The following is a 60,948-nucleotide window of genomic DNA, read 5'->3' as shown; positions in this document are numbered from 1 at the left end:
ATACACCACGAAAATAGTATGTAGTAACAAAAGAGGTAATGACTGTCTAAACAGTATCCCCTCAAATTTGAATTCATTGTCATCGATCTGTTAGTATGTTATAGGTATAAAAGATTAATCTATTTAAATGCATTGTATCAGGTTTTTAAATCACCATTAGTGATATATAACATAAACACAAAGTATATTATATAATGACGATGTTACTATTAATAGTCTTGAATAATTATGTGAGATAGTATTTCCCAGGTATAATGTGAACAACATGTTCTAAACGTAGATTCACATGATGGCATTATCAAATTCTCTACAGAGTGGACAAGTTCCTATGCTCTGCCAGATGTGTGAGGAATCTAATGAGATCAAATGGAAATGTTTACAGTGTGACTTTCTCTTGTGTACAAAATGTCAACAACTTCATCAGAAGGTGAAATCTACCGACCAGCATATAATTATAGACATTAAAGACATAACTACATATCAACACGACGTCAATGATCAACCAGACATAATTAATACTCCATGTAGTGTTCATAATGGACAAAACTGTTGCCAGTTTTGCAAGACATGTGAGGAAATTATCTGTTCTTTATGTTTTCTTCAAGCCCATAACACCCACGACATGATAGGATTAGCTAAAGAGTATGAGTTGACATTGGAAGCTGTCAATAACTTTCGTACGGAAGTGGAAGAAAACATTTTACAAATTGAGAAAGGATTATCTAAACTCGATATTAGGAAAACCTCTGAAGAATCATTATATGAATCAGAGAAGCAGAAAATTCTGAACAGGGAAAGAACTTTAAAGAATGAAATTGAAATGCATACACAGAATCTTTTGATGAAACTTGATCACCGGAGGGAGTATTTTAAGAAATCAGTACAAAATGAAGAAAATAGATCAAAGAAGTTAAAAAAAGATTTAGAAATTCGGAGAGAGAGCCTAGATCACACCCTAAAACAAAACAATGCAACTGAAGTTTTCAACATATTCAAACAGGAAAGAGAATTAAGAGCAGACAGTAAACAGAGAATAGCACCAGTGAACACTAGGATTAAGGGATTGCCACAATATGTACCAGGAAAACAACAAATTTTGATGTCACAACACGGAGTATTGACTGAGCTTGGAGATAAGGAACAGTACAAATTTAAATTCCAAGTGCTACAGCAGTTTAAAACTAAATTCATAGTTGTAGAAAATTTAGTTTGCTGTGAAGATGGAACTATGTGGATAAACAACAGTGTGACTAATAAATTACGGAAGATACAACTAAAGAAAGGATCAGAACCGGTACAGATCCTTAAGAAACTAAAAGCATTTGCATTTAGCATGGCTTTATTACCGACAGGGGATTTACTGATATCTTCAAAGACAGATGCTCTTCAAATACTTTCTAAAGCTACTGGAGAAATTAAACGGTCTATATTCAGCTTTGCACCTCTTCTTACCTTAGCTGTTCATGTAACCAAAGCTAACCAAATCATAGTAGGGGTTAGAGAAAATGGAGAACCATTTCCAGCCAATGGTCCTAGACAGGTCATTGTGTTGGATATGATTGGAAGGAAAGAAAAGGTGTACCATTTAGACAATAATGGGCAATCTATCTTTACAGCTGCTGCAAGAATAACTTCAGACAATGACAATAACTGTTATGTTCTAGATCGTCTCAATGCAGACTACGAAGGTAGAATAGTTGCATTAAATAAAACCAATGGAATAAGATGGGTATATAGTGATCAACACATCAACAAACAACGAACATTCACGCCTAAAGATTTAATTGCTACAAAATCAGACAATATTATAGTTGCAGATAGTACCAATAACATAATTCATATCATTGACACTTATTATGGACAGTGTTTGTATTACCTGTACACTAAGGATCAGTTAGGTATTCAGTTACCGTTCTCTTTAGAATTTGACAATACAGGAACATTATACATAGGGTGTGGTATATACAACAATGAATCTAATGAGGCCAAACTATATACAGTTCAGGTTTCAGGATTCGGCATATGGTGATTGTAGTAATTTGTGTATTCAAAATGAAATCATTTAATAATTATAGAAGTTGACATTCACATGAAAACTTCAGTTTATTCATTACTTGAAAACTTAATTACATTGACATTACAGGTGTATGCAGTCTGTGCCAAACTGCTTTAGCGTAACGGTTTATCGGAGTGAAAAAGAAATTTGATCTTTTCTACTATATATTCTAATAAAAAATATAAAAACTTCTCTCTGACCGTACGATTAAATTGTGTGACATTTTGTCGGTCAGACAGAATTTTGGATACACAGGGTATATGGTAAATCGCTTTACTGTAGTTCATACAAATACAAGATCAAAACTGACAAAGTCAAAATATATACCATTCATTTCACTGGATTCTGTTTTTGATTATTCCCAAGCACAAGCTTAAGCTTGTAACTAAAACATGAATACAAATTCATAATTTACTTACAATATTATCATATACTATTTTTATACATATATTAATACATTTTTGTTTGGTTTATTTTAAAGCCACAACTGAACAACTATCTTATAAAGTGTCATTTGAATCAACTTAAAAACTTTGGGCAAGTCTGTGATTGACGTATCGTATAATTGTTTTGTTAAAGACCATGAATTGACCTTTAGATCATTATTCTTCTGTTATAACTGGTTGGTGTACATCTTCATTCACATAATAAAATATTTTCACACCAATAATGTTATCAGAATGTAAAACGGATCTATATATTTTGCATTAATAGATTGAATCAACAGAATTTAAACAATATTTGAAGCTTACAAATCAGTTATGAAGACAGATCAAGATCAATTGTAAATCTCAAGAAAATAAAAAGAACCTTTAAAAATAGCATGGCTGTGTATGTTTATAAAGTAAGCATTTCTTGTTATATTACGTGAGGGTACCCAAATTGCACCTATTTTGACTGTACTACTTACGTTTATTTATGCTCCAGGCAAAAGTTTCCTTTATTTGTTTATTTTGTAGATGTATCAATATGCACTATATCGTCCCACCAATTAAATTTTTAATCCTTCATATCGAATCATTGAAACGATCAATGATTCTAAAATGAGGAGTAATCAAATTGCATTCATGCTTATCAAAAAAATTACAGATCTTTTGTTTACTTTCCTCGAATATAATGTTCAATTGGATATTAGTCCATGCTAACTCTTCATGTTTTAAGAAGTGGATGCTTGTAATATAATTTATTTGCTTATTTTAAAAAGATCACATTTTACTTTTTCAGTAAACACTTCATCTGTAGATAGATACTGTGAACGTTTTGTGTATATCTAAATATATTTACCTATGTTGAAAGATAGTATCAAATCATAAAAATACAAATTGTTTTGTCTGTAGGAAAACTGCTTATTTTGCTAAATAGGTACAATTTGGGTACCCTGACGTTATGCATCCTCAGCAATGACAACCATGACTCACAGAAACAAAATGTAATGCATGAAAGATATATTAAAAAGCAAAATTTATGAAATTGCTATTTTGGAAATAACATCTACACGACACTGGCCGAAAATTTCATAAAAATTTCTAGCTGCACACGCACCAATAATATCAACATGATCAAAATCATTTCATATCTAATGGATTGACAGATAACAATAGTGGACATGCTGACTATGATTGATTGTCTGTTGAAAGTCTAAAAAAAACCATTCCATAACATTAACATTATTTCATGATCCAGGTCTAGGAGGTCAATTTCTAATAAAGCCTATGGAACAAACCTATATACCGTACAATCATTTGATACACCGAATATAGTGGGTTTCACCAATTAGAGACCAGAAGCGTAAAGAAGCAACAAGAAGCGTCAAGAAAAATAATTTATCGACAAGAAGTGACAAGAAGACTCAAAAAATATGTTTTCTTGTCGCTAAATAGTCTTATTGTCGCTAATTAGTGAGACCGAATATAGTTGACCTATTGCATGAATGTTGTTTCGCATATTGATTTTTTGCATTTAGTCTTATTTTTTTAGCCATATCTTTGTCGGTTTATTTCCGACTTTATAAGTTTAAATGCCCCTTTGGTATCTTTCATCTCTCTTTCATAGCATCCAAAAAAGAAACCAAATTGTGAATACCTAATATTGAGGTCAGGGTCAATTGTATGATAATTAACTGGTCATATATACCAGGGTTGAGTTCAATATCGTAGCAGCTACGTCGCGGCTACTTCGCTGCTATCCGTATCTATGTAGCAGCTAGTATATACTACACATTTAATAGTCAAAATCTACGTAGCACTATGTAGCAGCTACGATATTGAACGCGACCCAGATATTTACGCCAGACGTTTGTTTGTTTAAAAATGACTCATCGGTGACGTTCGAATCACAAAAAGTTAAAGAAGCCAAATGACGGACATTTAAACCTTGCGAGGAACTCATATGCCAAATAAATTTATTCAATAACTAATAAAAGTAAGAAATTCCCATTAAAAAAAGCTATGCTTTTTAAACAGTCGCTTTACCATGAACATTATGTCAAGGGCAATGAACATATAGTAGATGGAAACTGAGTAGCATAAGACATCTGTATACACATTATGAAACGTCCATGTATTCTGAACTATAAAGCTTCATACAAATAATTTACACTGCTGTTGAAAATAATCCGTATGTTGCGCATTTTGCGAATTGTTGATGGCAAGACAAAAAGCTTCCAAAAGTAACATCATTAGACAAGCTATATCTATATTACTTGTATTTAAAAGTCAATTCTGTTGACAATAACCTATACATTTATGATGAATTCACACACCAAACACGGACCCTATTTTCACTGAGTAGATTATTTTATGTTTGTTTTAATTGTAGTACTTATCTGATGAGTCTGGCCATTGTATACAGATTGAATTGTTCCTTTGTTGCGCTATGACACAACTGTCAGAAGGGAGTGGTTTTTTTTAGGGGGGTAAAAAACATATTTAAGACCCTTAAACATCCTTTTTCTAAAAAAATATCTGCTGAATGTCTTAAGTTCACACTTGTATACTTCAACTTCAAATCAGTCCTATACTCCATGTCCTCAAACTGGAAAAAAGGAACACCTGAAAATGGTTAAAATTCTATTTTTATTTTTCTCCCTACACCAATATCATATCCATAAAAAAAAGTCTTTTTTGTGTTCTTAAGATGTTTTTTGTATCAATGCTCAGTATGAGACTTCATCGTGTAGTTCTAGAAATGTGACAGAAATATTCGAAACAAAAGACTGTGTGCTTGTATCATCCATATGTGTTGTGAAGTAGTTCATTAAACACTGATAACTAATACAAAATTGTGTACACATTATAATTTATACACAACATATATATAAACCACAAATTCACATGCTGCAATGACTCACATGATTAGGCCTAATTCTATACTGAAAACCTCTATCAAGGTCTTAGATATAGAAAGATGTGGAATGAGTGCCTATGAGACAACTCTCCATCCAAGTCACAATTTATAAAAGTAAACCATTATAGGTCTTACCACACATATCACACAAATTTAACACAACCAATGATCAAGGAAATTGAGTCATGAAAGATGGATGTGTACAATGTATAGTGATTGTATAAAACACATGAAGTTGACCGCTGTAACTTGAACTGAGCATTAGTTGCAATTTTGAAAACTTGTTTATCAATGACAGTATAAAAGAGGTAAATGTAAAATGACACCGGCATGACAGTAAGTTGAGAAGTTGAGTAAATTGTATGAGCATGTATGAGGCATGCAGCTAATGTAACATTAATATTTGGAATTAAACTTCAACATGTTCAACAAAAAAGAATATTATTTTAACAAAGAATATGATATACTCCCTTAAAATAAATAGCTACCTCATAAATGTCACAATTCAACATTGTTTAGATTTTGTTTGATATGTTTGTTTACTTTTTTTTTGGGGGGGGGGGGAGGGAAGGTGGGGATGGTGTTGGTTTAGTCATTTTGAACTCTCTAATATAAGACAATAACAATCAAAACCAAGGAGTAAACAAAGACTCACAAAACCAAAGGACATTTACATCAACAATAATAATTAAGAAAAAACACGAACTCGTCTGAAGAATCAAAAAATGAAACAGAGAGACAAAAAGTTCTGAAACAGGACAGAGATTTAAAAAATGAAGTTGAAAAGCATACACAGAATCTTTTGACTGGTCTTGATAAACAAAGGGAATGCCTTAAGAAATCATTGCACGCTGAAGGAATCCAAACACAGAAGATAAAAAAAGATTTCGAAAATCGTAGAGAGATCATTTAACACTAAGTTTATGGGATAACCACAATATGTACCAGGAAAAAAACAACTTTTGATATCACAGCATGGACAATTGTTTGAGCTTGGAGATATTCACCAGAAAAAATTTGAATTTCAAGCACTACAGCAATTTAAAACTAATTTAACAATAATTGTAGAAAATTTAGTCTGCTGTGAAGATGGAACACTTTGGATAAACCATTTTTTTGCTGAAACATTACAGAAGATACAACTAAACAAAGGATCAGTACCGGTATAGGTCATTATGAAACTCAAAGCAAATTCCTTTAACATGGCTTTATTACCGACAGGGGATTTACTGATATCTTTAAAGGAACCTGTTCTGCAAATACTTTCACATACAACTGGAGAAATAAAAGTCAGCATACAGCTTTTCACCTCTACAAACCATAGCTGTTCATATAACCAAAGCTAACCAAATCATAGTAGGGGTAAGAGAAAGAGGAGAACCATTTCCAGTCAAGGGTCCTAGACATGTCATTGCAATGGATATAAATGGAAGGAGAGAAAAAAGTGTACCATGTAGACAATAACAGGAGATCTATCTTTACAGTTCCTGCAAGAATAACTTCAGACAATGACAATAACTTTTATGTTTTAGATCGTCTCATTGCAGATTTTCTTGGAAGGATAGTGGCATTAAACAAAACCAAAGGAATGAAATGGGTATATAATAGTCATCAACGTATCAACAAAAAACAAACATTCAAGCCTACAGATTTAGTGGCTACAAAATCAGACAATATTATAGTAACATATTCTGGCAATCACCTGATTCATATCCTATACACTTCAGGATAGTGCATTCATTACCTGAACACTAAAGATCAGTTAGGTATTGAGTTATCATACTCTGTAGACATAGACAATAAAGGTACATTGTACATAGGATGTAGTAGATACAAAAGTGAACCTGACGAGGCCAAAATATATACAGTTCAGGATTCAGGATTCTGAAACTGTGATTTTGGTAATTCATCTATATCAAAAATAAAACAATGCTGAAAACAGAGGCTGACATTCGCATGGACACTTAAAGACAGTATATTCACTAATTGCACATTAAGTTACCTTACACTGTAGACACTGACATTACAGGTATATAACATAGAGTCTTACTGTAACATGTGCAGTACATACAAATACAGAATCAAAACGGACAAAGTTGATATATATACCATTTTTGTGTCTGGATTTTGATTACTCACTTGTATTCATGTTTTACTTACAATATTAATTATTATACACCAAGCTTTATAATTATAAATTTTTGTTAGGTTTATTTTAAAGCCACAACTAAACAACTATCAAAGATAGAACTTATAAAGTGTCATTTAAATCTAAGAAAAAAATTCAAAGACTTTGGGCAAGTCTGTGATTGACTTATTGTAAACTTATTTTTAAAGACCTTGAATTGACATTTAGATCTTTATTCTTTTGTTATATCATGTTGATGTAAATTTTATATCTCCCTTTTCTTAGAAATCTGAATTGTTATTTAGGAATTGCTACATACCAATAATGTTATCAGAAATTAAAATGGATCTGAATATTTTGCATTTAAAGAGAGGCGAAAGATCACAGAGGGACATTCAAACTCAAAGATAAGAAATAAATTGAAAAAGCCAGGGTAAAAAAGGAACAGACAAACAGACAAACAATAGTACAAACGATACAACATAGAAAACTAAAGACTAAGCAACACGAACCCCACCAAGAGGAGGTAAACTCATATGCTCCAGAGGAGTAAGCAGATTCTGCTTTACGTGTGGCACTCGTCATGTTTCTCTTGTTATAACAAACCCGGTAACTAGTCTAATTTGGTAGTTCACATTCGTGAAAAGGGTACGGGATTGTAGTTACGACAGAGGGAACATATTTGATATCATCTGTGTAACGAGTATTCCATAACGGTCAACCAACTCGTGATACGAAGGGATGATTTCAACATCGCCATTTGGAACTTTTTGTTAAAACAACAACCCTCTATCAAGCAAAATCATGATAGGAAATACAAGCCTGGAAATATCGTATCAATTGGGAAATATATACTCCGTATGCAGGCGCTTCTGGAATGTTGCTACATAAAAATGGAAAGTTCACAATTGGGAAGCTGAAATCATCTCTTTTGTCGTAAAGTTTTGTTTTCAATCGACCCTCATTGTCAATTTCTAGATGTAAGTCAAGATGCGAGTCAGACTTAATTGTATTTGCTGTATCTTTTATCTCTAGTTCTATGGGATAGACGCGTTCAGTTATCTAGTGAGAGAACATCAATTAGACAGCGGAAAGTAAAGTTAAAAGATATTGCTAACTTCTTATCTTTCTTCCTTGAGAAGATCCTGTATGGCGTTAGCCTCAAAAGAATAAAGGAACAAATCGGCAAGAAGAGGGGCACAATTTGTTTCCATAGGAATGCCGATAGTTTGTTGAAAAACACGTCCTCCAAATGTAACACATATGTTATCAATCAAGAAGTAGAATTTATCCCTCCCTAATTCAAGATACCTGTATCTACGTTGGCCATTCTTTTTTATGAAACAAAGCAATACCAATTCTTTCAATTTGTCAATAGTCAAATAAGTTAAGGGGCCTCAGTGTCCGAGTGTTCTAAGTAGTTACTACTGTAATCACTACTGTAATCACTAGCCAGTCAACACTGAGGTTGTGAGTTCGAACCCCGCTCGTGCGGTTGCACTCGACTCCAATCTTAATTGACTAGGATTGTCAGTTTTCCCATCGAAGGTCGGTGGTATTCTACGGTCATTTTGGCTTCTACCACCAATAAAAACTGGCCGCCACGAAATAGCCTAAATGCGGTGCTTAAAAGTGGCGTTAAAACACCAAAAATCAATCAATCAATAAATTAGTTAATACTATTGCAAGATGAGAGAATCTTAGATTGTATGTACTCTAAAAGGTATTTTGAATTTTTTAGGATCCATATCTGATTCACGCCGCCTCTAGAATTGGCAGTTTCACAAAACTTTGCAGCCCGTTTTGATTGCTGATAAAATTGATTTCAGTAAGAGACCCATTCAGTTTCTTAATTCTGATTTGTATTAACCGCATTAATTCATTCAGAAAGAGTATCTACGTCTTCTTTTTTGCGTTTTGTCCATTGTGTGGCATGATCCTCGCCTGAATCCATCGGTATTTTGAAATTGTGTTTCCAATCGATGGATTTCGGTTCACGCTTACGATATTTTGGACCTTTGGATAACACATTTCGCAGTGAAGTGTCATTGACAATGTTGACGTTACTAGTAATAACGTGGGCAGCCGGATTATAATTATGAGTTGGGAACTAGCACCGGTGCAATCAGGAGGTTTAGACTTGAAGTCGTCTATATTGAGATCCTGCAAAACGTGTTTGTAATTAAAAAAATAGTCGCAATTGGTTTGGCATAGGTTTAAGAAATGGTTAGTAGACTGATCTTTAAAATAGTCAGGAATTTTCGATTAATCAAATTTATCATGAATGATATTGTACAGGGGTTGACGCCATTTGTTTGCAAAGAAGTTTAAGAAAAGTTCTTTTCTCTTTTTTCTCTTTTTAATGCGAACTGGTTTGAAAGTCTGTGACTTGCAATATCCGAAATGATAGCTGTAATTTGCATTGGTTTAAATGATGGTTTAAAACAGTGGTTTCCAAACATAATTTGAACAGCGAACGAAGTTTTGAAATGAGTAATGAATAAAGTTTCGTGCGAATGTGATGAATACCTACCGGCTTTTGTATAAATGACAGCAAGATAGAGTTATTGATGTAGAATGACGATGGCCATAACTGCGTCTACGTCAAGGAGTTGAGTTCACACTCACCGAACTTCATGAAGGACTAGATAGAATACCTATACCATCATATGGTTTCGCAGTTCCCAATTGTCGAGTCACGTAGTCCTCATTTTTTTCGTCTACGGAGAGGCGTTGTAAGATGAGGATTGTTAGTCCTGTGGTATATTTTTTTCGATAATGCGAAATTACATAGAAACAATTTAATGGTCAGGGTTATTTAAATGCTCGTTAAAAATGTCGCTTGCATTGTGGTTGAAGTCTGATCAAGACAAAATCTTACAAAAAATGAACAGGACTGTGTGCGTCTACAAAGTAATAAATAAGTTTAGAATGGAAAAAAGTTTCTTTTGCTATGCATGCATCTCGGGACATGAACTTCAGGAACAAAATGTTATGCATGAGAAATGTATTAAAAAGCAATATCTTTGAAATGGTTATTTCAGATTTAACATCTCCATACTACTGGCAAATAATTTCATTAAAATCATTTCATATCATATGGAATTATAGATAACAAAAGCGCACACGCTGAAATGTCTCGCCTGCTTTACTGACTAAGCTTATTTTTTTGTTGTTGAAACTCTAAACCTGAAATAACTACAAAAATTCCCGAAACTTAACATTTATTAAGGATCCATGACAATGAGATCAAGTTCTAATAATCCCTGCAAGACAGACCTATACAATCATTCGATACATCAAATATAATTGACCTATTGCGTGTATGTTGTTTTGTATACTGATGCTTGTTTTTTGGTCCTTTTATATTTTGGCCTTGGCGTAGTCAGTTTTTTTCTCTCTCGAATTTATTAGTTTAAATGCCCCTTAGGTATCTTTCGTCTCTCTTTAAACGCATCCAAGAAACAGACCAAACCATGAATATCTAAAATTGGTGTCCGGGTCAATTGCACTATATCTGACGGACATATAAATCTATCTTGCAAGGAACCCATATACTAAATATAGTTTTCCCTTTTACTTACTCTTATTATACATTATAAGTGAGAAGACTTGAAACTGGTATTTGTTGCTTCTCTGCTAAGCACGCTGCATACAAGAGTAAGAACAGACACTGATCTGCTCTGAGTCAGAATAGTATGTCTAGGTAGAGTGACTTATTTTGCAGGAAGATAAGTCACTCTACCTAGACATACTATTCTGACTCAGAGCAGGAAGATAAGTCAGTCTACCTAGACATACTATTCTGACTCAGAGCAGATCAGTGTCTGCTCTTACTCTTGTATACGTTGTCAACTAGCATTTTAAATACTAGTAATTCTGCTCATGGTGTCGGTCTACTACAAACCAGGGTCTATTTTCATAATACATCAGCATGTACTAATTCTGAATATACATTTAATTTGCCACGACACGTTAATCAGCCATCCATTCTCCTTCGTCATGACCTCCACTAAACAATGGACTAAGTATCACCAAGACAGTAACTGGTGGATTGCATAGACAAATAACTGGTTCAAGGATATAAAGCCTTCTGTTGTGGTGTTCTGTAAGTAAATAAACTCATCATAGATACCAGGATTGAGATTTTGTATTTGCGCCAGACGCGTGTTTCGTCTTGTGAAAATTAACCATCAGTGGAGAAATATTTTCTCCAGGTTATCGTAATATACTGTGATTGTATATTCTTTAAATTCAGTTCATAAATTAGATGCAACTGATACAATGATCATTCTGTGTCAGTTGACAGTCATCCATCAATGGGAGTAACATTTCCAAACACATGTTAAACCAGCAAGAACTCCCATTGTTTTCCTCTAAAATGACCAACTAGATTTTGTAGGGCAGACAAAGTATACATATCAAAATGATGTCTTTACTCAGAAAAAAAACCAAACTCAGAGTTTTCAACCTTTTCACTAGCATGATGTTTTTTTTAAATTGGGATTAGAGAGAAGTTTATGAGAAAATTGAAAAAAAACTGTAACTTAGTGTAGAAGATACTATCTTGAAGAAGTTGATGAAATGATTTTACTAAATTCTATTTCTGGAAATAGTTTAACATGTTTAATACGCCAGACTCGCGTTAAAAATTCCATAATAATGAACAACTTCAACAAGTATGCAATGTTTCTATGACTGCATTATTAAGTACTTGGTGGGGATAATACATGTTTGAAAGTGTTTTTTTTTAAATAGTTATAAATACTTGGTAGAAATTAAACATAGTTCTTTTACTCAGGCATGGAACGTTAAACTATAGACCTCAGATTTTCAAATTGTTAATCATGTATAACTATAATGCGTTAATAAGTAATTGGTAGTTGGTAGGAATAAAATATGTTCAATAATATTTTCAAAAATAGTTTACCAAGCAATGGAAAATAGAAGCTCCTATTATAGACCTCAGGGTTCCAGTTTCATAGCAATTGGAACTAATTTATTTAGTCATAATGTTTATCCTAATGTAAATTCAACATTCGTTTGTTTTGTTCACGCATCGCTGTCAATATGATGGAATTCGATGTAATTTTCATACAAGTTAGAGGTTTAGCTGGCTTTATAACCAGGTTCAATCCACCATTTTCTACAAAAGAAAATGCTTGTACCAAGTCAGGAACATGACAGTTGTTATAAAATTCGTTTGATGTGTTGAGCTTTTGAATTTGCCATTTGATTAGGAATAAACTCATCATAGATACCAGGACTAAATTTGTATCTACACCAGACGCGCGTTTCGTCTACAAATGACTCATCAGTGACGCTCGAATCCCAAAAAAATCTAAATGCAAAAATAAAGGACGAAGTTGAAGAGCATTGAGGACCAAAATTCCTAAAAGTTTTGCCAAATACAACTTTCCGTTTTGAATTTTCCTCGGGGTTTAGCATTTTTGTGATTTTACTTTTTAAAGAAATACAAGGGGTTCAATTGTGTCAATGGACACGTACTGGGGTAATTTTTAATTTTGGGATTTTGACCTTGGGTTCAAATTTAGGAGGGGGGTTCCATTTTTCATATGGCAACGACCATCTTGGTTGATAGGAGAGGTCACACATTTTTTTTATTAAACAGAATAAGAATAAGACGATTTCAACTTCCCAATTATCAAATTCCCATTTCTCAGCAGTCAATTAACATACCCTCTGCCCCTTCGTATGGTGTTTACATATCTCAAGTGATACGTTATTCTCGTGCATGTTTACACTATACGGACTTCATATACAGGAGTGTGCTCCTAACGCAGAAACTGCTCCAACAAAGTTATGAGGAGGACAGAATAAAAATGACACTCCGTAAATTTAATGGACATCATCACGAATTGGTTGATCCATACGATGTGTCTTTGTCCAAATTAACTATGGACATTTTTACCACCTGTTAGATTGTGATTTGTCATTACGTCGTCTCATCTTTTTATTATCGAACGTGACTTATTCCCGATTGTGACTGTTTTGCTGAGTGTGAACTCGCATTGCTATTAGGCGTGGCATGGTACTTTTCCATCTCAAATTCATTGATTTAGTTTTGGTGTTATGTTAGTTATTGTCAATTTTGTCGAATGTCTTAACGTTTGTAGTTATACATCTTATTATTTTTTTCTGTTGTATTCGTGTGTTATGGTAAAGATAATTGATCATCCAGTACATTTGATAGATTTTAGTCTGGATCAACGAAATTTACGCTATAAATTCTGTTTACAGTTTTTTATTTATTCGTTTAAAATCCAAACAATAGGATTTTTACTAAATAAACACACAAACACAACAAATACATGAATAACAAAACAAAGGTGGTTTGTGTCTATAGGAAAGCTAATAAAGCAGATATATTGAAAGGTTCTATCTTTTTGAATGAATAATAGGAAATAAAGGGTATAGACCGTTTAACTTCTTTATCTTTGAAGATAGACATTCTTGTAAATTAATTTTTTTCATATCAACATTTAACTATTAATTTCTTTTTTTGTCTACTAGTTTACTTTTTACATTTTAACATTGTGACTTTGATTGATAAATAAAGGCAACAGTAGTATACCGCTGTTCGAAACTCATAAATCGATACAGAAAAAACAAATCCGAGTTACAAACTAAAACTGAGAGAAACGCATCAAATATAAGAGAACTATGACACAACAGAAACACAACATCAAAATGTAACACACACAGAAACGAACTATAATATAACAATGGCCATTTTCCTAACTTGGTACAGGACATTTAAAGAAAAAATGGTGGGTTGGACCTGATTTTGTGGCAGTAAATTTTATGACTATATAATAGATATACATGATAAAACTGAAGTGGTGACTAACTACAGAATAAAAACAGACACATTACATAAAACAACATAATACATCACATAAAAATACACAGCCGAGTTAGCCAAAGCCTCAACGCACAAAGTGACGTCAGATTTTAATTTGTAAAAATATTTCCCAAAAATAAGATAAAATTAGGATTGATTTAAGCATGTTAAGATTAGATTTCTTTCACTGATATTCAATTTATCAATAACAATAAAAATTACAATACTTATTAATATGAAATTGTGGTAGTAATTAGATAAATAATTGTATTATCTAGCTATGTCGGTGTTTCTTCTGAATCAAACTGTAAACCAAATAAAAAAAATTATATCGTATAGATTTTGTTGAACCAAACTTAAAATCTAATAAATAAAGGGGTAATTGATTATCTTTACCATAACACACGAATATAACAGAGAAGATTTGTCTCATTTGCAGCCACACTACATCGTCTTATTCATATATAAGTGCTGTTAATGTCTGTTTCGTTGTTTCATAAGTCTTTTAATAGAACTTGACCAATGAAGGGATTTTCTAAAGAAATCAATGCAAGATGAAGAAAAAGATCTCAGAAGATCAAAACAGATTAAGTAAATCGCAGAGAGAGAGAGAGAGAGCCTCAGTCAAACATAGAATTGAAATCTTCAATTTATCCAAACAGGAAAGAAATCGATTTTCTGTATGGATCACTGGTCTTTTTAACAGTTCCACAGTTTACATGAGGTTATGTAAAGGGCAACCAGGTAAACCGTGTATACTAGCTATATATAGTAGTTGTATATTCCGATGAAAATTATCAAAAGGTTACTACATCCATTCAAGTTGCATTTGTCTTCACTTGTATTTACTACTGCAAAATTTGTAAAAATTAATACACGACGAAAATAGTATGTAGTAACAAAAGAAGTCATGACTGTCTATATATATAACATATGTATAATAGTACCCTATTTACACAGTAGAGTCCTCAAATTTTAATCCATTGTCATCGATATGTTAGCATGTTATAGGTATAAAAGATTACTTTATTTAAAGGCATGGTATACTATCTGCTTTTTAAATTTTAGTTTAAACATATTCTATTTGCAAATAACACCATTAGTGACGTCGTCTCGCTATATAACATAAACACAAAGTATATTAAATAATGACGATGTTACTATTAATAGTCTTGAATAATTATGTGAGATAGAATTTCCCAGGTATAATGTGAACAAAATGTTCTAAACGTAGATTCCCATGATGGCATTATCAAATTCTCTTCAAAGTGGACAAGCTCCTATGCTCTGCCAGATGTGTGAGGAATCTAATGAGATAAAATGGAAATGTTTACAGTGTGACTTTCTCTTGTGTACAAAATGTCAACAACTTCATCAGAAAGTGAAATCTACCGACCAGCATATAATCATAGACATTAAAGACATAACTACATATCAACAAGAAGTCAATGATCAACCAGACATAATTAATATTCCATGTAGTGTTCATAATGGACAAAACTGTTGCCAGTTTTGCAAGACATGTGAGGAAATTATCTGTCCTTTATGTTTTCTTCAAGCCCATAACACCCACGACATGATAGGATTAGCTAAAGAGTATGAGTTGACATTGGAAGCTGTCAATAACTTTCATACTGAAGTTGAAGAAAACATTTTACAAATTGAGAAAGGATTATCTAAACTGGATATTAGGAAAACCTCTGAAGAATCATTATATGAATCAGAGAAGCAGAAAATTCTGAACAGGGAAAGAGTTTTAAAGAATGAAGTTGAAATGCATACACATAATCTTTTGATGAAACTTGATCAACGAAGGGAGTTTCTAAAGAAATCAGTACAAAATGAAGAAAATAGATCAAAGAAGTTGAAAAAAGATTTAGAAATTCGTAGAGAGAGCCTAGGTCACACCCTAAAACAAAACAATGCAACTGAGGTATTCAACATATTCAAACGGGAAAGAGAACTAAGAGCAGATAGTAAACAGAGAGTAGCACCAGTGAACACTAGGATTAAGGGATTGCCACAATATGTACCAGGAAAACAACCAATTTTGTTATCACAACATGGAGTATTGACTGAGCTTGGAGATAAGGAACAGTACAAATTCGAATTCCATGTGCTACAGCAGTTTAAAACTAAATTCACAACTGTAGAAAATTTAGTTTGCTGTGAAGATGGAACTATGTGGATAAACCACACTAAGACTAATAAATTAAGGAAGATACAACTAAAGAAAGGCTCAGAATCGGTACAGATCCTTAAGAAACAAAAAGCATTTGCATATAGCATGGCTTTATTACCGACAGGGGATTTACTGATATCTTCAAAGACAGATGCTCTGCAAATACTTTCTAAGGCTACTGGAGAAATTAAACGGTCTATATTCAGCGTTGCTTCTCTTCTAACCTTAGCTGTTCATGTAACCAAAGATAACCAAATCATGGTAGGGGTTAGAGAAAATGGAGAACCATTTCCAGTCAATGGTCCTAGACAGGTCATTGTGATGGATATGAATGGAAGGAAAGAAAAAATGTACCATTTAGACAATAATGGGCAATCTATCTTAACAGCTGCTGCAAGAATAACTTCAGACAATGACAATAACTGTTATGTCCTAGATCGTCTCAATGCAGACTACGATGGTAGAATAGTTGCATTAAATAAAACCAATGGAATAAGATGGGTATATAGTGATCAACACATCAACAAACAACGAACATTCACGCCTAAAGATTTAATGGCTACAAAATCAGACAATATTATAGTTGCAGATAGTACCCATCACATAATTCATATCATTGACACTTATTATGGACAGTGTGTTTATTACCTGTACACTAAGGATCAGTTAGGTATTCAGTTACCATTCTCTTTAGACTTTGACAATACAGGAACATTATACATAGGTTGTGGTACATACAAAAGTGGGTCTGATGAGGCCAAACTATATACAGTTCAGGTTTCAGGATTCGGCAACAGTGATTGTAGTAATTTGTGTATTCAAAATGAAACCATTTAATAATTATAGAAGTTGACATTCACATGAACACTTCAGTTCATTCATTACTTGAACACTTAGTTACATTGACACTACAGGTATATGCAGTCTGTGCAACACTGCTTTAGCGTAACGGTTTATCTGACCGAAAAAGAAATTCGATCTTTTCAACTATATATTCTAGTAAAAAATCTAAAAACTTCTGTCTGACCTTACGATTAAATTTTTTTGAGAGTTTGGGATACACTGGGTATATGGTAAATAGCTTTACTCTAGTACATACAAATACAGGATCAAAACTGACAAAGTCACAATATACACAATTCTTTTCTCTGGATTCTGTTTTTGATTATTCCCAAGCACAAACTTAAGCTTGTAACCAAAACATGAATACAAATTCATAATTTACTTACAATATTATCATATTCTATTTTTATACATGTATTAATGCATTTTTGTTTGGTTTAGTTTAAAGCTACAACTGAACAACTATCTTATAAAGTGTCATTTCAATCAACTTAAAAACTTTGGGCAAGTCTATGATTGACGTATCGTATAATTGTTTTTTTTTAAAGACCATGAATTGACCTTTAGATCATAGATCTTTTGTTATAACTGGTTGATGTACATCTTCATTCACAGAATAAGAAATATTTTCACACCAATAATGTTTTCAGAATGTAAAACGGATCTATATATTTTGCATTAATAGATTAAATCAACAGAATTTTACCAATGTTTGAAGCTTACCAATCAATTATGGACAGATCAAGATCAAATCTCAGGAAATAAAAAGTAAAATCACAAAAATACTGAACTTAGAGGAAGATCAATTGGGAAAGTCCATAATCACATGGCAAAATCAAATAACAAAACGCATCAAAAACGAATGGACAAGAACTGTCATATTCCTGACTTGGTACAGGCAAAGAACCTTTAAAAATAGCATGACTGTGTACGTTTACAATTTAAGCATCTCTTGCTATGTAATAAAATTAACGGTACCAATTTTCTTGCACCAGATGCGCATTTCGACAATACATGTCTCTTCAGTGATGCTCGTGGCCAAAATATTTGAAATCCAAAGCTTATATAAAATATGAAGAGCAATAATCCAAAAGGTCCAAAAAGTAAAGCCAAATTAGTGAAAGGAATCAGAGCTTTGCATGAGGGAGATACATTCCTTAATTTAAAATGATTTCTAATATTTTGTAACAGCAAATTTAAATAAAACAAACAATCCGTATTTTCATGCCAGTACCGAAGTACTGGCTACTGGGCTGGTGATACCCTCGGGGACTAATAGTCCACCAGCAGAGGCATCGACCCAGTGGTAGTAATAAAATTAACGGTACCAATTTTCTTGCACCAGATGCGCATTTCGACAATACATGTCTCTTCAGTGATGCTCGTGGCCAAAATATTTGAAATCCAAAGCTTATATAAAATATGAAGAGCAATAATCCAAAAGGTCCAAAAAGTAAAGCCAAATTAGTGAAAGGAATCAGAGCTTTGCATGAGGGAGATACATTCCTTAATTTAAAATGATTTCTAATATTTTGTAACAGCAAATTTAAATAAAACAAACAATCCGTATTTTCATGCCAGTACCGAAGTACTGGCTACTGGGCTGGTGATACCCTCGGGGACTAATAGTCCACCAGCAGAGGCATCGACCCAGTGGTAGTAATAAAATTAACGGTACCAATGTTCTTGCACCAGATGCGCATTTCGACAATACATGTCTCTTCAGTGATGCTCGTGGCCAAAATATTTGAAATCCAAAGCTTATATAAAATATGAAGAGCAATAATCCAAAAGGTCCAAAAAGTAAAGCCAAATTAGTGAAAGGAATCAGAGCTTTGCATGAGGGAGATACATTCCTTAATTTAAAATGATTTCTAATATGAGGGTACCCACATTGCACCTATTTTGACAGTTGTGTAACTTACATTTATTTATGATCCAGACAAAAGTTTCCTTTACTTGTTTATTTTGTAGATATATAAACATTCACTATATAGTTCCCTCAATTTAATATTGAATCCATATTGAATCATTGAAAAATTGGTCTGAAGTGACCCCCAAACGATCAATGATTCTTAAGGAGGAGTACCCAAATTGCATCCATGCTTATCAAAAGACGAATTACAGATCTTTGTTTACTTTCCTCAAATATAATGTTCAATTGGATATTAGTTTATGCTAACTCTTCATGGTTTAAAAGTGGATGCTTGTAACATAATTTATATGCTAATTGTAAAAAGATGACGTTTTGATGGCGTCGCATGGCGACTTTTCCGTACATTTGACTTTTTCAGTAAACACTTAATCTGTATATAGATACTGAACGTTTTGTGTATATCTAAATATATTTACCTATGTTGAAAGACGTGCATAGTATCATATTATAAAAATACAAATTGTTTTGTCTGTAGGAAAACTGCTTTTTTTTTTTTATATAGGTACAACTTGTGTACCCTGACGTTATGCATCCGCAGTAATGACAACCATGACTCACAGAAACAAAATGTAATGCACGAAAAATATATTAAAAAGCATAATCTATGAAATGGCTATTTTGGAGATAACATCTACACGACACTGGCCGAAAATGTCATAACGCACCAATAATATCAACATGATCAAAATCATTTCATATCGAATGGATTGACAGATAACAATAGTGGACATGCTGAAATGTCTGGCCTGTTTTACCGACTATGATTGGTTGTATGTTGAAAGTGTTAAAAATACATTCCATAGAATTAACATTAATTGATGATCCAGGACTAGGAGGTCAAATTCTAATAAAGCCTGTGAAACAAACCTATATACCATACAATCATTTGATACACCGAATATAGTTGAGTAATTGCATAAATGTTGTTTTGTATACTTGTTATTTTGTCTTTTGTTTTAGCCATGGCTTTGTCGTTTAATTTCCGACTTTATGAGTTGGTATCTTTTCTCTCTCTTTTATAGCATCTAAGAAACAAACTAAACTATTTAAAATATCTACTATTGAAGTCGGGGTCAATTGTATGATAATAAACTAAGCATAGATACAAAGATTACATTTTGTATTTTGGAATTTTGGATCCTCAATGCTCTTCAACTTTGTACTTGTTTGGCTTTATAAATATTTTGATATGAGCGTCACTGATGAGTCTTATGTAGACGAATCGCGCGGCTGGCGTACTAAATTATAATCCTGGTACCTTTGATAAATATTTACACCAGACGTTTGTTTGTTTACAAAGGACTCATCAGTGACGCTTGAATTCCAAAAAGCTAAAAAAGCCAAATGACGGACATGTAAACCTTGCGGGGAACTCATATACCAAATAAATTTATTCTATTGCTGATAAGTAAGAAATTCAGATGAAAAAATAAATTGCTTCGCTGAGCGCAGCTAGATACGACCGCAGATGTCTAATCCTGAAAAGTTGGGGTCAAAATGGACACAATATTTACGCTTGATACAGGTCTGAATTTGGATTGTAATTAACATTTTGACACATAATAGGTTTCTGGCATAGAATAACTGTAGTCAAAGAACTGCAAATTGGTTATAATTTTATATTATTTTTTTGCTTTTGTGCAAAACACTTTGCTGATGCGAATTGACCTCCTCCGGAAAAAAATATTTTTACCCCGTTTTTTTTTAGTTTGTGCAATACACAATGCTGTTGACTAGATATTTGTTATAAAGTTTACATCATGACAAGTTAAAGATTAAGTAAGCATTTTGTTCCAGTATAATTTATATATAACTCGTAGGGTATTGCTAGTTGGATGGCAGGGTCATTTTCATGGCAGATAGATCTTAACCTGATGAACATTTTACCCAGGTCAGATTTGCTTTAAATGCTTTAGTTTCAGAGATATAAGCCAAAAACTGCATTTAACCCCTTTGTTCTATTTTAAGGTATGTCGGCCATGTTGGTTGGCCGACCTGGTCATTGGACACATTTTGTTTTGAAACTAAATACTATAATGATATCATAATGATGATTGTGACCAAGTTTGATATAATTTGTCTATATAGTTTCAGGAGACGATTTCAGCAAAGGATGACAAAAACTTGTGAAAAATGGTTAAAAATTTACTATAAAGGGCAAGAACTACTTAAGGAGTCAATTAACAATTTTGGTCATGTTGACTTATTTGTAGCTCTGCTTAACATTATTGCTGATTACAGTTTATTAACATAACACACAAAAGTAACACATCCAATGATAAAAGAAAATTAAGTCGTGAAAGATGGACATGTACAAGGTAAAGTGACTGTATACAACACATATAGATAACCATTGTAACTTAAACTGAGCATATGGTGCAATTAGGAAACAGGAGGTGTGATTGACGTATTGACCTATTCTCTTTCAAATCATCATGAAAATGTAACAATTTTATTTTTGAAATGTACATGATCAATGAAATACACTGCTCTTACAAAATTGTATCTCAATGTATGCGGAATATCACAACCATCTATAGATGTTAAATATTGAGTGAATTTTGTCTATGGAACGAATATTCATTCAAGTTCTTGTCCAATCAGATAAGATCTTCAAGCGTCTGCTACGATGCTTTGACAGGTGACGTCTGCATTGGTTCTACAACAGCTTTATTTGATTGGCTGTTACTGGCATCACCTGTCTTATTTGGCTTTTGTTTGATTGGTTTACTGAGTATTTCATAATGATAGCCCTCCTCAAATAATGGATCTTCAGGTGAGATTTCATCTATGACATACCTGTAAAATTCAAACACAATATATTAATAAAGATGATTTTTTTTTATGTACCTGTAAAATTCAAACACAATATATGCATAAAGATGAATGGTTTTGTAATGAACCTGTAACATGTAAAATCATAACCCAATACTGTCGATTCAGAAAGTTTTTCAATGTTTTCTTTATTATGAAAATTTAAGTGGGATAGCGTTTTCACAAAACTTAAAAGTTGCTTTCTAAATTTTGATATGTTACATTTCCTATAACAGTTAAAAAAAAAATCTTTAAAGGTTGTTTACTTACTTCATTGTGTTTTTAAACAAAACCCTCAGCCATTTTGTCATGTTGAAATGTCTTAAGAAATACTGACCTACTTTGACATGTTAAATAAGCCCATTTGTCATGTGTAAAGGTTGTTAACTTACTTCATTGTGTTTTTAAAGAAACCCTGAGCCACTTTGTTATAAAGTTTAAATGTTGTTAACTTACTTCATTGTGTTTTTAAAGAAACCCTGAGCCACTTTGTTATGTTTGAACGTTGTTGACTTACTTCATTGTGTTTTTAAAGAAACCCTGAGCCACTTTGTTATGTTTAAATGTTGTTAACATCACTTTTGCCATCTCTGTGCTGAAAAAATAAGAATAAGAAATTACAATATATGGTAATGTATCTTAGAAATTAACAGGAGCCAGATTTAACTGGTAATTATTGATTATGTATGTTTTTTAAAACCAGAGGGAGAGTTTCACTACAATAATCTCATTGAACAATGATAGCCTACAGATGTGATGCAGCCAAAAAATTCTTCCAGTCAAAAGACCATCGTCTATGTATTGCTCTTTTTCAAGGCAATGTCAATGACATGTATAGCTAATGGTATTATTGAGTTGTCCTACTTGACTGAGAAAAATGTTCTGAATTCTTGAGAAGCTAGATATAGATAGCTGTCTCACAAAATAAGGTAATAGCCAACTTACAAAATAGAGATAATATTTAACAATCCTTAAAATATTTTATGGTTTAAAGTGATAACACTGCCTATACCAATTCATAAACAGTATACAATGCCCTGTATTGCAATTCAAAGTGAACAAAAGATGTATTTAGATATAGGAAGATGTGGTATGAGTGCCAAATAGAGCTGAAGACATGTAAATGTAAACATATTATTTACAGCAATAGACATGTCTATCCCATAATAATTCTATAATAGTTTTCTTCTTATGTTTTGATATAGTTTGTATTTGTTACTTTTTAACTGAAAGCCTGGAAGTAACAAAAACATAAAATGACTTTCTCAATATCAACCTTATTTAAAGGGAGACAACTCTTGGAAATTTACTTAAGAGGAAATTTTTGGCAATTTTGAAAACAAATATTTCTTGATGCTTGATTTAACAAACAGCTCTTGGTTTCTTTGTCACATCAGGATAGATATACTTACTGATATGCCATTAATTCTAATATCTGTACAATAAATTTCCCTATGCCTTTTCTTCTGACATCATCTATAACTTGGATTTCGTAGCTAAAAACATGAAAGATTCAATTATTAGTATATCATGTATAAACATGTGCATGCTCCTTAGAGAAAAAAAAGAAATGTGCTAGTTCAGAAAAACAATTGATACTTCTTGACAAAACCCTGCTCAACAACAGATAATTAAGTATTTTTTACCATTCATACTATATTAATGTCCACCGGTATGTTAATGACAAATTGACATGCATGCAAAACCCTCCATTGTTTATCCACACAAGTCATATGCCATGAACCATTTAGGAGCCAACCATTTAGGACGTTGTGATTTCAACAACACAGGAAATATTTTACAAAAGGTTTTGTTTGATAACATGACTGATTGATTGGTGTTTAACACCACTTTGATCACTATTGTGCTGTCAGTTCAAATTGGTGGAAGCCGGAGTACCTAAACTTCGTTAGTAAAACTGACAATCGGTAAAGAAGATTGGAGTCAAGTGAACATTTTTTATCTGTCCCATGCAGAAAGAACCTCATTGCAAAGCTGAAGTTAGCTTACTCAAGCAAGAAATGTAACACATTTTCTATAGGCTTGTATGCAGACTTTTGCAAAACTACGAAATTAAGTATCCATGAACATGCAAGTTTTCCTCAATCCACGATAATTGGAATTCACAGTAGATACAACAGGACTTAAGAAAGCTGAAAAAATAAATTAGAATTGTTTTATGTTGCTGACCTACCACCTAACTTTAAAGAGAGATTGCGTTGTAGCCTGGAATTAAATTTCAGGTTAAAGTATCAAACTCATTTGATTTATTTGTACAACATTTGTGCAAATGTCCATTTTGCTATGTGCAGAGTCCAACAACAATAATGATAGTATGACAAAATTTGAAAGAGATCTTTCTTCCATCAATCCTGATATTGTGTTAATGAATATCTCAAGAATTGGTTTCAGCAATTTTGAGTTATTGTATGAAGTGTTGACACTCATAAAACTGAGAATGGAAATGGGGAATGTGTCAAAGAGACTACAACCCGACCAAAGAGCAGAAAACAGCCAATGGCCAACAATGAGTCCACAGCAAGAAAATCCTGTATACAAACCACATTATATATAATGTATCACCTCTAAGACAGTCATATAAAAACATAAACTAACAGTATTAGCTGAGAAAAGTAATTGATGATTACATCATAGTTTTTACTGCCATAAATTATTTTACAATTACATGAAATCAAAAATGTCTTCTGTTACAGATTACTGTCAATTACTGAAAAAAAAATGTAATCAATAACAACCGATTACGAATTAACCCCATCCCTGATTTGCTCTTACCAATATAGAACTTCTTCATCAATTTCTATATCAAATCTAAAATGTGTAAATGCTACAGGTTTACTATTAGTATCTCTTGCTATCAGATACAGTGCTTTGTCTTCCGTCATTTCTTCTCTCTTGTCCTTATCTTTCCATCCCCATTCACTTTCTTCATATCTGTAAAGTAAGTACAACTTCAGATTAGCTGTTAGAAATGCACTTTAATTCTTTCAAGACAGAGAATTCTTCTAATGACAGTTGTTATCTATTTGATTGATGAGTTTGAGCTTTTGATTTTGCCATTATATTACGGACTTTCCCTTTTGAATTTTCTGCATAGTTCAGTATTTTTGTTATTTTACATTTTTTCCCCATATTTATAACTCCTTACATTTGGGACATATTGACCTATGTCAAGATTTTTTCATGCTCACGTTTCCTGCAATATACATTTCTCATCTAGCACAGACAGTTTCTAGACAATTGTAAATAACTATCAAATTTGCTAAATATTTACATTTCAGGGATAACAACTTAAACATGGATTTGCCTGATTGTTTTCTAAAAAATGGTATATAGATCGTGACTTACTGATAATTTTAACAATGGTTATACTTACTGATAATTTTAACACTAATTAGATTTCAAACAAAAGCCTAACACAGCTACTCCTATGTTCTATTTATTTTCCAACAGTGGAAATGTTTGCTGGTTAAGTTGTGTTTTCACAAAAAAATTGAAGTAGATACCCTGAAGATGATTGTTGTAAACTTAATCAAACGATTTGCTTTCTAAATATGTAATATGATGGAAACCAAGTGTTGGCAATGAATTAAATGATTTAAGCTTCATAATCAATATTTTTTTTTTCAAACTGTAGTTAAATTTGTTTGGTCAGTCTTTGGCAGGAAAATAGACATGACAAAATCTACCTGATCTGTAGTTTACGATGTTCTATTAATAACTTACAATGTTTGCATATTTTTCTTTGTTAGATCAAATGCCCATTGTATTTCTTCTTCACTCATATCTGTTATACGTTTAAACTCAATGGTCAAGCTCAATCTGAAAATAAAAGAATAAAATTAATAAATGACCACTACCATGACTAAAGTGGAAGCAAGTTGTCTCAAACTCGGATGAGTTGAATCTAAGATAAGCCAAATACTTCCATTTGGCATAGACAGATTTGACTGTACATTAAGGTTATTCTTAGTATTCCTAAAACTATACCATTCAAAGCAAATATTATTAAAACCTTTATGCCTTTTAAGTTTTGTTTCAAAAGCAATTTGCAGGAAAATCTGTTCATTTATTCAGAAAAAAATAGAATACCAGTGTATCCCAATTTCTGTCTGACTGACAAAATGTCAGACAAAAACTCGTTCAAACAGACAGAAATTTGAAGATATTTTGGTTAAATATATAGTAGAAAAATACAAATTTCTCTTTCGGTCAGACAAACCCTAAAACAGTTTGGCACAGACTAGAATACTATTAGAAATTTTACTTTCAACTGTATATACAGGAATGAAAGGACAGATGAACACCCAGTATTTATTTTATTCCTCATACTGAATACAAACAATTGTGCCATACATGTATTATACAAGTTTCTATGGAACACTCGCAAAATTTTACTATTTTTAATATCAAAGACAATGGTTTCAATTAGAATTTAGAGTTCTGTCAGTGATATTGTTGGCTTTTTTCAAAACTACCTCTATCCTTTTTTATTGGGAAAATATGCGTCATTTGTATCAAATTGGGAAATTTATAATAAACCATGAATTTGACTGGAACTTCAAATTGCAGATCCCCTTTCAAGAGGTAAACCCTCATTTGAAATAAGAGCCCTTATTGTCAGTGATGATACATAAATAGACCCTCAAATCTGTATATATAGCCATTTTTAGGCATTAAAAATGTTTAAATGAGTGTTTTTCAGTTTGTATTCACAATTAATACTTGACTGCACTGTTTGGGAAAAAAAGTTTTTTTGGGAATAATTTTAAGCCATTTTTTTTTTAAATTGGGATTTTTCTCCAGGGGAAAAAGCCTTTATTCTCCAGTAATTTAAGGCAAACAATATCACTGTCTGTGTTTTTTTGTATATCTATCTACATGTCTTATGTTAGTTTGGTATACCGGTACATGCAGGTAAACAATTGTATATTAGATCTGGCTTTTTTTTTTTAAATTGTTCAAGTAGCCGGTTTCATTTTTCTTGGCAAATGTATGAGTAGAATATAATGTATGCAATATTCCTTCTTTAAATTTTTGAGTTATGCAAAAGAAATAAAAAAGCAAATTGAGATCAAAGTAAAGACAACAGGTTGTTTGGCAAAACTATGAAGTGGAATAAGACATTAAAATGAGGCTGAAACTATATAAATAGTACAACAGAAATAAGAAATAAAATTTTGGTGGCTTAATTTAATAAATGGGATGCAAAAATTAATGTCTTCTAAAGAAATAATACAAATCTTTTAAATTAATTAATTTACCCATTTCTGTCAAATTTTCTGAATGGTTTCACAAAATCCATAGGGTCTGGCACCTATATTAGAAAAAAATTATATATAAAAACAATTTTATGAAAATAAGAACTACTACAAGATATAAAGTTAAACAACTGATAAATTCTTTTCTTAACTTGGTGCATATTATTTGCATTTACCTTGAGTTATGCCGTTTTCCTACATACATGACATATGATATATATATCTTATCGAGAAAAATTCACCAATTAGATCAACACATATATTTTGCATTCATGATATGTGATCAAATAGAATTATCTGTGTTTCTGATTGAACACTTTTGTATTTGTAGATTTCCTACCATTTATTCAGAGCTTTGGAGATAATGATGTATATAAAATAATCATAATTTATTATTCCACTGATCACTGCAATTTCTCATCCCATATTGCTTTTTGTTTTATTTACCAATTAATAAGACAATCTTTATGTGTGTATGATTTATGATTTCACATATCATGAACAGTGAAAGAGAACATGATCATGATGATAAAAGGTAATTTGACACCTACACATTTTTTCATTTTATTTTGCCATGTGATTATGGACTTTCCGATTGGATTTTCCTGAGTTCAGTATTTTTGTGATTTTACTTCTTTTTTTACACCTACACAATATACCTGGTAACTTAAAATTGGGCACACTATCTAAAAAAAAACATAAAAAGGGGTTTCCAGCCTAATGTTTTACATTCTCATATTTCAAGGATCAAATCATAGAAGAAAGTAAGCATTTGACCCAAACATGCAGTCTTCAATAATGGATCCTAAATTTCCTATCGATTATATAAATGAATGGTAAATAAATTCAGATTTCTAATAAATTCACTATATTCAAGATTTTCAAAATTCTGTATTATTATCTATGCTACTTACTTTATTTGCTTTATCAACTTTTGCCCTTGACACCACCATTTTTGCTGATTCCTAAAAGAAAATCATTATATTACAGGAAAATAAAACACTAAAAAACATTACTATATAATACAGATGATTCACTTTCATTTCAAAAAATTGTATTGTGGCTCCTTCAGCACCCATATTGCAGTTTTCCTTTTAAATTAGAAGATATGGTATAATAGCTATATATAGAGTTAGCTACCTTTTAAATAATAACATGCACTTTTAATTTATTGTTTTGAAAATCTATATATATGCATTATCCGTGATTTCAGAATTTTTCATATGAATTCAAAAAACAAAACTATTTCCTATCTATGTATAAAAGTAATAATAAGCAATAAAGCATGGTAAGCATTGAATGAATCCGGGTCCGTCCGCCCTGATTTCGGTTCGCCCTAGTTACTGTTCGCCCTAGTTCCGTTTCACCCTGAGACCGTTCGCCCTGATTTTTATTTTTTATTATAGTGTTGTGTTGTGTGTATTTAATTGAATATGTTGAAGTCAGTCTACAATTTCGCCGAATATTTACGATTTTTATTTTTTAGTATAGTGTTGTGTTGTGTGTATTAAATTAAATCTGTTGAAGTCTGTCTACAATTTCGCCGAATATTTACGATGTATTATGTTGTCTACAGCTAGCTGCTACTAGGTTATAAGTTCATGCCTAACAATTTGTACATCAGTGTTTTAACCCATCCAAGCTGACTATTTTATTTGAGAAAAATGTTATTTTCATTATTAATCCATCAAAGGCAATTCACAGTCTGCACCAAAAACTTTTGAGGGTACTAGTCCACTGGACAGTAAATATTTAAATTTACTAGTCCTCAATAATATTATTCATATACCAATCAGTGATATCAAAGATTTCAAATCATACCTAATCAGCAATAAAAAATTTTAATATATATAAATATATATTTCTTTCATTAATGTAACATATACATATCATAAATATTAAATAGTGGAACGAACCCAGGGCAAACGGATTACCAGGGCGAACAAACTCAGTGCAAACGAACCTAGGGCAAAACATGTAATCAGGGTGAACGATCCCGATACTGCATTGAATTTACTGATACACATAAGAAAAAGTTACCTCTTTTCTCTGTTTCTTCTTTTCTTTTGACTTATCTGATTTTCTCTGAAAAAAATCTTAACATTCATGACATTGATAAACTCAGCTACAAAATAAAAGCACCCCCTACATTAGTTTTTCCATTGCCTAATCTAAGTGAACATTCCCTATTCCTGTTATTTCATTTTATAACTTGCCAGAACTAAGTTCCCATATTGCAGTTTTCCTTTTAAATTAGAAGATATGGCATAATAGAGTTAGCTACCTTTTAAATAATAACATGCACTTTTAATTTATTGTTTTTAAGAACTTGCATACATGTACATGACATGTATTTTCAACGTTAAATTGCACTTTAAAATTGAGTATCTCTAGCTTTTAGTTTTAATCATTTTTTTCATACCCGTCAATTGGTCTATACCAATATATGTCATACATCAATCGGTGGTTATTCCTGACCTATTTTTAAGAAGGGAACATTAAACCTGGGACAACATTACAAGCATAATAGTATTAGTCCCAGCCCAAAGATACGATGTATCAATGAGAAATTATTTTTTGTTTCATTTTGGCCTGATGTCCACACATTCTAGTTATACAAGGAAGAAGAATGTACTGTTTACAACGAGGTCAACATTATTTCATCTCAAAAGCTTTGAAACGATATTGATTATTAAACTTACACCCATTTTTAACTGTTTAAGCGTGTTATTAGTTTAAGTTTGTCAACTGGCACTGTGATTTCCCGCAAATTTTGTTGTACAAGGGGAGATAATACTTCATTTTCTAAAACTCGGAACAAAACTGGAAGTAAGCAAGTTTTTTGCCACGGAATTCGAGGAGGTTTATAATTTTTTTTTACAGATTTTATTCGGTTTTGAAAGGTCAAGGAATCATAGTGTACGCTTGTCATACTTAGCTGCGGAACCGTAGCTCTTAGGTCCTTATGTTATTTTTTGACTATTTGCGGACCATAGATGGTCCGAAAAGTAAAAAAAAAAAAAAAAGGACTATAAGAGTTACGGTTCCGCAGCTATATCATACTATGCTATAAATATTTTGTCAACTTTATAAAAATTAAATGTTCAAAATTACCCAATAAATTTGTATTAAAATATCAGATGATATATTTTTATACAAATACAAATACAAATATTTTATTGGCACAAACTCAATTACAATAATTGACAACGGCCCATATACAACTAGTATACTAATAGTAATGATGCAGCAATTAAACAATATATATTTTTTGGAAAAGAAAAAGGAAAAAATGTTTCGTCGACTTCAGTTGTCCTGATCCAAAGGTCAATACTATGACACAACTCTTTGCGCTGGATTATTTCATCCTGGTACTAAATTTCTCGGTTAGTATTTTCACACGGTAGTGTATTTGTTATTTTTTTTAGACGCAGGATCGGGGGGTTTCAGGGATAAATGAATCTTTATGTCGCCCTCAGAACTTTTTACATACTCTTCAATAATATCTGCTGTTCTTTTGTATGTCTCCTTATTTGCTAGTGCTAATAGAGTTTGAAGATCTATTTTGATGTTTAGTATTTCCTGTTGTCTTTCCATTTCTTCTCTTTCCTGGTGGTATATCGGACAGTTAAATAATGTTCAGTGTTTTCCTCTTCACCACATTCACAGTATGGCGTGAGGGATTGGCCTATCTGATCATCCGGTGATATTTATTTAGCCTATTGTAGGCGGTTCTGAATTCAGACATTATTCTCCCGCAATATATGGGTTCGGGTTATCAAGTTGATGAGTCTTGCCTACAATAGGAACTAATTCGTGTAGTTGTCTCCCAGTTTCACTTCTAGTCCATCTACTTTGCCATTTTAGTTTGGTTGACATCTTCACTGCACTTTTCACACCAGACATTGTTATGACGTTGTACTGGTCATTTAGATTTGAGGCCTCCTAGCTGTGCTGCATCTTTTGCTAACTGGTCCACTATCTCGTTCCCCATGGGCTTGATAACGATACTGTCCTCAAAATATGTCAACATATCAAAATCGCTATCTTTATATAAAGTTCATAATTTCGTTATATGTTTATTGCTATATGTGTTTTTTTATTCTACATTGACTAGTAGAGTTATATCACGAGATCTCACAAACATTTTAAACACCGCCGAATTTTTGCGTCTGTCCCAAGTCTGGGTTTTGTATAAGTCATGTAAGTCTTGTATGGTTTTTTAATTTTAGTTTATTTATATGTTTTGGGGTTTAGTGTGACGTCCACTTTCACTGAACTAATACGTACACATTTATTTAGAGGCCAGTTGAGAACCACCTACGGGTGTGGGATTTTCTCGATGCGTTGAATACCCATTGCTGGCCTTCGGCTGTTGTCTGCTCATTGACATATTCCCCATTTCTATTCTCAATTTTATTAGAAATAAGCCGTGCTGTCCGTTTAGATTCAATGAAACTTTTCACATACGGGGAAACACAACATAATTAAAAACCCTCATCGCTACTGTTTTCTGATATGTCGCGTGAACAGGAGCGACGAGCGATCGGTTGGGATTAGATTGGGGTAACATTTCTTTATCAAGACTTTGTTTGATCCAAAAATTAGTGCAACAAATCTTATGAACCGAAAACTGGTGCGGCTTTATATGCACATCGATTCCAAAGTTACTAATCTACTTCTTGAGCCAAGTTCTGCATTTGGGAAATGATCAATAAAATTAAGCACTCCATGCATATCCGATTCAAATTAATCCCTTTAACCGTTTATTAACACTTGTTCATTTAAGTATTTTGTAATTAATGTGTGCAAGATATAAGATAAAAAGAACAATCCTTTTATCCAGTTGTCATCGCCAGTATTTTAACTAGCCTTGTTGGTGGTAACAGTCGGTTTTAGAGAAATGTGCTATAGTCATGGGGAGGGGAAAAAATCGAATGCAAAGGTTGATGGAAACAATGAAATGGTCAAGGTAAGTTAAAACATATTTGCGAATCTGTTTTTTTGTTAAATGTAGAAATTAGGAGATTGTCCGCTGAACTCAACAATTCGTCTAACTAACAAACTGACTGTCATCTCGAAAACTAGTTTAACTGAGTCATATGTCCATGACATGTCCTAAGTCCTGGATTTCTTAAGTGGCCGTCTTTGCAGTATTTGTGTGCAAATGTCATTTGGGCCATTTGGTATTGATGACATATCAAATATGTAAACACAAGAGACAGCGTTTTTTTTTATACTGAACGATTTAGAGCTCGATATATTGTTTATATACACATGCCTATTACTGAAGCACAGGCAATTAATTGTCTCTGTAAAACATACCAATAAAAGTTATATGAAAGTATATAGGTATTGAAGACCCTGTGTTGACCTCTATAGATGCTAGAAATGACTTTTTTGTTCTTATATCATGTCTTCTGTCATCTCTATATTAACTGTGTATAATTATCAACTGACGTTTGAAACAGGATATGCTTGCTGTCGCTTCCGATGCTTATGTAGTCTTTAGTTTATTCTGTAGTGTTTTGTAGATTAGTTTTGTAACTCATGTTTATAATCTTTTTGTGTTTGTGTCACGATTATGTTGGTCTCCCTTTGATATCCTCTGACTATTTTTCTACTCAGTCTCGGGGACATTATAGCGCCGTTATACAACAATGTTTACAGCAAGCACTTGCCAATCATAGATACAATAAGGTATGGCGATCGTTTGGTTATGTTCTGATGTTGGGTTGCGGTTTTGTTGATATTGTCCAACAACAACCTTCGATACTATCTACTTCGTTCAAAGTTAAACACATTTTTGCAAGGAAATTAAAATCAATGCAGGTGAACTGATATGTCTCATAAATGCAACTTTAGTGAGATTTAGGAAATTACAATTGTAAGGTGATTATAAGATTTAAAATAATTTCATTAGTAGGCCAAGCTTTATATTGTAAATGACCGTCACGGAAGGTTCTGACTTGTTCAAAGAAGATAAAAAGAACATTTTCTTTTTTTCATGATTATTTTCAATTTTCAAAATTTCCAAAAAGGGGGGAAATGACGTCCAAATATCGATTTGTGAATATCTAACATCCCCCTTTCTGACTTTTAAGGTGGTATGGGAGTCTAAAATAAAAATGATAGAATTTGTTCATACTTTACCAAAATGTAGTATCTATTGATATATGTTGAAAAATGTAATAAAAATGATAGGTCACCGTGCATTTTCTCAAGCTACAGGGCGTGACAAAATGAAACATTTTGTATGGATTATACAGGAAAAAACACAATTTTGTGATTAGAAACTAAACAAAATGATAGAATTGTTAAATACTTAAGGAAAAGATAGCTTTCATACAATGCTTTGAGAATATCAAAAGAAAAGATAGGGTCACCGTACGTTTTTTCCGGCTAAAATACAAAATAGGAAAATTCCATGTAGAATCCTTCAGAAAATGCACTGTTTTAGAGTTACCTCCCCTTAAAATGCCCATTTTTTTCTTTCTTTCAAACAACCAAAAATATTTATTATTTGCAAATATATCAATATTAATAAGTTATATTCTTATAAATTGGTTCTTTTAAATGAAAATTCACATAAAATATCTGCATTTCTGCATCAAATTTTGCTAACTTAATAGAAAAGCTGGACCTTTGGTTCTCTGTTTTTAACAATCCAAGATGGAGGAAGACACCCATACCACCTTAAGACATAAAAAAGTTACTAAGTTCAAATATCTAGCTTTTCAGAGTATAAAATAAAAATAAAAAATCCTGTGAAGATGCCCACATCTTTTATATATGTGTAGAAACCTCCTATACAAAATATCAAAGTTATGACTAAAACTATGTAGCAGGAGATAGCCGGACAAACCATGGTCTCTATAAGCAGCTAGTACCAAAATGTTACATAATCCAGAATACCGGGCATTTTAAGAATATTTGAAGAATACTCGAATCCTGTGGATATGCATACTTTTTTATGTAGATACATTCTACAAAATAGTTTAAAAGAAAATAGGAGCGAAAGATACCAAAGGGACATTCAAACTCATAGATATAAAATAAACTGACAACGCCAGGGATAAAAAAGATAAAGACAAACAGACAAATATTATAATACATAAGAAACAACATAGAAAACTAAAAACTAAGCAACACGAACACTAAAAAAACTAGGGGCAATCTAACGTGCTCCGGAAGGGTATGCAGATGTTGCTCAAAAACTTTTAAAAAGAGAAGATAGCCGGACAAACGATAAATACTTTATGAAGCTGTTATACCAAAAACAATGATTCTTATGGCTGTTTTTTACCAGTCAAATGCTCTTTAAGCCCACGATTTAATGTTATAAAACATCAAAAAGGTATTAATTGTGTGTCGACTAAGCGGAACACGTAGAAAATGCATAGCCAGTCTCGACCCCAATTATGGGAATAAGGTGTTTGGTGTTATAGTTTCTCATTTTACGCAAAAGTCGAAAGATACGAAAGGGATAGTCAAAAACAAACTGTCAGGAGCCTGTAATTCAGTGGTTGTCGTTTGTTTATGTGTTACATATTTGTGTTTCGTTCATTTATTTACATAAATAAGGCCGTTAGTTTTCTTGTTTGAATTGTTTTACATTGTCTCATCGGGGCCTATTATAGCTGACTGTGCGATATGGGCTTTGCTCATTGTTGAAGGCCGTACGGTGACCTATAGTTGTTAATGTCTGTGTCATTTTGGTCTTTTGTGGATAGTTGTCTCATTGGCAATCATACCACATCTTCTTTTTTATATGACAATACTATGGTCAACAAGAAACACGACAAACAGACAGACAACAATACAATAACACAACATAGAAAAGGAAAGACTGAAAAAACACAAACCATACCCCCTTAAAAAACGGGGTTGATCTCAAGGGTTCAGGAATGATGAAAAAATCCTGCTCCACACTGTGGCACCCGTCATGTACTCAAACTAAGAATATATGATTATAGAACAAGGAGACCAATTTTCGAAAATAAATGAGGAAACCATATTTGACAGAATATTGGTTAATTGGTTCCATAAAAGTTGTTTCATAATTCAATTTCAAGTTTTTAATGTAATCGGGTGCTTGCATGTGTGCATTCCACCTTCTTTGTACTGTTGTTTAATCTGAGTCTACGTAAAGGACCACCAGACAAATCGACTTAATATTATAATCCCTTGTAATAAAAAAATAATCTCTTTTTCATGTGTGCGTGGTGCATATGCATGTTGCACCTAATTAAAAGCAAGAGGAACGGTCGGAGATTAATCCGTAAAAAGGTTTAAGCTATAGCTTTTGTAATACCCGCTTGAATACCTTTCAATAACGGTAGTTAAGATCTATTGAAATTTAATCTAAGGTAAAATGGAGTTGTATTCAAGATTAATATTTACTAAATTGAACCAAAAATTAAATTTAAATTTGTCAATTTTTCCGGTAGTTTGTCGTTTATTAATAAAATAAACACCAATATATCAATAAGATATTCTTCTTCGCTTTAATCATTGTCCTAGTAACTTTTATCCGGTCTCAAAGCCCCCTAAAATTAATAAACTGGCCCAAATAATCGTATATTTCTACTTGATAGTATAGAGAACTATGAATAATCTGGGAGGTTTAAATTGTGTTGATAAATTCAACTAAAAATCTACAACAATAAAAGGTATATTTATGATATAAGAAGAAAACTTTCACTGGACAAATGATAAACGTCGAAGCGTGAAGATCGATTGAAAACATTGGATATTAATTGAAATTAAACTCGCATTTGACAACACAGAACTTTTAACAAGATGGCAGGACAAATTCGACGACCATATACTTCATATGAAATGAGAGGCTATGATATGTAAGTTCGATTTACTGTTGCAAGATCATAATTTTTTCTATCCTATATATATCATATACATAGTTAGTGCACTTTTTATATGTGGAACATGCAATGTACGGCATCTAAAGAACAAAATAGAAGCACTATTGAACGGAATGCGGAGACTACTATAACACATAGTATCTCAGGGGTATGATAGGGTTAGTCTTAGATATATTGACTCGGTTCATGGGAGAGCGTTTTTGGTAGAAGTACAAGCCGATGGCTTGGTATATTGGTGAGGTTTTGTGTAGGAGTACGAGATAATGATTTGGTATGTGGAATGTTCTTTTTGGTAGAAGTACAAGTGATAACTTTGTATATGGGGCGAGGTTTCGGATAGGAGTGTCAACAGATGTTTGTTCTTCCTAACAGAGCTTCCCTTGGAAAATATGTCACAGTTTGAAGGGGTTTAAGGTGGTGTGGGATTGGGACGTGGTCCTCCTAAGTTTCTGAATCAGTAAAACTAAAAGAAAACCTAACCTCGTAAAAATCATACGAAGTCTATTCTTAAAACAAAACTTGTGCTTACTTGTTGTCATTTTCTTGTTTTGTATAGAAAGTAAAACTAATATTTGGTCGTACGGGGAAACGAATTGATAGCAGTACGGGGAAATGAATTGATAGCAGTACGAGATAGTTATTACGTGGCATGTGGTAAAGCGGTGTGATCATGTGTATGGTGTAGGGGTTCGAGGTATAGGGACTTCTTGGTTTAAGGAATCTTTCTGGCTGAATGATTAAATTGTATACAGTATGTGAATCTGATGTATTTGTTAGGATTATCATGCAGAAAATAGACAGTCAATTGGTCGTAACTATATTTACAAGTCGCCGGCTTAGACTCATTGTACTAATACAAGATTCATCTTTCTTGATCTCAATAATTTGATTAAAGAAAGTAGAACGTACTATACAATTGTCCAATGGTGTATCCAGGGGGAGGGCGTTCCGTTGGTTGGAATCCCCCTTTTTGGGACGATCAACGCATTTGAATGGAGAAATATGGTTTGAACCCCCATTGTATCCTGGGAACACCCCTTTTGAAAAAAGCTGGATCGACAAACTTATACGCAGTTTTATAAGTATTGCAAACGAATAACACTTGTAAAACAATACTTTATTTAATAATTGTTCATGGCAACTGCATGAACGTACTTGGTCTGTTGCTATAAAAATCTTTCCTACAATGTAATGTATGTTCGCATATATTCACCTTCATATATTCAATATCGTTTCCAATATTTGTAACGTGCAGAAATCTGCATTATTATGACTATCTGAAAGATTCAAGAAATGATTGAAAGAATCGTAACCCAGAAAATAATCCACTTTCATGCTACATTCGGAAAAGATCAAAGATATATAAAACTAATTTAAGTTCATGTGATATTATACAATATATTTCACCTATACTTTTCATGGTACAGCTATTACAAGTCAAAAAATAAACTTTTTTACTATTCAACACTTGATAGAGTTTAAAGTTTTCAAAGCAATTTTAATTTATATAATTAAAAAAGAAATGTTTTTGAATAAACACTTATCAGACTGTATAGAGTTAATGGATTGGAAGTATTCAATATACTTGAGAAAGAAAAAAACCCTTTATAAACACTTTTCTAGTACAGTTTATATGTATGAAAGTAAAATTTACGTTTATTGTATGCATTTTAAGCGCTATGTAAACACTTCAAATAAAATATTATTCAACATTTTGTTTCTGATGACGTGTTAAATTGATTGGACAAGTCTATTATCCATGTTCACGTTCTACAGATCAATTTTATAACAGACAAAAATATCAATTTTTACATTAAATATTTACACAATGGTTTGTGAATTCGTTTTTCCCCCCAATTTAAAGCATGCAATATATTAAATATTTGTTTGAACTCGAGGAATAACGTTTTTGTAATGTTCGTTTCAGCCGTCTGCTACACAGATGGCAATCAATGCACTGTCCAAAAAGGTTTGAAGCAGGAGCAATCATATGGCTCGTTTAGTGGAATCAGATTAGAACGTTAAACTGGCAACGGCGGTCGCAATGCTATATAAAAATGCCTATTACAGATATGATACAATACAAAAAGCGGAATCGAAATGGCCGCACGCACATTGACATATATGCAGTACAAACCAAATCACGGTTCATATATAGTACATTTGAAAGCTTAAGTAATAAGAGTCAAATAGAAGTCAGTGCACATATGTAGATTTTTACTTTGTTATTTAATATGCGTCATGAAACTCCTTAGAAGTGTTCGTATGTCATATCTTACGGCTTTTCATTATTTGCACAATTGGGTGTCGGCAGCAGATATTTAATTGATTGTTTCTGTTCAATTTTTATTTATCAATTCGGAGAGATTTTCAGCTTTAATAGCATATTTTGTACACTCCCGTGTTTTATTGAAGACTAAAGGTTGCCCTAACTCTTGATCCCTAATTTTTTTCCTTAGGCTGTTCTCTCATTGAACTTTACCCCACATTTCCTTTTATTTCGGTATAAGAAATGAAATAGAGATCTATACATATTTTTTGATTCAATTCGGGACGATTTACTTGTGTTACACCTTAGCTATATTCGCTCTTGTGTTTTATTGAAAACCTTAGGTGACCCTAGCTCTCGGCGCCTATTTTTACTAAGATTGTTCTCTCATTGAACTATACCCAACAGCTCCTTTTATTTCAGTATAACAAATCAAAAAGTGGTTTATATATTTCTTTAATAAAAACACCTGTGTGATAAATCAAACAATTAGTTTTATTACTCATTTTAAATTATTTCAATAGTGTATATTAAAGTTCGTCTAAAAGTTTATAATAGTTTTAATTTAATTGCATGCCTCGAGTTAAAGATCTAACATAGGTTCAGACTTTGATACGCTATAATTATCCATATTCCCTAAGCAACGCCATAAATAAAAGACATTTGGTGTTAAAATTGTAGAATATTAAAACTGCCATGTTAATTAATGTTAACATGTAGGGACCATGCCTCTGATAATATTGCACACTGTCACAGCAACACTTGAGACTCAATTAAGAAAGTTGAACAATATGCAGCGCCATAAATAATCATACATATGGTGTTTGAATTGTAGCATATTAAAACTGTAATGTTTATTAATGTTAACAAGCACTGTAGGGACCGTGCCTCTGAAAACAATTTCAAATATAATCATGGGTAATTTAGGCAATAAACATGTTTGTGAGATCTCAACCCTCCCCCATACCTCTAGCCAATGTAGAAAACTAAATGCATAACAATACGCACATTTAAAATTCAATTCTTGAGAAGTCAGAGTCTGATGTCAGAAGATGTAACCAAAGAAAATAAACAAAATGACAATAATGCATAAATAACAACAGACTACTAGCAGTTAATGCTTGTATCGGCAACGCTTAGGACGCAATGAAACTATGCAGAGTCGATCGCGAGGCTTTTGTATGACTTGGTAAAAACACAGACCGAATTTCACATTCTGTATTTGGATTAATTCCGAATTTGGAAGTAGGTGTTGACAGATTTATTAAATCTATATGACTGACTGTCGGTTAGGTAGCCGACCTTCTGTCCTTAGATATAACATGGAAAATCGATCTTTTGTGCTCGTGCCTACCAACTGTACAAACATCATTGAAAATTAATCCGTATTAATGGACACCCGACTATTATGTCATTGCGGGTTATCTGTGTTCTATTTGTACAATCTTACAACAGTGACAATACCATATCTTTTGTAATTATTGTTCCAAAATTTTAAAGAATGCGACAATGATATGTGTAAATGATAAATTTAAAGTACAAAAACACAGGGTTCCTACTATGTAAATACTCTTAAAGATTTAATCTCCAACATAAATTTATAGGGGGCTGTGTGATAAATTCATAAAAATAAATACCTTAAATATTGTTTATTTACATTTAGGCAACAACAATATCTTTTCTAGCTGTTTTGTTAAAAAAAGGGGGACGATTTATTTTGGGTACAAACATGGAATGAAAGCTTTGTATGTGTCCCACATTGGTTAAAGTCACGGTTATATTTAGAATGAGGGGTAATATTGAAAGCAGTGATTATATGCAAAGATCAGAGTTTATTAAAGAGTCGGATTGTAGAGTGTTCTCCAAAGTGCAATAGTCATACTTAACAAAACAAGGAATTAAATAAGATGGTCCCTGTCAAGAGAACAAGAAATAAGATGGCCGAGATCTTCTTCGAAACTTTAAAGAACAAACTAGTAATACATTGTTATCATAATTGGGAACCATGTGGTATGTTATGACCCCCCTTTCCACCACAAAAAAACCAAACCAGCACAAACAACAAGGAACCAGATATATTGTGACCTCATTGAAAATTAAAAGACTTGGTGTGACCTTGTCCAACGAACAAACCTTGTCCAACTCTTTATATTCAACACTCTAAGAATACGTTTGTGTGGCTCTGTTTTAAAAAAATTTTAATTTGGCCTTATTAAACGATTACAGTTTGTGTGACCCTCTTGTGGAATGATCACCTGGTCTGTCATCACTTAAATTATTCTAAAAATGTATATTAAAAATCCAAACTGCGAGTTGTCAAGTGAGAAACACTTGATATTTTGGTATTCGGAAAAATCGTCGCTGAATCAGGTCACAAGAGAGAGAGAGATGGCCGTAAGTTCAAGTTGTTACCGATAGCCTCATTCAAATGCACTATTAAAAGATGTATGTAGCTCATAAAGTTGCTCCATGGACAATTTTGTTTAGGACCATAATTAACCAATAATGATTTTTGTCTTAAATAACATAAAATCCAGACATTATCATATATAGGTGACGATAAAATAGTTATTCCCCTGGTGTATGCCGTATTACAGAACCTAATAATCAACAAGCTATCAGTATAAATAAGTAATCAGACATGCTATACAGAACTGATATTGACAAGGGGATATATATCAAAAGTACTAACATTTCTGATATCTGATAGAGATGATGGAATATGACCCGATCCACAGGGCTAGTTCTGTAACCTACCAAACGACTGGTACATTCAGGTAGTGTTTAACTTCTTACCAAAAAAAAAAAAACCGCTTACACTTGAGGGAGTTTTTTTTTCGACAACTGGCTGTGATAAAAAGGGAAGTGGTTATCATTTTCAGAACATGTTTCCTTCCTTCCGCATATTTGTATATCAAATGTTCTTTTCGGAAATTTCGTTAGTGTTCCTCCTTGTAACGACATATTTTATTACATTAATAGTTTCATGTCAGATGTTTGGTTCTCTATGTTGAAATAACATTGGAATATATATTCCCGACCTGTCTACCGTCGGGGCCATTAGAGCTTTCTTGCGGCGGAGGGCATGCCCATAGTTGACGTTGTAAGTCCAGTCTGGAGACTTTTATAATAGTAATTTTCTTACAAATTTAGAAGTAGCTAGAATAATACTCTTTCAGGATGAAAAGGTTAAAAATTGGCGGATTTATAGTTCTGAACTAGCCTGTGGTAGTTGCACTTATCAAAACAACTGCATCAATAAAATACTTACGCGGATATAAAATTGCATAGCATCAAATATACAGACTAATGAAATTCAAAATATTTGTTTACAGATATCCATCTGATGTATATGAAGATGATCCGTATGGAGATGTCAATTGTCCGTCACCCCCTCCAAACCCTACAGGCAGATATGGTGCTTATACCCCCGGTCGTGTTACCCCAGGGAGACCGGGGTCAAGGATTAACAACGCAACACAGGTAATACAATTATTTTATGATTGAATTAACGTTTAAAAAGTTACTGAATGTTTGATTTAAAGATGTTTGCTACTCCATTTTTTGATTTTTTGCCAGATTTTCGGAAATTGCCCACTAATCCCTACTTTTCTTTTCATAATTTTATTACATAAAGTTTGAAAAGCCATATTTCAAAATTTTATAGAATTCTTGTTATTTTTCATAGTTTTTGAAACAGATAAGGTGCCTATGTTAAATATATGAAAAATCTAGAGAGAATTGTTTCCCGCCAAATTTTCAATGGCTTATATCTCGAAAACGAGCACACGGAATCTCCATTTTTTCTACTTTTTTAGTTTATTTATTTATATACTATCAATTCATAACAGTCTTTTAAAAAGCTTGTTATTTTTTAACAGAGAAGCGAACATCCTTAAAAAAATGTGTCATGATTTCTCGATCTTGAGACTGTACATCGTCGGGTTGTTGTCCCTTTGATACATTCCCCATTAATTTCCATTCTCAATTTTATCGTTCGTGTAATAAACATATCTATGTATTTACTATTTTGGTTAAAGTTGGAATGTCTATGTTATAAAATTAGCTTTTCAGACCTGTTGCGCATGTTGACAATCAATATCTCTTCAGTGATGCTCGAGACCAAATTTTTTGAAAATCGAAAGCTTATTAAAAAGATGAAGAGCTATATATGTGTGTATGTTTTCTATGGAAATATGTCTTATTTCAGGATTATCAAGATCAGGTATGTGTCTTGTGAATTTTTGGTATTTAGTGGCATAATGTGTGGACTTTAATTTGCAGCTTTAAAAAACATGAGTCAATTATACTTTATTTTCATTTTTGAAAAAGCCCACGCAAGAAAGACAGATATTAATTATTGCAATCTATATATAAAAAAAGGAGATATAGAACTGTGAATTCATGGTATTGTTTCAATTTCTACCCACTCTGTTCTGATGAAAACGTCTTCTCTAAAAATCATCTTTTATCAGTCATCTTAGGTTGTGGTTTCACTATACTTAGCACCTGCATTGGAAAAGCAATGAATGCCTATTTTAGCCATTACAAAGATACCAATCTATTACAGTTAAAACTTTTAAAAATGCATATTATGCAGTGAAATATGTATAAATCTTAAGCTATTTAGATTTGTACACTTGTTTGCGTATCATTTTCTGCCCGAATGGGACATTAAGCTATATTTTGATTTGTATACCGGATAATTACTTTCTGTTATTGGACGTTCCTGCCGTGATGAGAGCTTGATTCAGTTAAATACCATTGCGTTTTAATTAGATCTACAATTTGAGCTTTGTCTTAGAGAACGATTAAAGAATTTCTTTGTAGTTTTATGCCAAAGACTAAAGCTATGGCTCTATAACGCATTATCAAAACTTTATTGTAGATCTCTTTCAAACAAATCCAAGCCCTTTCACCATTTTTTTCAAGTTTAACTTCATATCTAAGTTTTATTTCGTGTTGTTTGGTTGCTGTCTTATCACTTTTAATTGATATTACTCATTAAACATTCATAACGATCTATAACACGTATATATGCAGGAATTTTTAATATCAACACGTCTATATGATTGATCGTACAAGATTTTTGCTTTAGCAGCTAGTGCAGGGCCATTTGCCTTTTAACATTTTTTTGGTGTTATTTCATAAAAACAAGGACATGTAACTTTATATGTGAACTACCTATGTAAACGACTTTTAAATAATAATAATAATTTTATTTGCAAAATACACCCATATGGGTCAAGCAAACACAAATACAACATTTAATACAGACAGTGAATTTAAATGGTAGTTGCAAAATAGTTTTAGCTTCTGATGTGCACCTATTACACTTGATGATGGTTAGTTTTAATAATGGACAATACATGTAAAAACTTCGAAAAACAAAATGAAATTCACAATTGTCTTAAAATTGTCGAAACCACTGGGGCAATGCTCAATCCGATGTACAAAAATGTATATTGAATTTCAACATCAATTTGCACATCCGACCCTGTCTGACTTGACGATTAGAGTTTTCACTTCAAATAAGTGAGTATGAGTTATTTATTTACTTTAAATAAGGTCGTTTGTTTTCTGATTTGTATTGCTTCACCTTTTGTTATCTCGAGCTGTTCTACTATTTGTATATGTTTCTTTACGATATTGGGTTTGTTCATAGTCTCTGTACTCTGTTGAATACAATGAATAGTTGTCTCATTGTCAAACATAACACATAGCCTAACTCGTTTGCAGTGCAAGGACTATTTTCTTTTATGTCATATGGTGTTAAGTACTCGTTAAGCGTTAAGTGTTGTTAAGTGTGTATTATGGTGACCTGAAATGTATTTTTCGGTATACTGGTTCCCCTTGGTCGCTGTGTCATTCACTGCCACCAAATTCTGCTTTAATTTACTCGCGTACATATATAAACTTTGAATATTTATATTACAGACAGAATCCAGATTAGGATATAATAACGACTTCCGGTATTCGTCCCCACCCCCAATGAGACTACAGAGAGAGATGACAATGCCTGCCAGGACGGAGGAACCACTAGATCCAATCACAAGACAGTATTACAATCGGCTGTTTCACAGATCTCAAAGTCCAGACATGTAATGATTCTATTGTTTTTCATTATTATAAATAATTGTGGTATTTGATAATTTTCCATGAGAGACATACCATATTGTCTATAAAAAATGGATTAATTATAAGTAATGGATTAATTGTTAAAAAAAACTATGGCAAGCCGTTCTCGTCAAAACTATGTTTAAACCATTTTTCGAGAAATTTACACACTGAGAATTACAAAAAAACACACTGAGATTTAAAAACTTCAAAACACACACTGAGAATTAAAAATTACACACTGAGAATTAAAAATTACACACTGAGAATTAAAAATTACACACTGAGAATTAAAAATTACACACTGAGATTTCATAACGACGCACTGAGATTACAAAAATGAAAAACACACACTGAGAATTGAAAATTACACACTGAGAATTGAAAATTACACACTGAGAATTGAAAATTACACACTGAGAATTGAAAATAACACACTGAGATTTCAAAAAGACACACTGAGAATAAATAAATTGAAAACACACACTGAGAATTTGAAATTACACACTGAGAATTTAAAATGACACACTGAGATTTGTGCGCACTTTTTATGCGCACATATCTAATTAGCATACTTAATCTGAATCTATTACAAGCTTAAAGCAACTAAGGGACAGAACTCGTTAGTCCTTCGATTTGGTTCCAAATTATTCATAAAAAACTTTAGAAATACAAGGACAAGAAAAATACCCGCTTATTCTTATTACAAAATATTTATACCAAATGGTGAAAACTTTATATTAAAATTATAAGAAAACTTGGAACAATTTGCACTGAAAAACAAATAATGCAGTGAAGTTTTTACTCAAGTGTCTATAATAGAATATAAACGTAACAAAAATATAAAAGATTAACTTGCGAAATCAGGGTAACAGTTGGAAGACTTTTTAAAAGGGACCCATGCTAAAACGGTTTTAAGTACTATATATACCATGGTTTTTACGAGTTAACATATTTAAACAAACGAATCCGAAGGATGAGTTTGTTTAAATATGTTAATGAGTAAGACACATGGTATATAAAATTTGTAATATAAATAAAATGATTGACAGCTTCAAGACCTTCAACTAATATTGGAAATTGATCACGTTACAGTTTTATCCAATGAAATGGAAGCTCGCGCAAGTCACTTTTGCGCTGCGTGTATGATCGTCTGTGTACTTCATGTAATAGAACCCCTGAATTTGCAGAAAGTAATGAAAATGTCGGATTTTCCCTGATTTGTTTTTAGTTTTGCGCCCCGTGTATGATTGTAGGCGCAGGTAATTTCATAATGTCATCAGACTGAGGTAAACACAAATGTCGGATTCCAGCGACAAGGATTAAATAATTATTCTAATGACGGTAAGAATTTTTTTTTTTTTTCAATGTATCATACAAATTAATCATATTTTACAGAATTTTTATCTAAATGAAAAATGCTTCTCTTCCGTTATTTTATTAGATTATTTATTAAAACACAATTTAAATGATAAAAATAATATTTTAACAGTGGCGGATCCAGGGGCGTAGATAGTGTACGTCCCCTAATCATGTTTTTTCACAGATATTTGTAGCCGATATTTATTCCTTTTTGTATAGGTACCCCCCTTTTTAAATCGAATTTAAATTGAATTTTCGCAAAGGAAATGATAGTGTTACATTTTATTTTTTTCAAAACTGAAAAAAGAAACATTCAGTAATTGTTTCCAAAATTAAGGGAATTCGTAACAATACTATGTAGTTTGAAAAGGGTTTCTTGAAATGTGGTACACATAATTTATTGCTTTTTCTTATAAAATGAAAACAAATGAAGATCTTGACCTTTTAGTACGTTTTACAGTTTCCTAAATATTTTAGAGGCGGATGCATTTAAAAAAAAAAGGTGGAGCTTCAGCCATGGAATAACATCAAAATGAATATGTTATACCATGGCTGAAGCTCCGCCTTTTTTCCTTTGGATTCTAGTCGAGTTGCATATTTTTAGCAAAGTATGGTACAACATAAATTTGCATATAATATACCATGGTTTTCCCTCACCACACTTTTTAAGCAAATTATTTCATAAAAACATCAAAGGAAAAAATCCAATTTATGTTACAAGTCCCGATACACTGGTAGTAATGATATGAATTATAGGCAACAAACTTGTGAATATGAGCGATGTTAAGTCATGAAATTTATTACGAATGTTAATTGGTTGAAGGAATCGCATTTCACTATGATGACAAGAGTTTTTGAGATCAAGATATTAATCTGTTGAATTATTCATCTCATGAATATTCATTAGTAATTTGCATATTAATCTCGGTGTGTATTTTTGAAATCTCAGTGTGTAATTAACAATTCTCAGTGTGTGTTTTTCAGTTTATTTATTCTCAGTGTGTCTTTTTGAAATCTCAGTGTGTTATTTTCAATTCTCAGTGTGTAATTTTCAATTCTCAGTGTGTAATTTTCAATTCTCAGTGTGTGTTTTTCATTTTTGTAATCTCAGTGCGTCTTTATGAAATCTCAGTGTGTAATTTTTAATTCTCAGTGTGTGTTTTGAAGTTTTTAAATCTCAGTGTGTTTTTTTGTAATTCTCAGTGTGTAAATTTCTCGAAAAATGGTTTAAACATAGTTTTGACGAGAACGGCTTGCCATAAAAAAACCCTCATCGACGATACTAGGCTTGTAATTTTGTACACCAGACGGCGCTTTTCGTTGGCAAAACGCTCCTTATTGACGCACGAATAAAAAAAAGTGTTGACTACCGTTTTTTCAACCGTGTATTTTGACGAATATGTGTGACATCCAACATAAACAAAATGGTATCTTATATTGCCGTTATCTTTTATACTGTGGATGTACATGTATACGGACTAATTTATTTTGTTTATAGCGCCGGCTTGTCAAGCTATATAGTTGAACTAAAACTGGACATGTATAGATCAAAAGTCACAATTTTTCGTAACGCAAATAGTACTTGATAAAAATATATGTATGTTGGTGTATAATAAAAAAATGCTTAATTATTGAAAACTGTACCTCCGTTTTAGGAATCTTAACCGAATGGGACGAGCTGGTGGCAGATGGCGTCATATAACTTCTTGTTTTGCAAACACAGGATCGCATATGTCTTTTGTAGAAGGTAATCACATTTTAAAAATCAAACACAGTACATCATTTACCCTACTAAACATTAAAAAAATGGTAGCAATATTGCCAGTTATCAGCAATATTTTTTTAAATCAAAGATCGTTAATTTCTGTCAAAGTTAGTCAAGCGTACCTTTTTGATTATTATGTATGATACTTTATGATATATATCGCCACTCTTAAAATATGACCTTCTTCAAAGGCCCAAAACTTCGATAGAAAAAAGATACGACATGTCTTTTAACCTTGTATACACTAACACTATTATTGTTTTCTGTACTAATATTTCATAAACATTGTTTTCCAGGTACAGTAAAACAGGTAGACAACAATTTTATGTTACCAAAGAGACAACCAGCTCAAAAAATAAGTTTTTCAAATAGCATGGCTAATCCAAGGACAATGTACAGAGCTCCATCCGCCACGAAACGGAAACCAAAATACAATTCTACTTACTACGATCATGCCAAAAATGGATTTAAATATTGGTATCAAGAGCAAAATAAGCCAATGGATCGTAAGTTTTTTTAACAAACAAGTTGTGTTTTATAACTCATAATAATACCCTATAACTTACCAACTACAATGAGTAATTTGTTTGAGAAATTGTTCTCGCCTTCGTTGCGTTAATCTGTATTTTGTTATCAAAGTGCTTGTCGAACGGGGTTTTATTCATTTTAAACACGGATTGATGACTTCTATTGAAGTTTAAAATAAATACATAAAAAAAATAACAAATGAAATACCATTATCGGAATATATAAATATGGTATTGTTGGCTCAGATTGTTGGCCACTTGTTTCTCAAGGTCAGATTGAACTGCAACTTGTTCTCAATGTCAGCTTGAATGGCTACTTGTTCTCAAGGTCAGATTAAACGGAACCGTTTTTTGTTCTCAAGGTCAGATTGGACGGCCACTTGTTCACAAGGTCAGATTGAACGGCTACTTGTTTTGAAAGTCAAATTGACCTTACTTGTTCTGGAGGTCAGATTTAACGAACTTTCGTAGGCGAAGGCGGGAATGATTTCTCTTCCTTTGAATCCAACATTTTGATTGGGAGAGCAATATCCTCGAACAATTGTCATTTAATTAACATAAATGTCATTTACAATATATGTATTACCCAGTTTACAACATAGAGTACAAATGTGTATATTTAAATATATGAGTTGTACAAACAACATGCACAGTATTTGAAGGTAATCGAAGTTAGTTTTTTCTTCTTTAAAACCCACTTGTTTATAGGGTTTCAAGGCATTATGGTCATTTTGTCATGCATTTGTATCAAATTATCTTTAGATTCAAAATGAAAACCTTCTATACTGATTTAATGTTTGATGGATCAAATTATATGAAAACAATATGTTGATCATCGTTGAAAAATTGCGCGAAGGACAGTATTTTGTTTTATTTTATTTCTTGCTTTCCCTGACTTGCTGGTAGAATTTGAATAAATTTGAATACACACAAAACAAATATATAAAAATAATTTTAACTTCGATGAACCTATTAGTAGTTGCTGTGAGTTTATATGTATTTGTTCATTTTTTTCTATTTTGCGCATTTTTTTTTATTTTGCATATATATATTTTTTATTTAGATCAAATGATACAATACTACTTCCTTCATTAATTAAGAACTGTCACAAATCAAATATTTATTTTTCATTTTATCATTTTAAAACAGGTCGCACTAGAGCCCCATTATTATACTCCTGTTAAACAGCCAGGTATACCCCACTTTGTAGATACTTTTATATTGTTCACCGTATTGTGGGACGTTATCACGGAAAAGGACTGTAGATTAGAACCTTAATATCGTTCACCGTATTTTGTGGAACGTTATCACGGGAATGGACTGTAGTTTAGAACTGGGAGAGGTGTTGGTCTCACAGCATGCATTCAATTTATTTGCACTTTCCTATTCTTGTAATACTGTGTTTCAAAAACAACAAAGGAAGAAATTCTTGTTTGAATTTCTTAATTAAAAAAAGAGCTGGAAAACATGTTGTCAAATTTGTAAAAACAACAAAAATTCATTACTGGTTTGAATAGTTCGGAAATCACTTTCATTGAGTTGTAAATGGTACACAGTTTACATTTTTATTCCAATTTTGTTATGACCTCAATTGTTACCATTTATTTAGTAGCATTTTAGCATGTAATTTTGTAAGTACAAACTATAGACTGTTGTAGAAAGTTTCAGACATGATTGAAGTACAGAACAGAGGTGGTGGGTATCTGTTTCTTGAAAAAGGAAATGAATTTGAAAAATGATTTTTTGGGGGTAAATAAAACATCAGAGTATATGTATTAAATGTCTCTTGGATCAGAAAACATCTACATAATCTGATGTTAAGATCTTTAGATTGACTGTATTTATTTATGCAATTTAAAATTCAAAATCTTGAAATTTTAGCGGAATGGGATGAAACCTTACTAGATAGTTTAGTTAATGATAGATATATAACGGTAGTATTTAGTTGAAGAGGCAATGTTGATTGGTTGTATTTATGGTATAATGCATTTGATTGGCTATTAACAGTTGGATTAAGGAAATCTATTGGAGCCAAAGGTACCTGGCTGGGAGTGGCTGGAACACTCCCTAATCCTCTTTCTGGATTGAACTGATTTTGGTAAAGGGATGTTTGGTGTGTTTTATGAACTAACATATAAACATTTATATTTTAACATCCGAGATTTATATGTTTATATATGGAATGTTTTGCTAGCTAACAATGAAATAAATTGCGTAAGGACGAATTTATTTGTAAGAAACCTGACTGCATGGTGTGTTCTGTTATATAATGCATGTATAATATCATCTTTATAGTCATATGTCAAGGAAATAATAGATTTTTACATTGAAACTGAATGTTTTAGAAATTTTCATGCATGTATGCTTTATCCTTTATAATGATGAAATATCCAACAGAAGATATTTTAAAAGTTTGTATGCAGTTCCCACCAGGCGAATAATCGTTTACATGTTACATTTCTAATGGATTTACATTAAAAAAAAATTTAAAATGTTTTTTTTTCACATTATATAACATATTTGTTAGCTTGCTGACATAGTTGTAAACACCCAAAAAGTCGCAAAATTTATTAACCCCCAATTTTGTGAGAGAAAAATGATAGAAATTAAAAATCTTCACATACCATTGATATATATATATATACACATTTGGTGCAAAATTTAAAAAAAAGTTTAATGCATAGGTTATAAATTTAATCACATATAAAGTACCGTATCCTATAATTTGTGAATGAAGGTTGAAAATAGAAAAATCCAGGCAACTTGCGAACATTCCACATATGAAAAAATATTTTACAAAATAGTTCGCGGAAAACAACAAGATGAGATGGGGGTCAATCCATGTATGTGACGGTCGTACACGTGCATGACGAAATGACATTAGGCAAAACAAATTCAATCACAGGAAGGGGTTATTCGACTGGATGTTATCATGACCTTGAATATATTTTTTCATATGTATATTTTATACAAATGTATAAGTGTATATATATATATAAATGGAGCAATATATGATTTTTTTTACAGATTTTCAGGAGAAAGTGATTTTAACCTTTACAAGTTTACTTATTGTCGATTTTACGCGATTTACCACTATAATCCAATGTAATGAACTATTAATCCACATTCAGTTATTACGACCTTTTTTTACATCTTGACAATGTTGAATTTTAAAGAAACATTAAAAGTTGGAAAATTTCCCCTTATATTATAATACAAGTATATATTTTAACTGTTTGTTTTAAATTTATTGTTGTAGTTGTATAATAATGGAGATTTAGGTTAAAACTGAATGCATATATACAGACTCAGGGGCGGATCCAGCCATTTTAAAAAGGGGGGGGGGGTTCCCAACCCAGAGTAAAGGAGGGGTTCCAACTGTATGCTCCCATTCAAATGCATTGATCGGCCAAAAAAAGGGGGGTTCCAACCCCCGGAACCCCCCTTTGGATCCGCGCCTGAGACTTATGCAAATATAAATGTTTGGCTTTACAACTTTTTTGATCTGAGCGTCACTGATGAGTCTTATGTAGACGAAACGCGCGTCTGGCGTAATGAATTATAATCCTGGTACCTTTGATAACTAGTTACTGTTATTATGTTTTCTTTATTGTTTGTTTCAGCATACTTTGATATTGTTGATAGTAACCTTTTAAAACTAATTGTATATTAAACTGTTAATGAACTTTTTTTCACATATTTATCATTTCCAATATTTTTCAGTGGCATCCAGTCTTCGGATAACAGGACGAAACATGGAAGAAATTTATTAAACTACGTCAATATTTTATTTGGAGATTTTATTTGGAGAACAACAAGACAATGCAATTATTGTAAAATTGTCATATTTGCTCAGATGAGAGATCTGTCAAGATTCATTTTAAAGAACTTTTTGTATAAAGCTATGATATTTATTAAATTATATAGAAGACCCTAGTCAATCTCAAAATATTCTGTGATATTGCTCAGCCCTGTGACATTTGCTTGTTCAGATCCTAAGTTATTTATACACACCGGTAAATAAAATAAATACTAAATTGTTCGTTCATTATTGGTATCGTTGCCTGCTATAACAAGAGTGACACGCCGAAATGTCTCGCCTTCTTTACCAATCATTGATAGTATGTTGATAGTCCTAAATATAAAGCTTTTCTAAAACTATCACATAAACCTAATATGATCCAAGAAAATGAGGTCAAGGTCATATAAACTGAACAAGAAAGACATGTACATCTTATAATCATTCTATACACTAAATATAGTTGACCTATTGCTTAGTTTCTAAGAAACAGACTTCACCAAAAAAACTTAACATTGACCAATGAACCATGCAAATGAGGTCAAGGTCAGATGAACCGAACAAGAAATACATGTACGCCTTATAATCATTCAATACACTAAATATAGTTGACCTATTGCTTATAGTTTCTAAGAAAGACTTAACAAAAAAAAAACTAAACATTGACCAATGAACCATGCAAATGAGGTCAGATGAACCATGTCAAGCAGATATGTACAGCTTGCAATCCTTCCATACAACAAATATAGTTGACCCATTGCTTATGGTTTAATAAAAACAGACCAAAACACAAAAGATTAACACTGAAAAATATCAGAACAGTGAAAATGAGGTCAAAATCAACCAAAACCTGACTGAAACGAGACTGACCTGTACATCATAAAATATTTCCATACACCAAATATAGTTGACCTATTGCATATCGAGTATTAGAAACAAAGACCAAGACTATAAAACTTAACTTTGACCTCTGAAGTTCTGAACCATGAAAATGAGGTTGAGGTCAGATGACACCGCCAGCTAGACATGTACACATTTCAATCAATTTTATTAGCGAATCGTTGAATTTGTAAGACTCGTCCAATTAATGACAAGGTGACAATAGCTCCAACCCGTTCCTTCGGTGTGAAGTATACTTAAAAGCATATTTGACATATATTTAGATAAATATAACATGCATATGATGTAAAAAACCTGGATTTTTTTCAAGACTTTGGTTAATGGTGGTGGAAGTGTGAATTTGTACAGAGACAGAAAATTTTATATTCTAGTGTTATAAGTGTTACATATATACATTTTAGTGTGTCAATATTTGTCCAACATATAACTGGATATTATCCTCAAGTTTCAACTCATCAAGTTATCAACATCTGGCTGAAAACACAATTTTTCACATTTTCTGGACTCGTCGGCATGGCGCCATAGTCCGCCATATTGGGAAAAAAAAAATATTTTCTGATTAAACTTAAATTCTAAGTGAATTCTATTTACAAAGTGACAGTTTCTACATATAAATTTATAAATAAATAAATTTGATTAAATATATACTTTTATATTAAATATATAAAATTTAAACTTAAAGTTGATAGGTTGAAGTTCATCTGACTTATCCTAAACTATACATATTAGCTCCATTCATGTCATTAGTCAAAATAAAAACACAGATTAGTAATTTATTGAATGATGAGGCAAAATTGAAACCTGATTCACGGAATCCAGACATCTATATCATAACTGACAGTAAAGGAAGATATTTAAAGCCTATAATTCCAGGACGACTTACACCCTATGTACATATATTCTCTCAAAAGGGTGCTAACATTCATTCAAATATAGTACAGTCTGCAATAAGAAATATAAAACAAGTACAAAAACCTATAGTGTTTATTTGGTTCGGTACATGTGAACTGTCCAAGAAATCTGGTAGATTCTCCAATATCATTGAACATCCTTATCAAGTAACAGAACAAATACTTGCTGATTACAGGGTTATTAAAAACCAGATATTACAAGAAAATAATACCGCCTCCATTGTATTTCTTGAGTGCCCATATTTTTCTATATTTCGCTGGAATCTGTTCCAAGGCAAGCAATATACTACATGCGAAAGTTCAAGATACAGAGAGATTGACAGTCAATTAAAGCTTTCCGTTGATTACTTTAATCAACAATTACATTATATCAATAGAGACAATAGAGTGCCTCATATATCACAAGATCAGATTATATCCTCCAAGAAAAAGAGGCAAAAGACTACCAAATATAAAGCAAACTTCAATCTATTGTACGACGGAATTCATCCTAAACGTCCAATTTCTCGTCTATGGTTACATCGTCTTATGAAATACGCAAGACTGTTGATCAGTGAGTGAATAAGGGAAGCCCTGTTCACTTCTGTCTCAGTCTCAGTCTACATACCAGTGAGCTGCATTGTATGAACATTTACTCATCACGTGTGTCTAAATTTTAAATTAACATTTTATCTTTTAAAAAAATAAATAAAAAGTAAATACAAATCTGTTTTATAAATAGTGCATAAACATTTTAATCTTCTGTACATCCACTATAAATACACAGTATAACTTAAAAGAATATTATACATTACAAACTACAAAAGTAGCATTATTCTTTAAGTCATTTTATTTTTTTATTTTTTTATTTTTTTTTATAAAAGTTGCATTATTCCATAAGTCATTTTATATTTTTTTAAAGTATTACTTTTTAATAAGATCAATAATATTTCCCTTGGTTTCCTGTAATATCAGTATCAGCAAACTATAGTCCAGAAATAAGTTAGAATAACTTCAATATAAACATATTGACATTGTATGAATAAAGGATAGTAAAAGCTTTGTATGGTTGAATAGAATACCCAAGTCAAGTGTATCATCAGTAGTGTTGTGAATAAGGGAAGCCCTGTTCGCACAAATGTGATTTGTTCTCTGCAATATTGATACAAAATATTTAATTTCAACAATTGGACGTATAAATTCTATACTGGAATAATACAGATACTGTGAATTAATACTCACCATATAATATCATCAGTAAGGTATCCATTAATGATTATCTATTCTACCAAAATATATTGATATAGCTGTGAATAAGGGAAGCCCTATTCACATAACAATTTTCATATAGCACATATATATACTCCAGCCTCTTCATTAAAGGAATTAATTATAGTCAACATCATCATTGTCAATTTATTAACATCATCTTAGCAATAGGTATCATATATATATACATTAAATTGCATTAAAGAGTTGAAAAGTAATAATTCATAATCTATAATCAATAGATAGTGGTGAATAAGGGAAGCCCTGTTCACATACACGTATATTTCACATACGATCTGAATACACCAACATCTTTATTCTTTAAAGAAAGAGTCTACAGTCAACATCAACATCATCAGTAATTTATTTTCATCATCTTAACAACAGATATCATATATATACTCATTGTAACGCATCACAGAATTCTCATAGATCATAATCTATCAACAGAATAGTGGTGAATAAGGGAAGCCCTGTTCACATATATATTTCAGCATCTCTATTAAAGAAATAGTTTACAACCATCATCAACATCAATAATTTTTCATCAATACACGCATTAGCAATATTATAATTTCATATAATTACACGTTATACCACTTCAAAGAATAAAGAAGTTATCATAATCCATCAAGAGAACGGTGGTGAATAAGGGAAGCCCTGTTCACAAGAAGTGTAATGTTTATTGGTAGTTATGGTTATAAATCTGGAGAATCTTGTATTATATATGCATATTTTATACAGAAAGAAGCGTTGTGTGGATTTAGACGTTTGGCGGGAGAGTCAGTGGTTCGGTCCATTGGTATGGGGGTGTTTGAGAGGTACTCTTGTGTTCGGTATCGGGAACATATAGAGAACACCCCTATCCAGTAAATAGTGAATTCGCCCTAAAGTATATAAGAGAGTGAGAAACAGCATTCGGGGCTGTCGGTTGGCTGTCGATGAGCGTACGTTGGTTATATTAAGCGCTAGTAAGAGCCTTAATATTCAAAGGACACTTTGTACCGGGTACAAAGTAAACGTACAAGTTGAACGGATTGACAAGGCGGACTGTCCCACTCGGTGGACAGGCTGTACCAGCCCGCACTGTCTGGTAGTGACAGGTTGTCCCACTCGGAGGACAAGTTGTTCCAGCCCGCACTGTCTGGTAGTGACAGGTTGTCCCACTCGGAGGACAAGTTGTATCAGACCGCTCTGTCTTGTATTGACAGACTGTCCCATTCGGAGGACAAGCTGTACCAGCTATACTGTCTCTAAGTGACACATCGTCCCATCTTGAGGACAGGCTGGTTTATTGTATTATATTTGTATATATATAATTGTCCGTTGTTACTTTATTTCGACAAAGAGTCAGTGTATATATTTTAGTTCAATGTGCATAATTTAGATAGTTGTAGTTTTTAGCATTACCGTATTGTTTGTGGACAACTTGGATCCAAGTATTTACTGGAACGGACGTTTGAGATATAAACGCCTGGTTACACGTTACAGAAGTATAGAAAAACAAATATCATATTAATTCTCACATTGTATACGTAATCCCTTTAGCAGGATTAAGCAAATATCCAATATTATAAATATACCTATATAATTAACATCACAGCAATCTAATTAAAAACCGATCTCTCATCGCTCTGTTTCTGATATGTCGCGTGGGAGATCTAACGAAACCGGCTTTGAGGTCACATGTGAGTGAACTAAAAGTTATGAATTTATAAAGATATGCAAATGAGTTGACGACCTATTAATAAGCCAATCAAAAAAGTTTATGAATTATTTTGACTGACGATTTCGTCGTAAATAAAATGAGTTACATCCCTTTGCCTTACGTTAAACTTCCAAGATCGTGGAAGACTCAATTTCATTGGTCGAAAAAGACACACCTACGAGGTCACTCACATGTGACCTCAAAGCGGGTTTCGTTAGATCTCCCACGCGACATATCAGAAACAGAAGCGATGAGAGATCGGTTTTTAATTAGATTGACATCACAGAGACCACATTGTGCATCAAGAACTTGTTAAATTGTATCAGTGAATAAGGGAAGCCCTGTTCACTTCCGAAAAACAACAAATCCCAAACAACATGGCATTAGTACAACAAAATACCAAACTATCACAGCGTAATGGAGAAAGTCGAGATGGGAAACATCCAAACCCAAATAACTCCAAGCAAATACAAACTAAAGATAAAAGATGTTATGAACTAAACATTGAGAAATCATTAGAAAAAAAACTCATCGCTGCAAAAAGAGTAAAAAACCTGAAATATGAATATACAGGTGGTGGTATTGTTGCAGAAGCTGATGCAGCAACATATGAACTTCTAAAAATAGCTGCAATTCAATACTATAAAAGCTATTCAAAATTAAACGAAACAGCCCATATAACTGATGTTACAGATAACTCTGGCAAATCCATCGTACAAAATACCATCCGTGTTTGCGAGCAGTCAGGTAAGAAGTTTTATACTATAAACTTTTACCATACAACATCTAGAATGCTTGTAAATGGCAAGGACATTCAGAAATTCATCAATGAAGACCTAATTATCATTCATAAATCAATCAACGAAGCATTAGACAATCACAAGAATAGTAACATTAAAACCTTGAATGAACTGCTATCAGTACAAATAGAAAACTTACTAGCAAAACTGAGAAGTGAATCTGATACAAATGAGTCAAAAGGTGGGAAGCCAAGTATAGAAGATATCGACTGCATACAATGCAATAGACCATGCAGAAAAAGAGCATCTTTTTGTGACACTGGATCACATTGGATACACTACAACTGTGAAAAACTAAATCCCACAGAAATTGAAAGGATTGAAAATGACACGAGCACCGATTACCAGTGCAAAATCTGCTTGAAAAAACAAGACACTATTATAGATTATATACCAATTGACAATACCAATTTAGCTATAGCTTTACTAGACGAAGAGATAGCCACCACCAATCGTGGAGATGATCTAGATGCATGCAGTCTGTGTGATATAGTTATTGAACAGCAAAATTTAGAATATAAAAATGAGGTGCCAACTTGTTTTGGCTGTATTGGTATTGAAGATCAGGAAAAAGAACAAAGTCAACAAATCAAAGTAGCAAGTACTACAAGTACAGTTATGCAACCAACAGAACACCCTGTAATTAGACAAGCTTCACAGAGGGGATTAGTTAAAGAAAGCATTCCTACTCCAGTAACTATTGCAGATACTAATACTCAGAGTATACAGCAATCCAATTCAAACAAGGATGTTGTAACAAAAACTGTTCCAATACAGACTGAAAAGAAGCAACATACAACCCCCACAGAGTCTATACCAACGACCAACATCAAAATGGGTGAACTTCGTCAGAAGGAAATTAAGATGAGAAAATGGGAAGAAGATTTAAAAATAAGAGAAAAAAGCCTGCTCGATAGTAATGAAAGATACATTCGACTAGAAACATATATAAAAAGATTAGAAAGTGAGAAGGAAGAAAATGAAAACACAATCAGAACACTGAAAAGAAAGATCTCATATATGGATGAAACACACTCTTATCCCATTAGAAATAATAATGTGCAAGACAAAGGCAGATCAACCAATGACCAAGAGAACACTGAATTGCTTGACAACATCCACAAGAAAGTCACAAATTATATTTTGCGCCAAGTTGAAATACAGTTTCAAAAAATCGAGCATGATCAACATGAGCCGAATGACAACAAAAATAGATTTAACCAATATGAACAGTCCAACCAATTCAACCCAATGACAACCTCCTCATGTGCAATGGAGGATAATAACACTGTAACTTATGACAGTAATAAAACCAATGTTAACACTGATAGAGCAAAATCTCATTGTGATATTAACAGCTCAACAAGACCAAATGTTCCTCAAAACATCAGAGATCAAACATCAAGACCCAGTTGTACAATACCTGAGAAACAATACATTGCTGTTCCACAACAGACTCTGCCTTACCATTTATCAGGTCAAAATATTGTGCATATTCCTATAAACAATAGAAACGCAGGATACTATCGCTCAAATATGCCACCAACAATATCTCAAAGAACAAACTCTAACTACGAAAGAACATTCACTCCACCAATTAATCAAAATCCAAACTGGAATGATGGTAGTAATATAGAAGGAAATATGTCAAGTAGAACACAACATATAGAACAACAAAATAGTTCGGACCATTTTTTATACCCGGGAGGCATCCAACTAAACCCAACATAGATAACGCTACTACTCTAAAAGTAGTAGCATTTAACTGCAAGAACATCAAAACCAGTACTGCTGCTGTTAATAAATTATTGGAGAAGAATGACATAATCCTCATTCAAGAACATTGGTTGTTTCAATTTCAAATACATTTAATTAATGAAATAGGCACTAATCTGAATTTTGAAGGTAAAGCAGTTGATAAGTATAATAACATTCATCCAGCCCAAGTACCCAGGGGATATGGGGGAGTTGCAGTTATTTGGAAAAAAGAAATTGATCATCTCGTTAAAGCTACTGACGACGGAGGCGAGCGTATACAATGTGTAGAATTCTTAGACAACATGTCAAAACCATTACTAATTGTTTCAATATATATGCCGACACAAGGTTGCCATGATTTGGATGAATTTAAAGAGTGTATTGATCAGCTTTTCGAAATTATGCAAAAATACACAAGAAGTCATGATATTCTGATTGGAGGTGACTTAAATGAAGACTTAACTAAAAACAACAAAAATCAAAGAACTGAATACCTTCTTCAATTTATAAAAGACTTTAATTTACAAGTCTGTTTTAATGGATCCACTTATATAAATCCAAAGGGACAAGAATGCAGTGAAATCGATTATTTTATGTACAGTTATGGAACAGACAGATACTTTTCTGATAAGACCATCATTAAAACCCTACACTCAAATGTTTCTGACCATTACCCAATAGTTGTATCGTGTAAAACAAATTTACAAAAAAGACAAAATCAGAACATCAGTACAACTAAACCAAAAATCAAATGGGACAAGATAGACAAAGAAGAATATAAGAACTTAGTTGATCAGAAGCTTGTAAACTTGAATATGCAGACAATAAATTCACCGAATAAAAACAAGGAACTAGAAACATCAATTACCACAATTAGTAACATCCTAGATAATTGTGCACGTAAATGTCAACCAACGAACCAGAAAAAAAGAAAGATGGGAAATTTACAAATTTGGAACCAAGAGATATCCACGGCATATAAAGAAATGAAAATCACAAATTTACAATGGTATGAAGCTGGAAAACCACCATCCAATCATAATACTTTAACTAAAAAAAAGGAGAATAAGCAAAATTTTCGCAGGGTATATAGAACAGAATTAGCAATGAAAAATTCACAACTTAAGGAAAAAATAATGAGCACTAGAACTAAAGACACCAAAATATTCCACATGCTCATAAACAAACAGAGAAAATCATTACGTGGTTATATTCAAGATCTGCATGTAGATGATGAAATTTTAACTGGAGAAGACAATATTATGGAGGCTTTAGACAACATTTTGCAAACCTTGCAGTTCCTTCAAGAGATGAAGACTTTAACTTTGAAAACGAAAATTCAATTAAATATGAAATTGACATTATAACCGAATTAACAAAGAACTCGGAAATTAAAGAACCAACAAAATGTGAAATATACAAAGCTCTAAATTCAATGAAGAAAGGGAAAGCTT

At 32.4% G+C, this 60,948-nt stretch overlaps 5 protein-coding genes across 13 annotated transcripts; 4 read left to right on the top strand and 1 right to left on the bottom strand.

Moving 5' to 3' along the window:
* The first annotated feature begins 289 nt into the window (after positions 1–289).
* On the top strand, positions 290–2,029 carry LOC139515020 (E3 ubiquitin-protein ligase TRIM45-like). The gene has a single exon (XM_071304579.1). It carries the CDS (start codon positions 290–292, stop codon positions 2,027–2,029), a length of 1,740 nt encoding a protein of 579 aa, XP_071160680.1.
* A 13,608-nt stretch (positions 2,030–15,637) lies between these two features.
* On the top strand, positions 15,638–17,413 carry LOC139515019 (E3 ubiquitin-protein ligase TRIM45-like). Its single transcript, XM_071304578.1, has one exon. The coding sequence runs from the start codon at positions 15,638–15,640 to the stop codon at positions 17,411–17,413; it is 1,776 nt and encodes a 591-aa protein (XP_071160679.1).
* A 4,378-nt stretch (positions 17,414–21,791) lies between these two features.
* Positions 21,792–30,273, bottom strand: LOC139515743 (N-alpha-acetyltransferase 40-like). The gene is made up of 9 exons (XM_071305422.1): positions 30,151–30,273; positions 29,489–29,533; positions 28,363–28,413; positions 27,452–27,504; positions 25,914–26,009; positions 24,963–25,121; positions 23,582–23,665; positions 22,687–22,764; positions 21,792–22,154 (listed from the first exon to the last, which is right to left on the bottom strand). Exons 1-9 carry the CDS (start codon positions 30,154–30,156, stop codon positions 21,980–21,982), a joined length of 747 nt encoding a protein of 248 aa, XP_071161523.1. The 5' UTR covers positions 30,157–30,273; the 3' UTR covers positions 21,792–21,979.
* Positions 30,274–32,265: 1,992 nt separating this feature from the next.
* LOC139515741 (uncharacterized) lies at positions 32,266–52,168 on the top strand. Of its 9 annotated transcripts, none has more exons than XM_071305415.1 (8): positions 32,266–32,420; positions 41,935–42,082; positions 42,810–42,824; positions 44,537–44,700; positions 47,734–47,825; positions 48,140–48,349; positions 50,378–50,468; positions 52,094–52,168. In XM_071305415.1, exons 1-7 carry the CDS (start codon positions 32,365–32,367, stop codon positions 50,461–50,463), a joined length of 771 nt encoding a protein of 256 aa, XP_071161516.1. In that variant the 5' UTR covers positions 32,266–32,364; the 3' UTR covers positions 50,464–50,468; positions 52,094–52,168. The 9 variants fall into 9 exon arrangements, with proteins under 9 accessions (XP_071161516.1, XP_071161522.1, XP_071161515.1 ...); XM_071305414.1 differs by lacking the exon at positions 32,266–32,420 and adding an exon at positions 36,048–36,306; XM_071305413.1 differs by lacking the exon at positions 32,266–32,420 and adding an exon at positions 41,225–41,376.
* A 5,145-nt stretch (positions 52,169–57,313) lies between these two features.
* On the top strand, positions 57,314–59,467 carry LOC139515018 (uncharacterized). Its single transcript, XM_071304577.1, has one exon. The coding sequence runs from the start codon at positions 57,314–57,316 to the stop codon at positions 59,465–59,467; it is 2,154 nt and encodes a 717-aa protein (XP_071160678.1).
* The last annotated feature ends 1,481 nt before the right edge of the window (positions 59,468–60,948 follow it).

The sequence above is a fragment of the Mytilus edulis genome, chromosome 3 (assembly GCF_963676685.1).
Source record: "Mytilus edulis chromosome 3, xbMytEdul2.2, whole genome shotgun sequence".
NCBI lineage: Eukaryota > Metazoa > Mollusca > Bivalvia > Mytilida > Mytilidae > Mytilus > Mytilus edulis.
The sequence above is the reverse complement of the archived record's forward strand: the minus strand, read 5'-3'. Positions and strand labels throughout refer to the sequence as shown.

Excerpts from the sequence above, each read along its gene's own strand:
- LOC139515018 (XM_071304577.1), top strand. The coding sequence starts at position 57,314 with ATGGCATTAGTACAACAAAATACCAAACTATCACAGCGTAATGGAGAA.
- LOC139515019 (XM_071304578.1), top strand. The coding sequence starts at position 15,638 with ATGGCATTATCAAATTCTCTTCAAAGTGGACAAGCTCCTATGCTCTGC.
- LOC139515020 (XM_071304579.1), top strand. The coding sequence starts at position 290 with ATGGCATTATCAAATTCTCTACAGAGTGGACAAGTTCCTATGCTCTGC.
- LOC139515743 (XM_071305422.1), bottom strand. Across the intron at positions 27,505-28,362 it reads AAGTTGATAAAGCAAATAAA|GTGCCAGACCCTATGGATTT; the intron begins GTAAGTAGCATA and ends TTTCTAATATAG. Across the intron at positions 25,122-25,913 it reads AAGAAAAATATGCAAACATT|ATATGAAGAAAGTGAATGGG; the intron begins GTAAGTTATTAA and ends CTTACTTTACAG.
- LOC139515741 (XM_071305413.1), top strand. The coding sequence starts at position 41,312 with ATGATGGAATATGACCCGATCCACAGGGCTAGTTCTGTAACCTACCAA. Across the intron at positions 44,701-47,733 it reads AGATCTCAAAGTCCAGACAT|GAATCTTAACCGAATGGGAC; the intron begins GTAATGATTCTA and ends CCTCCGTTTTAG. Across the intron at positions 48,350-50,377 it reads GCAAAATAAGCCAATGGATC|TTGGATTAAGGAAATCTATT; the intron begins GTAAGTTTTTTT and ends GGCTATTAACAG.